Source organism: Panicum virgatum, chromosome 4N (genome assembly GCF_016808335.1).
Source record: "Panicum virgatum strain AP13 chromosome 4N, P.virgatum_v5, whole genome shotgun sequence".
NCBI lineage: Eukaryota > Viridiplantae > Streptophyta > Magnoliopsida > Poales > Poaceae > Panicum > Panicum virgatum.
Window position 1 is genome coordinate 42,972,503 of NC_053148.1, and position 70,904 is coordinate 43,043,406.

Below are 70,904 nucleotides of genomic sequence, written 5' to 3' on the forward strand. Positions count from 1 at the left end.
AAGAAAAAAAAATATTATGAAGAATTATCTCGGTGAGCACTAAAATTAAAATACAAATAAAAAATAAGTTGGATCTGAATACAATTGAACATAAAAGAAAGAATAAGAAATGTAACTTTGGACTTAATTTGCATGTGGCCATACATGCCGGCGAAACCTTGCTACTTGTCAGAATTCCAACGACAGGAACACTTGGCAAGCAGACCTACTAGCGTGACATGAGATTTGGTGGGTTGTTAAATATTTAATTGGGCCAAATAATGTCACACCGGCCCGTTTGTACCACTTCAGGTGATGGGAAGTGATTTCATCACTAGCGTGATGTATATATAGTCATCGCGGGCGGACTTTGCCCGCAGAGGTCGGAAGGGATGGCGGCCTTGAGCCACTAGAGGCCCGCCCGGTCGTCTGTGGGCCGGCCTTGGCCCAAACAGGGTCAGGGTGCTCCACAGAGTGCTGCTACTTGGGTCGGACCGAATGCGGCCTAAATAAGATCATACCTGTTTTATTACCCTTAATTTTGGAATCCCACACCCATACATCTCGTCTCATAATAGTAAAGCTGAATGCATTATTCGCTCTATTAATAATGTCGTTCACTCCCTCCTGTTTCTGGCCTCCATGCCTCCATCCTACTGGGCCAAGGCACTCTCCATGGCAACTGCTTTGCTCAACATCCTGCCCACCAAAACCCTCGCCTTTTCTATGCAGCATCTTGCTCTTCTGGGCAAACCTCTGGCTTACTATCATCTTACCCAAACTTGTCTGCCACTGCTCCCTACAAGTTCGCTCCCCGCCCCATCATGTATGTCCTCCTTGGCTATTCGGCTCGCCATAAAGGATACCGCTGCCTTGATATCTCTTCCAAAAAAGTTATCATTTCTCGGCATGTCATTTTTGATGAAACTGCCTTCCCTTTTACTGAGTGCGGTGGTTTTCGACTGCCTACAGACTTTGAGTTTCTTGATGCTACTGATGTTGTGCCCACTCCTATTGGACCGCCACACAAGTTTTTCTCTGCAGGTTTCTCTTCTGGCGCCCTGCCAGCCCGCCCTAACAAGGTGGTCCCTGCTGGCACCTCCAGCGCTCCCGCCAGCACACCTGCGGCTATGCCTGGAGCTCTGGATCCTTCGGCGCCTGTCCCCAGCTCCCCAGCATGCGTGCTCTACCTCTCGCCTGTGCTGCACGCGTCGGTCACTATGGCGTCCTCTAGCGCGCCACGCGAGGCATCGCCCTCCCCCTCAGTCTGCACCAAGCACAGCCTCGCCTGCGCCTCCGTCCACGCCACGCGCGTCCACGCCAGCGCCCAACAACACCCCTCGCCACCTCCACATCCCGCATACGCTCCATGCGACATGAATGTCCCCGGCAGCCTCTCCAGCAAGGACCGGTGCCACCGGTCCATCCTCATTGTCCCACGGACTGTCGCCTAGGTTCCCTCCCCTAGCTGCGCCCGAGGATCACCCGCCGCACACGCGATCACCCAAGTGTAAAGGGGTCGAGGCAATCAGCACACCATGGCGATGCGCAACAAGGGCGCTATCGGATGCCTCCCCGACCCATCCTCTTGGCTCTCCATGCTACTGATTTGTCTCCCGTGGTGAAGACCTACCGTGGCTCTCTTGCCGATCATAATTGGCTAGCGGCCATGGTGGAGAAACATGATGCTCTTTTGCAGAATCACACCTGGGATTTTGTGCCTCGTACTACAGGGGCCAATGTTGTCACCGGGAAGTGGATCTTCAAGCACAAGTTCTAGGCAGATGGGTCGCTTGAGCGGTACAAGGCGTGCTAGGTCCTCCACGGTTTTTCCCAGTGGCCTGGCGTGGATTTCTCAAAGACATTCAGTCCCGTGGTGAAGCAGGCTACTGTTCAAACAGCAGGGCCGACTCAGAGCCCATGCGGCGGAGGCACCCGTCGGGGGCCCATGGAGGAGATGGGTCCAACATCCGATCTATATTTTTTTTCTTTAACCTAAAAGTACTTCAAATAACACTGTCAGATAGTTTTACATCAGCCCTAGAGCTGTAGATTGCTATCCAAATGTCTCTGTGAATATAGCCTCAGCTGAAAGAAGTTTCTCAAAATTGAAACTACTGAGAAATCGTTTGAGGACAACTATATTACAAGAAAGATTGAATGAATTGGCTATTTGTAGCATTGAGAAAGATATATTGGACAACATTGATCAAGATATGATTCTTAATGATTTTGAATCAAGAAATGTGTGAAGGAGTTTTTTTGTGAAAGTAAAATATTATTATTGATGGAGTCATGTGGTTTACATATTATCTGTGCTAATCATAATTTATTTTCCACTGTTTAGTTTGTATTATAGATGTTGTTCTTCAAGAGTTATATATATATCATTAGTATTATTATCTCCTTTATCATATTAAAAAATGGTTTACCCTGAAGGGCCCCCGAAGTCTGGTTCGCTCAAGGGCACTCGGAATGATAGAGCCGGCCATGTCGCACAGTTCTCTCTCTAGCCCTTTCTCGTCACTGGCCTATTCACCAGCTTGATGTCAATTCCTGCATGACAGTCTTATTGGGACAGTTTATTGCATTCAGGCATCTGGTTTTGAGGATCCCGCCCATCCGAACATTGTCTGTCGCTTGAACAAGTTCCTGGATGGGTTGAAGAAGGTTCCTTGAGCTTGGTACAATCGGTCTGCTTAGCACTTGCTATCTCTTGGATTTCTGAAAGCCAAATCAGACACCTCGCTCTTTGTTTATCAGCGCGGATTATACATAGGGTGTGTTTGGTTGAGCTGTGGCTTTTGAAAAAGCTGCTGTGAGCTGTGGGCTATGGAATAGCAGCTGTGAAGAAGTAGCTATTGAAAAAGTAGAAGACCGTTTGGTGAATTGGCTGTGGCTTTTGAAAAACTGTTTCACAGACCCTACATGTCATACACATTCCTGATCATTCAACGATCTCCCCCTCTCTCTGACAAGCGTCAGCCCTTCTTCTTCCTCCCTCTCACCAATCTTCTTCCTCTCTCTCTCTCTCATCGGGTATGGCCGTGCTGGGACTAGCAAGCTGGAGCTTGCCCTCGGCCCCGACGCGTTAGCTTGAGCTTGCCCTCCCGCGCAAGACTACCCAATGTTGGCACTTCTTAGCCTAACGAATTACCCCGCAAGTGCACAGAGACCGATTGTAGCTTTCACCAGGGAGTACACCTGGGATATCGAATCCGAGGAACGGTAGAGCTTTGACCAAACTTAAAGATCGGCAACCGGACACAACCAGTGAGAAGAAGATACGGGAAGAGGGCCTAACTTCAGATAACCTACTACTCTGACTAGCTAACGAGCTAACTACTAACTTGATCTGCTTCGGTGGCTAGAAGAGGAAGGACTTCAGAAAAGGATGAGAGGGGAGTCCGACGGCAACTTGTACTACTGCTATGAAAACACCGGAACGTGGTGGACTACAAAGGACAGATAGGGCTGTCACCACCTACCGACTACCACAACGGTTTCGTGGGGTGGAACACAACCTAAGATAACTACCAGGCCTGGGCACCACGCCCACAACCCTCAAGCTACTTGCTCCTACCGGGTACTTAGATAGAAAGCAACCTCAGATAAGTAGAACTTGCTACTTACGCAGATTCAGGATCCCACAAATCAAAGTAAGTACCTAACTAGTAACTAAGACAGAAAGTAAAGCTAGCGAGAAACTGAAGTTGAGACAAGGAACTTACTCAGATAAATTCCTCTGAGGCGGCTACAAAGTGGAGTAAGACCGAGAGAACTCGAGTCCGTTCCTTTCAGCTCGGCTTTCACCAGAGCACTCACCTTACTCTCTTCCTACTCAACACAAGTTTACAAGAGACTCTCTTCTCTACGGAATGGTGTGTCTTACAAGAGGGGGTATGATGCTCTATTTATACTACTCTGAGGTCGGTACTGGACTGAGCGTCAGTTGCACGCATGTAAGTTCGTTGAGCTTGTCTTCCACGCCAAGGGAGAGCAGCAGAGACTGACATGTGGGGCAGGCCGGCCTCCCCTAGGCCGGCCGGCCTGGGGATGTGGCCGCGTGGCCACCACCTTTGCAGGGACGCTCTGGATGTTCTCTGGAAGTCGGTAGCAGTTGTGTGGCTCCAACGGCGGCAGTTAGAGGCCGGCCGGCCTGGCTCTGGCTCGACTCAGGCTCATTTTGAACCGACACGTTGATCTCTTGGCCCATGTTACTTCTCCGGCTGAATTGGGCTTTAATTCCTTGAGTTGTCACGAGTTTTGTCCTCCACTCAACTTGGTTTAGGCCTTTCAGTTCCTTCTTGTTAGAGTTGCAAAACCCATCTTGATATGACTTGTTCTTGAGCTCAGGTGACTCTCCATGAAGTTTGATGGCCAAATGTTGTGGGGGTAGGCCGGCCGGCCTGGGGTTTGCCCCATTTTGGCCTAGATTTGTAAATGAAGCCCCTCACTTCAAATAAACATCAAAACTCGTGGAACTCATTAATGTTAGTAAAAATCTTAGTAATATAGTTCTAATTGAATGAAATCCGAAGGAATGTTGGCAGTAAAAATCATCGAAATCAACCGCCAACACACCCCCACACCTAAACTTTGCTCGTCCCGAGCAAAAGGGGTCGATAAAGATTCCTGAGGATCAAGCAAAGCCCAGGGTTCACAAATGCTAATATGCATAAGAATTATTTCAGAGCTTTCCTTTCATACCTCGGATTACAGGTGGCTAACACTTTCATGTTCACCTATTGATCTCCAGAATAAATCGATGAAGATAATGACTAGCCTTGCCTCATAGTACTTGGAGTGATTTTATTTTTAAATAAACCCAAGACATATTCTTTTTGCTCGAGTCACTCATTCACTCAATTTTGTTCATACCTCACTTTGCCAAAGTTTGCCTTGTAACAGAGTATGTGGAGCTAAGGATGTTGCATATCCATAACATTTGTATTGCAAAATCAAACCTGGTGTCTCTTAGGAATCTAGACATTCATCTCTTGGGTCAAGTGCAAGTGATGGATGAGAAGAGATCCATGGTGGTTTTGTATATTACTACACATCTCCCCTTTTCTTTCTCTTTTCTCTCTTTTTTTTGAGAAAAGGTATGAATGTTTGTTCACCCTTTTCTTTCTTTTCAAGGGAGCGTAGTACTTGTTTTGTTACCATACTTCATGGACTCGAGTTGATGAATGTGTACGTGAATGATCCCATTGAGATGAATCAATCTAAACTTCCTTGAAGGCACTAAACTTGAGCAAGCTCACAATGCATAGGATTGCTATGTGTCTGGATTTCATGAGTATGGCTCTGGAATGGGTATGGTAAAGTCGAGCAAAAGAGTTTTGCCTGATTTTGAATTTTCAAATTGAAAAACTTCCAAGACCTTGAGGCAAAAAAACTAGCATAACACCATGTCCTTATATCATAGAGAGCAATAAGCAAGCAATCAAGTGATCCTAAACATGAGTTCCAGAGGCATTTCGATACTTGTATAAGAAATAAATCCTACCACATCATGGTTTTTGAAAAGATTTCAACTCTTCTTAATCATTTCATTCAAGTATTTTATTTGATTTTAACTAGCAAGCATTTGAATGAAATTGAACGAAATCAAGAAGCAACAGAGAGTAGAAGTAGCAAACCGTGAGTACGCGGACAGGTGGGGCCGGCCGGCCCGGGAGAGGCCGGCCGGCCTGGGCCTGTGGCCACTCTCGGTGACTCTTTCTGCACAAGCTCCGGCTCGATCCCTTCTGCTCCAGTGAGGGTAGTTTTGTAATTTCTCTGAAAACCTCAGGCCGGCCGGCCTGGTTTGAGCCGCCCGGCTTGCTTTTTCTCCGGAATTTATTCAAATTTCTCTGACATCTGGTGTTCATCTTCCTTGTTTGAATTTTCTGGGCAATGACAAAATGTAAGAGCAGGGGGTTGTGGTTGGCACACACATGTGCACCAACCACATAAACATAAGGAGGAACAACTTGAGATTTTATTTTATTGAAAAGGGAAATGGGGGTGCTGCTGATTACAAAATTAAACTAATGAAGGAAATAAAGAAATGAAAGCACCCAAGACTAAATCTAGTCTAAACCTACACCTACTTGGGATACGGGGACCTATAAAGATCCTCATTCCCGGTCGCCTTTGCAAGGCGCTTGATCTTGGAACAGACCGCCTTGCGAAGGGTCTCTACCCTATCCCCCAACTCCATCCGATCTATCTCCGTTTAGGCTACGCGCTCATCCATGTTGTTGAGGCATAACCGGAGAGCAGCAAGCTGCTCACGGAGAGAGGCGACGTCATTGGGCTCCTCCTCCTCCTCGTCGTCGGAGTCGGTGTAGGCATGGACCTTGATCGGTCCATGGATTGGTGGCGGCGGGATGTGACGGCGCACCGAACTCGGCGGGAGATCCATGCCGGTATAGTCCAACGGGGGAGTGACCACCTTCCCCCTGCCAACCTTCACCCCGGTCATGCCATAGCGTGGAGGACTAGGGCTAGCAGGGGTGTACTCCGGGGAGTACGTGGACAGGTCCTGCTACACCATTTGTAGTGCAGCGACCTGCGCAACGCGTGCCCCACTCGACGACATTCCCGCACGCTTCATCACGACCTTCCTAGGGGAATGAATCCCCGTGGTTGGTCGTGTCGGACTGCGTGTGCGGGAGCGCATGACGGCCCTCGACATCGGGCCCTGGACTAAGCTCTCCATCGAACCGGGCGACGAACGGCCTCGGGGTGAGGCCGGCCGGCCTGGGGCAGGCGCCCCTGGCCGGCCGGCGGCGATGGAGAGAATGCAGCGATCTCCACCGGCTCTATGATCCGGACGCTGCTGGATGAAGCCCTTGTCTGGTTTGATTTGGAGGGTGCTTTGGGAGTGGGTGTATCCATGGCCTTGGATCTTGGGGTTTTGGGTGAAGTTTGCGAGGCCATGATGGTGATCTCGGAGAAGGGAATGGAGTTCAGGATGGAAACTGGTGAATGGCTTTGAACTGAGGAAGAGAGGGGGTGCCTTTCCAGTTTAAATCACCTCATCAGGATCCGAACACTTAGGATCAAGGAGTTTGAATCCTTAGGGAACGTTGCACGAAAGGATGAGGTCGAACGGCCGCGGGGCTAGGCCGGCGGGCCTGGGGTAGGCCGGCCGGCCCCACCCTGTCAGGTGTGGGCCCCAGGCTTCTGGAGGCTTCTCTAATCCCTTTCCCTTCTCGGGTATGTAGGTGGGTTTGTCCAGAAATGGAAAGAAAGAAATAGAAAGAGAAATCTATCCTAAGATAAGGCACGTTTTAGGTACGGCGACGACCGTAGATGATTATTCTATCTCGGTAAGCTCGTAGACATCTACTTTTTCGAGCTCGGGAATTTCGGGCTCGATGAATATTTTCAATCTCTGGCCATTGGCTTTGAAAATATTCCCATCATCGTCCTGGAGGGTTATGGCGCCATGGTCAGCGGCATTTAGAACTAAGAAGGGGCCTTCCCATTTGCTCCTAAGCTTACCATGACCAAATAGGCGAACACAGGCATTGAAAAGGAGTACCTTATCTCCCGTCTTGAACGGTTTGATCTTGATACACTTGTCATGCCATCTCTTTGTTCGCTCTTTATAGAGTTTAGAGCTATGGTAGGCCTTCTTTCTCCATTCATCCAACACAGCCAATTGGATTTGTCTCTTGATTCCAGCTGATTGGAGATCCATGTTCCATCTCTTAATAGCCCAATGGGACTTATACTCGAGCTCAACTGGTAGATGGCAAGTCTTGCCATAGACTAGTTGATACAGTGTCATACCAATCGGCATTTTTTAAGCCGTTCTATAAGTCCATAGTGCCTCGGGTAGTTTGCTTTTCCAACCCTTCCCCATGGCATTGACCATCTTCTGCAAGATATTCTTGATTTGCTTATTAGACGTCTCTGCCTGACCACTTGTTTGGGGATGGTATGGAGTCACAACCCGGTGGTCTACTCCTAGCTCGCTGAGGCACTTCCTGAAGGTTCTGTCGATGAAGTGTGAGCCTCCATCGCTGATCACGACTCTTGGAACTCCAAAGCGAGGAAATATAATTTCCTAAAACATTTTCCTGGAGCTCCTTGAGTTGGCCACAACACAAGGAAGTGCTTCGACCCATTTGGACACGTAGTCCACAGCCACCAAGATGTACTCGCATTGCTCCGACATTGGGAAAGGACCCATGAAGTCAACTCCCCAAACATCGAAGATATCCACCTGAAGATTACTCTTCAGGGGCATTGCATCTCGGGAATTGATATTCCCATATTTTTGGCATCTTGGGCAACGCCGCACGAATTCCTTCGCATCTCCATACATGTTTGGCCAAAAGAATCCACTTTGCCAAACTTTTGCATGGGTCCGGAAAGCTCTGTAATGTCCTCCATAGGGTGAGGAGTGACAACGCACTAGGATCTCGCAGGTCTCACATAATGGGATACATTGGCGGAGTAGGCCGTCTGCGCAGACCTTGAACAGATATGGGTCATCCCATAGATGAAATCTGCTGAGGTGAATCAACTTCTTCTTGTCTTCTCCCGGAGGTATGTATCCAGTCACCATAAAGTTCACTAAATTTGCATACCATGGACTGGATGAGGTGACCTTCAGAAGAGTGTCATCTCTCAAGTAATCATTGATCGCGAGGTCCGATCCTTGTATTTGCATCCTTGAGAGATGGTCTGCCACGCAATTATTTGCTCCTTTCTTGTCTCTTATTTCCAGATCAAATTCGTGTAGGAGCAGAATCCAACGGATAAGTCATGGCTTGGCGTCCTTCTTGGTTAAAAGGTACTTTAGTGCTGCATGATCGGTGTACACAATCACCTTAGCACCGACCAAGTAGGACCTGAACTTGTCCATGGCGAATACTACCGCCAGGAGTTCCTTTTCCGTTGTGGCGTAGTTGAGTTGGGGTCCGGTCAATGTCTTACTTGCGTAGGATATAGCATAGTGTTGCTTATCTCTACATTGACCGAGCACTACGCCTACGGCGTAGTCGCTTGCATCGCACATGATCTCGAAAGGAAGTTTCCAATCGGGAGGCTGAATGATGGGTGTGGAAACGAGTGCCTTCTTGAGGGTATAGAAGGCTACGAGGCAATCCTCGTCAAAGTTGAACGGGGCGTCCTTTGCTAGGAGGTTGGTCAAGGGTCTGGCTATACAGGAGAAGTCCTTAATGAACCTCCTGTAGAAACCAGCATGACCTAAGAGACTCCTGACTCCCTTGACATTAGTCGGGGGTGGCAACTGTTCGATAACATCGATTTTCGCCCGATCCACTTCTATCCCTTGCTCAGACACTCTATGTCCGAGAACAATTCCTTATCTAACCATAAAGTGACACTTTTGCCAATTAAGAACTAGGTGTGTCTCCTGGCACCTCTTGAGAACCTTTTCCAAGTTCTCAAGGCATTGAGCGAAGTCTTTTCCATAGACAGAAAAGTCATCCATGAATACTTCTATGATGTTCTCAATTAGGTCCGAGAAGATTGCCATCATGCACCTTTGGAATGATGCTGGTGCGTTGCATAGACCAAAAGACATTCACTGATAGGCGAACATACCGTAGGGGCAGGTGAAGGTAGTCTTGCTCTGGTCATCAGGATGGATAGCAATCTGATGATAACCGGAGTATCCGTCGAGGTAACAAAAGTACGAGTGCTTTGCCAACTGTTCAAGCATCTCGTCGATGAAGGGAAGAGGGAAGTGATCTTTCCGGGTTGCCTTGTTAAGCATCCTATAATCGATACATATTCTCCATCCGGTCACTGTCCGTTGAGGTATGAGCATGTTCCTCTCATTACGGATTACCGTCATGCCTCCCTTCTTTGGGACCACATGGACTGGGCTGACCCACTCGCTATCTTGCATGGGGTATATGATGCCTGCATGCAGTAGCTTGAGTACCTCTTTCTTGACTACCTCCCTCATCGCATCGTTAAGCCTCCGTTGATGTTCTAGTGACGGCTTATGTTCCGGCTCCATTGGAATGTGATGGGTGCAAAGATTGGGGCGAGCCCTTCAAGTCTTGGAGAGAGTATCCTATGACGGACCGATACTTCTCTAAGACTGCAATGAGCTGCCGAGTTTCACTCTCTGTCAGCTTGTCGCTGATGACAACTGGCGTAGCTCTGTTGTCATGGAGGAATGCATACTTCAGACTAGGAGGCAGCGGCTTCAGCTCAGGGAGAGGAGGTTGTGGAATCTCCTCTCCGTCAAGCTTACTTTTGCCGGCTGGATCTGTCTCCTGGGTGAAGTGTGAGACATCTTCTTCAAGAATGGGCTGAGTTAGCTCTTCTTGGCTGATGTTCACCGCATCCTCCAATGGGTCTTGCTCCGGTCTAGCCTCAGCAATGGTGTTGCATGAGCGAACTAGGCTGACCGGGACTTTCTCTTTGCCAACCTTAACCTCGAGCGTAGCTTGGTCTCCATTCGGGTTGACAAGGGGCTCTATTGGCTGACCAATCAAGATGAACTCCTCACCTTCCGGGATATCGAAGATGCGGAAGTCCAGGAAAACCTTGTTACGTCCCATCTTTAGGGACATAGCATGGAGAATTCCCTGACTTTCCACGATCTGACCGTTGATCCACTTCAGGTGCTTACGAGAAGAGGTCAGGGGCTCAGACGAAATGTGATCTGCTAAGGTTTTGGATATCACGTTCACCCCGACCTTCGGGTCGTAAAAAGTTTCTTGTGGTTCAGCGTCCCCAATAGTGCAGAGGAGTACTCTAGGATCACAGTAGATCTGAATGATACTACTACTGGCCTCGGCTTCCTCTGTCCATTCCTTACTTATAATCGCAGAAAGACCCTCTATCTGCGATGAAACTTCGGGAATGAATGCCTCAGATTTTGAGCAAATGCACTTGTGTTCCTTCGGCATGCTTGTCGCATTGCCGAGTTCCAAGTATTCTTCCTCTGTGAAGATGTCGGGTACGAACATAGGCATATCCTCGATGAGGGGCTCATGATCTGAGGACTTTGGTGGTTCGGTTATTTCCTCTATGTGTGGTGGAGGTGGAGGGGATGTGGCTGAGAGGATTCGAAGTTATTGTGTCTCGCTGGGCTGTTCTGAAGGCTCTAGTGGCTCATCATAAATACCGGTTGAAAGCATCTAGGCCCCTAATTCGAGTTTTGGTAATTAATGACAACGGTTTGTGGATTAACGATTTCATTTGAGAAGATGAGTATAGGTTGATTCACGGATGAAAGATATTTGGTTGTGAACGTATGGAGTTTTGGAGATGATGAGCAAAGCTCGGGCTCAAGGCAAAAGTATAAAATAGGGCTTTTATATTTTACCGGTCACATGGCGTTTAGTGGATGAAAAGTGACCGGATTTGTTGGATAGTTAGCCGTACTATCAAGAGGGGTTATGTACTCATGCTTGACGGGTCTTTAGTGCCATTTTGCTCAAAATGTCTAGTTGCATGCATGAGGGCTAACGGCGTTTTGAAAAGTTTTGAAATAGACTAAGTTCGAGAGCTTACTGAGTAACGGCGGACAGTCCGCGCCTGTGGGGCGGACAGTCCGCGCCCGTTCCAGAGAGCTTGCAGAGACTCTGGTGGGCTGGCGGACAGTCCGGCCCATAGCGGCGGACAGTCCGCGACCGTTCCAGAGAGCTTGCAGTGTCTCTGGTGGGCTCGCGGACGGTCCGGCCCAGGTGGGCGGACGGTCCGCCACTATTTTTCAAATATGTACCAGAGAGAATGTTTCTCTGGTTTGGGGTCAAAAGTTAAACTGCGGACGGTCCGCTCCTGAGGCGCGGACGGTCCGCAGGCTAAACTCAAGTTTGTTCCAGAGACGTTGTTAGTCTCTGGTGGGTTGGAACTCTTAACTGCGGACGGTCCGCCACTGGGGCGCGGACGGTCCTCCAGGGCTTAACGGCTAGTTCTGACATGCATTTATTGCACTCTGACTCACTGGTTTATAACGGCGGACAGTCCGGTTTTTGAAACGCGGACGGTCCGCGACTTCGCAGAAAAGAGTGTAACGGCTAGTTTTTTGAGGGGTGTCTATATATACCCAATGCCCGGCCATTGGGAGGTTCTCTTGGCCATTTGGATAGCATTCTTGACACATTAGAGCTAAGGCATCCCTCTCTCACACACACTTGCTTAGAGATTGCATTTTTAAGAGTGTGAGAGCTTCCTAGTGCATTGCATCAAGAGTTTGAGCTTTGTGGCATTAGGGAAACTTCAAGCAAGCGTCATCAACTTGTTACTCTTGGGAGTTGCCGCTCCCTAGACGGCTTGGAGAAGTGGATTTCGTGGAGCACCTCCAAGGAGATTGTTGAGGAGCCCCGATTTCGGTTGTGAGAGGTCTTGTGCTCACCTCACCGGAGTGGTGAAGAGCAACTCTAGTGGAATCGAGGTGTGGAGCGGTTCCTTGATTCAAGCCGGCTCAAGATCAAGAGGTTCTTGATAGAGGAGCGGTTGATTCTTGGAATCCACCTCAACGTGGATTAGGGGTGACCGGCAAGTCATCGACACCACGGGATATATTCTTGTGTCAAGCTCGGTTACTACTCTTGCTCTCTTTTATTCTTGTCTTTACTTTGAGCAATTTACTTTACTAGAGCTTGATTTGTGTCTTGTCACCCTAGGTTGCAAACCCATCTAGAGATAGTAATAGCATGACATAGGGCTTTCCTTTGTTACTAATTAAATTTCTCTAGTGTTATTGGTTTTAGATTTTAAACCGCCTATTCACCCCCCCTCTAGTCGGTGTTCTTGATCCTACACCGGTGTATGCAGTGCTGTTCAGAACCTTCTCTAGGAGAGTTCTGACTTCAGCCACTGTCTTGTACATGACAGAACCCTCGGAAGCCACATTCATGAAATGTGCGCTTTCCGGTTTAAGGCCATAGAAGAAGTGTTGCATAAGTATTTCCTCCGGCATATGATGTGGTGGCCCGGAGTCTACTAAATGCATGAATCTAGCCCAGGCTACTCCAAGTGATTCATCGCCTTGCTCGAATGATAGGAGCTATTTCCGATGGGGAACCCCTTTGGCGATGGGATAAAAGAACAAGCAAAATTCATGTATCCAATCTCCTCCGACTCTCCTTGCCGTCAGGTTGTACTAGAATTTGGCTTCCCCCGTCAGAGAGAACGGGAATAGCTTCCACCATAAGGTGTTTTGGGACATACTGGGTATAATCAGAAGAGGGCAGTTCGCTTCGAAGATTTGCAAGTGAGCATAAGGACACTCGTCTTTCTTTCCAGAGAAAGACTGTGCACGAACCATGGCTACGAGACTGGGACGGATCTCGTAACCATCAGATAGTATGGGATGGCAGGATGGTGGCGGTTCCAAATACTCGCGAGATGGAACTGCCGGACAACTAGGAGAGTACTCCATATGGATGGATAGAAAGTCGTATGGCTGATTAGCTCTAAGCCTAGTGTTGCTACCGTTCCCCGGCAATGGAGCCAGAAAGCTTGTTGGCACTCCTTAGCCTAACGAATTACTCCGCAAACGCATAGAGACCGATTGTAGCTTTCACTAGAGAGTACACCTGGGATATCGAATCCAAGGAACGGTAAAGCTTCGACCAAACTTAAAGATTGTCAACCGGACACAACCAGTGAGAAGAAGATACGGGAAGAGGGCCTAACTTCAGATAACCTATTACTCTGACTAGCTAATGAGCTAACTACTAACTTGATCTGCTTTGACGGCTGGAAGAGGAAGGACTTCAGAAAGGGATGAGAAGGGAGTCCGACGGCAACCTGCACTACTGCTATGAATACATTCGAACGTGGTGGACTACAAAGGACGAATAGGGCTGTCACCACCTACTGACTACCACAACAGTTCCGTGGGGTGGAACACAACCTAAGGTAACTACCAGGCCTGGGCACCACGCCCACAACCCTCGAGCTACTTGCTCCTACCGTGTACTTAGATAGAAAGCAACCTCAGATAAGTAGAACTTGCTACTTACGCAGACTCAGGATCCTGCAGATCAAAGTAAGTACTTAACTAGTAACTAAGACAGAAAGTAAAGCTAGCGAGAAACTGAAGTTGAGACAAGGAACTTACTCAGATAAATTCCTCAGAGGCGGCTACAAAGTGGAGTAAGACCGAGAGAACTCGAGTCCGCTCCTTTCAGCTTGGGTTTCACCAGAGCACTCACCTCACTCTCTTCCTACTCAACACAAGTGTACAAGAGACTCTCTTCTCTATGGAATGGTGTGTCTTACAAGAGGGGGTATGGTACTAGACTGAGCGTCAATTGCATGCAGGTAAGTTCGTTGAGCTTGTCTTCCACGCCAAGGGAGTGCTGCAGAGGCTGACATGTGGGGCCGACTGGCCTCCCCTAGGCCGGCCGGCCTGGGGATGTGGCTGCGTGGCCACCGCCTTTGCAGGGACGCTCTGGATGTTCTCTGGAAGTCGGTAGCGGTTGCGTGGCTCCAACGGCGGCAGTTAGAGGCCGGCCGGCCTCTCCTAGGCCGGCCGGCCTGGCTCTGGCTCGGCTTAGGCTTGTTTTGAACCGACACGTTGATCTCTTGGCCCATGTTACTTCTCCGGCTGAATTGGGCTTTAATTCCTTGAGTTGTCATGGGTATTGTCCTCCACTCAGCTTGGTTTAGGCCTTTTGGTTCCTTCTTGTTAGAGTTGCAAAACCCATCTTGATATGACTTGTTCTTGAGCTCAGGTGACTCTCCATGAAGTTTGATGGCCAAATGTTGTGGGGGTAGGCCGGCCGGCCTGGGGTTTGCCCCATTTTGGCCCAGATTTGTAAATGATGCCCCTCACTTATAATAAACATCAAAACTCATGGAACTCATTAATGCTAGTAAAAATCTTAGTAATATAATTAGAATTGAATGAAATCCGAAGGAATGTTGGCGGTAAAAATCATCGAAATCAACCGCCAACACCCACCTAGGCGTCCAGGAACGCGGATTGGGAGGGAGCGCTGCTGGATTGGGGAGCCGCCGGAGGGAAACCGGGGAGCAGGCAGAGGGCCGACGGAGAGATGCCGAGGAGCAGACAGCGGGCGAGCTCACGGCGGTGGCGGGGTGGCCTCGTGGTGGTGCGCGGGGCGAGCTCGTGGCGGTGTGGTAGGCTCGCGGCGGCGGCGGGGCAAGCGGCGGTTGCAGGACGAGCTCGCGGCGGCGGGGTGGCCCCGCGGCGGCGCTAGGGCGAGCTTGCGGTGGCGGGGTGGCCTCACGGCGGTGGCAGGCAGCTTACGGCGGCAGGGTGAGCTAGCGGTGGTGGCGGGGCAACCTCGCGGCGAGGCTCCGGCGAGCAGGAGCGAGCAGGCACAGGGGATCACGAGAGGGAGGAGCTTGCGACGGAAAAGAAAGAATGCAAATCGGTATGCATCATAACCAGTGGCAGGTGGGTAAATATTTGACCCAAAAGCAGCTAAAAGCACGGGGGTGGAGGTGCTTTCACTTTATACTAGATCAAAAGCAGCTTTTGGGTAGAAGTAGCTGTGACTTTTGAGCCCTTTGGTTAGCTTTTGGCTTTTGCAAAAGCAAAAGAAAGTTCAAAAGCTCAACCAAAGACACCCATAGAATACTTGTTGCTTTATGTTGATGATATCTTCCTCAGTGCCTCATCTCTAACTCTACTTCGCCGAATTATTTCAGCTCTTCAGCAGGAATTCTCCATGAAGGATCTTGGTGAACCGCATCATTTCCTCGGTATGCATGTTTAGCAGTGTGGTGATGGCCTTCTTCTCTCACACAGACAATATATGCTGGATATTCTTACATGCTGGGATAGCAGAGTGCAAACCGTGTTATACTCCGGTTGACACAAATCCAAGTGGCTGATGCTGATGGTCCGCCTGTTCCTGATGCCACTGAGTTCCGCGGTATTTGCTGATGCAAATTAGAAAGGAAAATAACTTTTGTTTATGTTCCACCAAATAACCTAAAAATAAAACGGCCTCACCCAAGAAACCCAAATAAAATGTCGAAATAGCTTACAACAGAGAGTAGAAAAAAGTAGCTTCTTTAGCTTCTTTTTCGTCTTTTAGTTCTAAAGTATTCTCAGAACTACCACATTATCACTAAGAAGTTGTTTTGACAAATATTTTTTTAAAAAAATAGTTTCAACTCCACCGAAAATATGATTTCACCGTTGAAGTTAAAACTAAAGTAATTTTTAGAAGGAGATGAGATCTAACCAAACAATTAATGTGCAATTTAGGAACTATGTTAACAACCCTAAAAACAATAAGAATAATGATGGAGAAGCAGAGTAGCATTAACTTAGAGGAAACAACTATGAGCAAAATAAAATAGAAAAAAAAAGTTAACAGGAGTCACATTCCGAGATAACGATGATGGCCACTTGTGAGCATAAAGAGAGGACTGTACCTTGGTAACAGTAAATCGTAGTACGTGATGGGAAATATGCAGTAGTTGTATAATAATACTCCCTCCGTTCTGAAATGTAGGGCATTCTAGGACTCAAAATTTGTCCTCAAATATAAAGTATTCTAGGGTGAAAGTGGACCCAACTATCTTAATTGTGTATCGTTTTCAGGTCTTTCTCAATAAAAAAAACGTGCAAGCAACCATGTAGAGGAGGTGCATGTGGGGGAGGTGCATAAGGTAATGGCATGCTACCTTAATTAGCATATATTTAATGATCCAAATAGAGTTCCAATGCATAATAATTAGGGTAAGAGAGTTTTTTCTACACAACCATAATCTATCCTAAAAACTCTAGAATGCCTACATTTCAGGATGGAGGGAGTATAGGTGTATGTATGCATAAGATTTAAGGATTGAAGATAGTACTAGCTAGCCACGCTATTTGCACTTGCGCGGGACAAAGTAAATCTTTATCAATCTGTTGCCCCTTTAGTTTATATATGCCAAAAAAAATGCCATTTCAGATGGCTTACTAGTAGTAACTTCAAAATACCAAGTTTTGAGCAACACAGTAAATCCGAACATTGAATAATATCATTAGCTGACTGCCCAGCACAAAATAGTACTAATCAATTGCTCTTCCTGAGTTCCTGTCATGGATTCATGGTGTATGCGGTAGAGAGCACGCATCATGCAGAGAAAGAGATGTCACGGCGACACGGACTCGGCTGCCAGCCTGCCTGGCTAACGAGCTCTCTGGCCGATGGCCGCGGTTGCTGGCCGAGGCGAACGCACGCACGTGCCATCCTCACTGTCTTCTCGCAATCCTGCGCGAAACTGTAATGCTGCGATACAGCCCAACTCAGATCACACAAAAACAGCAGCAGATTCTGAACTACTCTTCAGATTCTTCAGAAACAATGCAACCACGTGTGTGTTACGTTAGTTGCCCAAGGTGGTCATGCCAAACTTTGGCCACTATTTGGTTTGGAGCCAAAACTTCATTGTAGCCCTCTACTCTGACCACTGATGGCCAAAATCATGGCCACCAATTTGATGAACAGAATCTGGTCCATGCAGAAATATTTGCTTGGCTACTGTCTGGCAATGTTAGATGCAAACCAAATAGGATAAAGAGGCCATAGCTTGTACCCTGAAGAGCTACGGGCGCCCCCTCTACTTTCAACATTCAGTGGCATTAACTGGAGACAAAATTAGATGAGTAATTCAGACTGATAATAAGCAACGCACTATGGTGTCCTACTCAGTCTCGCTCATGGAAAATCAGGTTGTGGTTACACTGCAGAACGAGAGTGGTAACAGCTTTGGTCCTGAATTTTTCAGCCCTGGGTCTACTGTATGGATCCACTAGACTGAAAATCTGGAACAGTCATTACGAAATAATAAGCTGTGTTTAATATTCCTGCAGGCAATGAAATGATGAATTGAAGGCCTGGGCCTCTGCGCAAGTAAAATTCACCTGGCTGGCGATTATAGGCAGACAAATGTACTGAGAATCGTCAGCTTTTCATGCAGGTGCAAGAATCCACTAAACACAAGTTACATTTAAGCAAGCATGTTTCCCTCAACAGACGACACTTAACAGTCCCAGTCTTCTACAGAAAAAAGCAACAGTACAACCCGTGAAAAATTGGCCGTCGCATCGCATCCTAAAAAACTGAAATCACCCTTGTGAAGGCGCTGAGAGCACATGCCAAGGTGAAGAACTGAAGATGATCGTCGGCCTGAAAACTGCATCAGCTTGCGTCGGCCGTTTCCGCCCGTGCGATACGAAGTCGGAGTCCGCCTGCGTTTCCGTTCCCTCTTTCCCTTCGAAGAGAGACTCGGAGTCTGCTCACCTCCATGTTCTGACGCCGATTCGGACTTCACGCCTCAAAAAGCCCCCAATAAAACGGGAAGCAGACGCGCCGTTCTCCCACAAATCAAACCAAAGCGTAACAGCGATCAACCAACAGTACGAAGAGAGAACCACCTCGTACACAGAAATCACCGGCCGGAGTAGAAACCATGAAGCGGACCAGGTCGAAGCTGCTTCTGCTCGCGGCCTTGCTCGCCGCCGTCCTGCTGCTCCTGCCCCCAGCCGCTGCGGCCGCCGCAGCCAAGGCCATCGACGCCAGCAACCCCCAGCGCCTGGAGCTGCCGGACACGATGGCGATCGGCCCCGAGAGCGTCGCGTTCGACGGCCACGGCGCCGGGCCCTACGTTAGCGTCTCCGACGGCCGCATCCTCAAGTACGGCGGCGAGGGCGCCGGCTGGAAGACGTTCGCATACAGCCCGAGCTACACCAAGAACAAATGCGACGACTTCTCCGACCTCCCACCGGTCGCAACGGAGAGCTCGTGTGGCCGACCGCTCGGCTTGAGGTTTCATGTTGACTCCGGGAACCTCTACATCGCTGACGCCTACATGGGTCTGATGCGTGTCGGGCCAAACGGCGGGGAGGCGACGGTGCTGGCGACGGAGGCAGGTGGTACGCCGCTGCGCTTCACGAACGGTGTGGACATCGACCAGGTCACTGGTGATGTCTACTTTACCGACAGCAGCAAGACGTATACACGAGCGCAACATCAGATGGTCACCACGACAGGAGACTCGACTGGACGCATCATGAAATACGACCCACGAACTAATCAAGTCACCGTGCTCCAGTCCGGGGTGACGTACCCCAATGGAATCGCCATCAGTGCCGATAGAACCCACCTTGTTGTCGCTCTTACCGGACCATGCAAGCTAATGAGGTACTGGATCCGAGGGCCTAAGGCCAACATGTCTGAGCCATTTGCTGATTTGCCAGGATACCCGGATAATGTGAGGCCCGATGGGAAGGGAGGGTACTGGGTGGCGCTGCATCGGGAGAAGTTTGAGCTTCCGTTTGGTTTGGATAGACACTTGCTCGCCATTAGGATTGGCGCCGAAGGTGAAAAGCTTCAAGAGATGAAGGGACATAAGAATGTGAGGCCGACCGAGGCAGTCGAGAGAGATGATGGCAAAATATATCTTGGATCCGTAGAGTTATCATACGTCGGCATTGTTAACCCATAAAGTATAGCTAGGTTTAAGATACATTTAGTTCTTAGAGTATCGTTTACATTTGTTTTTGATGGAATATCGTTTACATTTGTACCGAGGTTTTGGTCTTTGATTAATATAAAAAGATACTGAATTGTGATGTGTTTAATTGAACATCATAGCAGCGATCAGGTCGCTTGGTCCGTTCTTTACGCACACCACGCTCTCGTTCCTATCCTGAGCCGCAGAACGATGTTAGAGGAAGGCACTTTATTTGCAAAAATTAATTTTGTATTATCAATTATTATATATATTATAGCACAGTACAAGAACATAGATTACCGTATATATTTGTACTCCTAAAACTGCTTCGTACACATACACATCCTAATCCGGCTTCAGGCCCCAATCCAGGACACGAATTTCCCCCAGATTTCTACCGGAGCTGCAACGTCGTCACTCATGAAATCCCTGTGAAATTCCGTTGCTCCAACGGCCTCGATCGACCTGATGATCAGAAGGTGTCACACTCGCCTGTACGGCCGCCTCGGGCTGTTGAGAAGCACCTTCTCCTCGATGGGCAGCCTGTACGGCGACACCCGGAACCGCTTGCTCTCGAGCCGCCGCCGCCGCTCCCGGGAGTGCGCCAACCACGCCGCCGCGGCGAGCATGGCCGCCACCGACGCCGCGAGAAGGGCCTGGTACACCCGGCTGCTGTCCCGCCGCAGCGGGGGGCAGCCGCGCTCGCTGATCGTCTGGAACGCGCGGCGCACGGTGGCGCAGCTCGCCAGGTCGCGCAGGGCGGGCGCCTGCCGGCGCAGCCCGTCGCTCACGCTGGCCACGGTGAGCATCTGGGACAGCATCGGCGGCGTGAGGCGGCCGACCGTCGCGCACACCTCCGAACCCGACCCCGGCGCCGCCGCCGTCCGGCACACGAACCGCTGCCACACCTGATGCGCGCACAAGCAAGAACGGCAGTGTCAGGCACCAAGATCTCATCAACGGCGGTTCTTCGCCCGCACCGCACGCACCTGTTGCGCGTTGTCGGCGGTGACTTCGCCGGCGGCGCAGCGGCGCCCGGAGAGGTCGGCGTTGTAGGGGTTGCAGAGGAGCGGCACGGGAGGGCCGGACTGGTTGTAGTAGAGCGGGGGGCCGGCCTGGGGAAGCACGTTGCGGTTGGACACGTTGGAGACCAGCTCGTTGAGCTTGGTGACGAGCTGGTAGTTGACCTCCTCGCTCCGGCGCAGGGCCTCCGCCGTCACCGCCGCGTCGGCGCAGGGGAGGATGTCGTCAAGGGCGGTGTGGCCCTGCGGCTGGACCACCCACTCGTCCATGGCGACGCAGGTGTCTCCTATCACGCTGAAACATGGGCGAAGGTCCCAGTGTGCTTTAGTAACTTGTAACAAAGAGATATGAGATGCAAATGCGCGAGGAAATGTTATGCTATAATGCAACTATAAAAAGTAGCAAGCATTTCAAATTTTGAACGGAATATGACTGAACTGGGAAAAGAGATGCGAAATTTCATCAAATTTATGTGAATTGACAATATAAGTGACAAGAACGAACTTGTGCAGCAGAAGGAAAGTGGCAGACAGTATTAGTGTCGCTGTAATTATGATCCATCCAAGAAACACCACTCTGCCAAAATACAGCAACTGAAATTTAGTACACCAATCTCTGAATCTGAAAGAATGTGTTCATGACCTTCAAGCAACTGCAGTCAGAAAGAGGATGTATGCTCTTTGTATGCTGTGTGCTAGTGTGCTTACGTGTACACAAGCGACTTGAACCCAGTCAACGAGAACACTGCAACAAATTGATGGGAAAAGTTGTGTAAAAATCTCAAGGTTGAAGAAAGTAAGCAATGCTGCCATTCCAAGCAGATTAGGTAAAGATCCATTTTTTTATCCTTTAGCTGAGGACTTGGTAAGAGCAATTCGTGCTCACCAAAGCCAAGGAAGACGAGGACCAGCATCACAGCGGCGACAACGATCAGCACCTTCTTTCTGCAATCACGTAAAACGAAGGAATTTGTCAGGATCATCCATCGATGGGTATCAGGAGTTCAGTTCATCTCGCGCCCATCAAGATCCAGGCCGCAATCGATGAATCAGTGGCGACGTTTCGTACATGGTGTCCAGCACGGTCCGGATCCTGCGCGAGTTTCTGGCCGTGCGCGCGGCGAGCTCGTCGGAGGCGGTGTCCACCCGCCGCGCGACGTCGTCGATGGTCCGCGCGACGTCGGGTGGAAGCGACGCCACGCCGCCGCCCGCGCTCTTCGCCGTCTCCAGGAGGCCGGTGAAGTTGCGCATGGTCGCCGCCGCGCCGTCGGCCTGGCTCACCACGTAGTCCAGCGTCCCCGTCGTGCTGCCGTTGAACTTGCGCTGCCCGTCGTACAGCACGGCGCATCCGATGCTGCAGCAGCCCGTGATTCCACACATAAGAAACCTTCGAAGAACAGCAGCGGTGAACGAGTAGCTTGGGATCGATCGATCGATAGGTTGCTTACACGGCTGCTGCTGTGAAGACGATCAGGAGCACGAGCGAGATGGCGAACACCCGGCGCGAGTAGGAGTAGTTGCTGCCGCCGCCGCGGCAGCAACGGCAGCAGCAGGCGAGGAGCGCCGCGGCCGCGACGGCGACGAACCAGAGCGCGGCGAGCAAGAACACCGGCGCAGCGCTGAAACCTGCCGACTGCACGCAACAGCACACGGGCCGCCGGACGACATGAACATCAGAACAGAGGAAAGGATGCTTTGAGTTGAACTGGCATGAACGGCAGCCGGCCGGCGACAGGAAAAACCAAGAACTCACGGCGAGGTAGTGCCTGTTGCTGATGTTCCAGCCGCCGGTGTAGTACCTGAGCCCGTCGAGGGGGTCCTGCCGCCGCGTCCGCTCCGCCGCCAGCACGGCCGTGTCCGACGCCGCAGCTGCGACCGATCGATGGTCGGGTTCGTCACCATGTCAGCTCACCTATCTTTGGTCCATCACACCACGCGCTTGATCACAAGCTGTTCTTGAAGCGAAGAAGGTTACCTGCTCCATGGGCGCAGAGGGAAGCAGAGACGAGGAGCAGGGCTACGAGACAGCGTCCGCGAGACGATGCCATGGCTGCCAGCACAGGCGAAGCACCGTCCGATCGAGGCAACGATGAGAGAATCAACTAGGAGTCGGCAATGGGCTGCTGGGTGAAGCGGATTGGAACTGGTCGTGGGGAAAATTGCAGCAGCGTTTTATCTGTCGTCAGGGATGTGGATGCATGGGCACGAGGTGTTTAGGTGTGATCGTGTCCGTGTGAGATGCAGTCGCTGGCCGGGTCTTCATCTGTTGCCAAGTTGTACAATACAAAACAGCACCTGTTTGGCAGTGGTTTTTCTTCTCTCTCTAAACGATTCTTTTGCCAGTAGTTTAGTACACCTCTATGTTACTGTGTGTCAGATCACAGGTCAGATGTTCCTCTGCCTCTCAGCAAAAAGAAGTGTCAGGTCAATCGGAACAGAACATGTTGCAGGCGCCAAGTGACCGAGGTATCTTTTCTTTCCCTGTTTGTCATGATCAGAGGATCCAAACGCCACCGTATGTTTCAAGGATTTTTGGGAGTTTGCTTAGCAGTGCGGAACTGATAGGTGTGAGCATCTCAAATCGAACATTTAGAAGCTACTGATACGTGGTGCTACCTGAGTTGTCTGTAGTTCATGTAGAGCGTCAACATCCTAGATACAAACATAGTATATCTTTGTTGCTCTGGTGTGCTATCCATTTTTTCCCCTTTTTAATAATAACTGGCAGCTCTCTTGTGCGGTTCATATCAAAAAAGTATGTTACATTTTTTTTGGGGAACAAATAGGAGATACAGGAGTACGTGTAGCACATTGTTTACAACGACGATTACTTACAAAGGCAGTGACATCGTCAAGAGTACCCAGTCAAGGTCTGCACATCATTCAGCATATCGCACAAGTTACACAAAACATTGGCTGGCGTTGATGGTGCAGGTTGAGTATTGACTTTGGGCGGCCATATGGCAGCCTTCTGATTAAGAACACTTAAGATAGATGTAAATGTAGATATACATCTTAGACGGCTAAGAGTTCTTGACACTGGTCTTTCGGCCTGACAAAATTTAGGTACCAGCACTGCAGATTGGAGTTCAAGATAAGCAATGAGGCTACCAAAAATCTAGTGAAGTTGACCGCGTGCACCGAGGCACGTGCTTTGACCTTGCTCGCTATATTGATTCGGCTACAACAGAAGGCCATTCATACCCGATGCTTTAAGACCATCAGATCATTGGGTTACATTCTACACTTTTACAACACGAGGGGATAGTTACAGCGTCCCTCACTGACTAACCTAGACCCTGTGTACATCCACTAAATCCCAATACCAACGGAAGGTAAAACAGTTGGAATTGGGATTGCATTTACATTACTCCCAGGACCCAAAAATGTACAGCTACTCCCCCCTTCCACCTCCAGATCAGCAAATACATCATCTATGTTAGGATATGGCAGGTTCTAAATGCTAAATCTAATTATTGTATTAGTGCTCAATAGCATCTTCCGCCTCAGCGAGCAGCTCTGCGCTTTCATCGAGCAGATAATCGCACAACTCCATGAGCGAATCAGCAAGTGGAGGGATGTGAGGGTGACGTTCATCATTGTAGATGTGCGCATTCAGTTGTATCTGTGCTACATCGTGCCTGAATTCATGCCGGTTTTTGTACTCCATCTTCCTCACCTTGTCTCTGATGGTACCAAGATCCATTGGGCAACGAATGATCTCAAGGTAATCAGGAGCATCTTTCCTCGTTACTGGTTTTAGAAATAGTAATGATATCTGAGTTTCTCCCCGCAGGTGGTCAACTATCTTTTCCAATATGTTAGAGAGCTCAACCTGGATGAGGATGAAAACAGTTAATTAAGCCCGAATAACTTGTCCAGCAAATCCTTTCCAAGTGCAATTTCACCTCTCCATTTTAGCATTTATATCAATGTGTGTAGTAACCCCCACTGTATCAATCTTTGCACAGAAATTATTCACGAAAAATAATTATTCAATAGTGGCAAGAATACTTAAGCAAGTGATGGCAATAAAAACAAAACTACAGAAATTTACTCCATTTCAAAACACAAGATATATACTAGCTTTTGCCATCTTGTTTCAGAACATATGGTTTTAGTCAACACCTACACAGCTGTTTTATTATTCTCAAGAGGCAAAACATTAACACCATTGACACTATTGTCACTTTCCAAATCACTTGTAATCCAATTAAATATATAGGTGAACTTTAAGTAAATGTACCTCTCCTCCCCTGCGGCGCTTAGCAGATGGTGCACATTCAATCACATCAACAGGAGTCGATCGTTTTACTGCTCGGAGTCTTTCAGGTACCTTTCTGTCATTTTTGTACAGCCTGTGATCAAGTAGGTCATCATCTCTAAATTCATGTTTTTTCTTTTTCTTGTTTTTCTTTTTTCCTTTCTGGTGATCTTCCTCCCTCGATGCATATATCCTAGCATCAATAAGCCTCTGTTGTGGCATTTCTCTTTCCTCTTCAAAATTTCTCCAGGACTTTTCATTTTCCATTATGGTTTTGCTTCTTCTTTTTCCTTCCAGATCTAGCCTCCTCTCATGCGAGGAACTCATCTGGCTGGGTTCTCCACCAAACCAATGATCATCCTCTCTACTTTTCTCCTCGAAACTTGATAATTCAACAATTTTTCTTATTTTTCTTGTGGGCTCCTGACCACTCCTAGCTTCGACAAGTCTTTGTTGATCTACTCCCTTAGGCTGCTTGATGGTGATCTTTTTGCGAGGTACATCCTTTTCTTCAGCAGGAGGCCGGAATACAACAGATGGCTTTGGAGTGTCAGGTGGGTAATCTTCTGACTTCATCTTGTTAGGTATTATTATTTTGTTTACCTTTCCAGTAGATCTATAGTCTGTAACATCCATGATGCGTTTATCAGAAACCAGTGAACCAGAGAGTGACATGTTCCTCTCTAAGGATTTATCAGGTGCCCCTAATTTGAATTTTACTGGGACAGATTTTGTCTTTTCAATACCATCTGGTCCTTCAGTTTCAGTAACTTCAGAGGAAACTTTGGTTATCAACCTTTTAGGTGTCTTTGTTTGCAAATGGATCCCTATATCTGTAGGATTGGACTTAACTGAATTTGCATCCATTTCTGACACTTCTTGATCCTCCACATACTTAGGGCATCGTTTGTTAGTTCGCATATGCCCAAGCTATACAACAAAGAAACAAAGACCAAGTCATGAAACATAATAACAGTTTTTTCAGAAGCGCAAATGCAAGAATCACTTTTACTGAGCTTACCTTACCACAGGCTCCACAAACAAGAGTATCTCCCCTTGCACCCTGTCTCTTTTCCTGAAAATATGGAAAGGCGTGCCACTTAAGAGCCACAATAGCAAAAGACCAGATCAGCTTTGACATGAATCGTAGAACTAAAATGTACTCAAACTTCAAAAGGTTAGCACCATACTTCCCACCTACTTTTATAGGCACAATAGCAAAACTACCCAGTGGTACTGCACTGCACAGCAGCAATGCCATAAATTGCCACCAGGCTACAAATACAAACTTTGGCATTTGGTTTTACAGTTTAGATTAGCGCCCATCGTGTGAAGCCTTTTTTTTCTCGAACACACTGTGAAGCCTGATGGCAAAAGTGCAACATAATCGTTGTACCAAGTATCATTACACCATAAGTGCAACATGATATTCACACATAGCACAGGTGTAAGTGTCCAATATAAAATTAAATATGATGGATAAAAAAGCTGATTTGAATTGACTACAACAACAACAACAACATAGCCTTTTTTCCCAAGCAAGTTGGGGCAGGCTAGAGATGAAACCCGAAAGAAATAAGTTCAAGGTTCAGGCACATTGATAGCTAGTCTCCAAGCGCTCCTATCCAAAGCTATCTCTTTAGAAATATTCCAATCCTTAAAGTCTCTCTTAACTGACTCATCCCACGTCAATTTAGGTCTACCGCTACCCCTCTTTACATTATCGACCCGCTCAAGAACCCCATTACGCACCGGCGCCTCAGAAGGCCTTCGTTGGACATGTCCAAACCATCTCAGCCGATACTGGGTAAGTTTCTCCTCAATTGGTGCCACCCCCACCTTATCCCGAATAACTTCGTTCCGGACTCTATCCCTCCTTGTGTGCCCGCAAAACCACCGCAACATCCGCATCTCTGCTACACTCAGTTGCTGGACATGTCGCCTTTTTGTAGGCCAACATTCAGCACCGTATAACATCGCCGGACGAATTGCTGTCCTATAGAATTTGTCTTTTAGCTTTTGTGGCACCCTCTTGTCACAAAGGATGCCAGAAGCTTGCCGCCATTTCAACCAGCCAGCTGAAATTCTATGCCTAACATCTTTATCAATGTCGCCATCCTTTTGTAGCACCGATCCTAAATACCGAAAAGTATCCTTCTGGACCACCACTTGCCCATCTAGACTAACGTCTCCCCCCTCATGCCTAGTCGCGCTGAAATCGCACATCATGTACTCGATCTTGGTCCTACTAAGTCTGAACTCTTTCGACTCAAACGTGCGTCTCCACAGCTCTAACTTCCTATTAACCCCTGCCCTACTCTCGTCAACTACACCACATCATCAGCAAAGAGCATACACCAAGGGATCTCACATTGTATATCCCTTGTGACCTCATCCATCACTAAAGCAAATAAATAAGGGCTCAATGCTGACCCCTGGTGTAGGCCTATGTTAATAGGAAAGTCAGTGGTGTTGCCATCACATGTCCGGACAAACGTCGTCGCATCCTGGTACATAACCTTAATGAGGGTAATGTACTTAGTTGGGACTTTGTGCTTCTCCAAGGCCCACCACATGACATTTCTCGGTACTTTGTCATATGCCTTCTCAAGGTCAATGAAAACCATGTGCAAGTCCTTCTTCTGCTCCCTATATCTCTCCATCAATTGTCGTATTAAGAAAATCGCCTCCATGGTTGACCTTCCAGGCATGAACCCAAATTGGTTTTGGGTCACACTTGTCACTCTTAGGCGATGCTCGATAACACTCTCCCAAAACTTCATCGTATGGCTCATCAGCTTAATCCCATTGTAGTTAGTACAACTTTGAACATCGCCCTTGTTTTTGAAGATAAGTACTAATATACTTCTCCTCCATTCTTCCGGCATCTTGTTTGACCGAAAAATGAGATTAAAAAGATTAGTTAACCATACTATTGCTCTATCTCCTAGGCATCTCCACACCTCAATAGGGATACCATCAGGGCCCATCGCTTTACCTCCCTTCATCCTCTTCAAAGCCTCCCCGATCTCTACCTCCTGATTTGAATTGACTAATAAAAATTAAATATCATGTTCTGGGCTTACCTTAGGAGGTCCATCCTTTCCTGGAGCAAATTTCTTTTTAACTAAAAGGATATCATTTCCATCAAATGCCATCTTTGTTTTTAGTTTTGTGGGCAAACTGCCTTCAGCAAAAGAATTTTCAGCCTGCATGCAGTAAGATGACTAACTTCATTAAAAACTTGTTTCTGCACAGAAGTGACAAATGCAAGCAAGAAAACTAACACCAGGTTCAGAACCTCAGATGGAATAATACCTCTTTTGCTTCTCTTGGCGTGCCCTCCTTTGGCGTCAATGCACCAGCATAACCGGATGATTTGATCATTTGCCCAGACTTATTCTGCTTCATTTTATTGGCACCTATAGAGGTGCCAAAATTTGTCAAACCCTCAGGCTGTTTTTTCCTCTTCATATCATTACCATTGTCTGCACCACAAGAGGCCATAAATCATATCACTACATCGTTCTTGTAAGGAAAACATAAAGGAAATAACTACCTTCGAGTAGTTTTTTTGCCAGCGAAGCTTCTGCTTCATCATCTTCAATTTCCTCATTAACTTGAGCATGAGTAGGGCACCTTCTCATTTTAAGTCCTCTCATTCCATCTGCTTTGTCACTTCTCAAGTCTGCTGTACTAGTATCCTCATCATCAAATTCTTCTGCGTCTAGTAAGTTCTCAAGATCCCCAGCAAACGAATCCAGATCACTGTTAGCTTCTGTGTCACTGCCATTGTCATCACCATCTATAGCTGAAAGTGACTGGAGTTGTCTGTCCCAAATTTCCTGACACTTCTCCCTAGTTTGCTGTTGGAGTTGCAGAAAAGACATCCTTTGTCCGCGTGCAAACTTACTTACAGGAATTTCATCAATAGTGATTCCTGATGCAGCTTGCTCACTTGACAGCTTCCTCACCATAGCAATACGATGCCACCTTGTTAGTTTATCAATTTGCTCTTCAGGAACGCCGAATTTCAGCAGCAACTGTACATAGCAATACATACATTAATTACTAGTTAATAAAGTCAAGGCCGAACAAGGGGAGGACATGCAATTCATGCCAAGCTTTGAGCTGATTCTTTTCACCTAGATACATGGTATTTGCTATGCATCCAGATATATGATATATCTAGATACATAGGAAAAAATACGTATCTATAAAAGTCAAAATGACCTATAATTTGGAATGGAGGGAGTATATGGCATGGATATCGTGCTCCAAATAGTACTGGTGAAAGTCACAGTGTGCCAAAATACCACTGGGCTTGTCAATGGCTGATGGGAATAGGTCGCATCTGTTATTTTTACAGCCAACACTATACTGGCTGGCAGAATGCGAAATGATTTCATCATATGGAGGCAAGAAGAATGTCAAAGGCCATCAGATACTAATACATACATATATCAGTCCAGACAGAAGCATGTTCCATGATATTAAGGCATACCAAAAAAACTCTAAAGTCAGGCATTTCCTATGTATGTTATTGTATATTTGTATTAGAAATCACTGCGCTTGATGAGTACCTCTCTTGCTGCATCCATGCTCAACCTGCGGAGATCAGCATCAGTTCCAGTTACAGTGGTACCCTTTGCAGCAGCTGACTTCTTCTTGAGCATCGAATTGGAGGCAGGTGCTTTTGGTGCTACTCGCACATAGCTGAATCCTAGCCCACGACCAGATGGATCACCAACGCCAGTAATTTCTAATCTTTCTATATTTTCTCTGTCCTGCACGCCAAAGGAAATTAGATTAAAATTTTCCAGGAAAATATTTACCAATAAACACGCAACAACGAAAATTAGCAACATATCTCTAGACATGCATTTGAAAATACATAACCCAACCAAACTAGGACTGCTATTGGGTATCCTTTACCTTTGCCAGAATAGAATCACTATTGATGAGTCTGTAAACCGCCTCTCCTCCTCTATGTGGCAAGAGGGCCTTTTTTTTGTTGGGTGGGGTGGTGGTGGCGGGTGGGGGGACAGGGGTGGTGGGGTTCGGTATGGGGTTGATATTCCATGTAACACAACTATCCTAGAGAATAGACTGAGATTCCCCACATTCCAGTTCAATCCTTGTGCACCCAACTAGCCATTATGAAATTAACAACCCATTACCCTCTATAAATTATCTTTCCATTGATACCAGTTACCCTTATTCCCAAAGGTTATCTGTAGTATCTCTTAACATAGAGCACGGGCGGAGCTTCTCAATGGCTAATGTGGGCCATGGCCGCCCCTCAATTTCCAAAGTCCATTATCCCAACAGCAAGCTAAACTTAACAACTATCATGCCATCCATTGCTCTCTTAGATCTGGCCCTGCTGAAATTGAGGCAAGCTCCGCCACTGCAACTAGTACCCAGCAGTTTGTACGAACAATAATTGGTTTTAGGTCAATGAACTGGTACTCAATGAAAATAGTGTTGTTCTGGATCACTGATCACATGAAAAAAAAAGCCAGAAGAGAACAAGACTGAAGTACCTGATTAGTACAAGCAACAAAATTACTCGTAAGATTCCAGCTAGTGATTTGCAGTTCCCTCTCGATATGTGATGCAGCAGCAAGCTCAATAGCTTCATCAGGAAGCTGATTCATGGCAGAGGCCAGTCCAACAGGCTGAGTAAGCTTCACAATTCCTAATCGCTTGAGACGATACAGGCCAGCTTGCATACTCTCATAACAGCAGACCTAAAAAATGATGTGTTAGTTGAAATAATCTCAATTGCAAGTCATCATGATATCATGATATTTTCTGATAACAAAAGGAAATTGTTATTAAACATCAATGCAACAACGTACATAACCTTCAAAGAATAAATATCTTTCAAATAGAATTTTTTTTGTAAGAAAAACATATTCAGATCCACTTACTCTAATGATGCGATTTTCAAAACATTTCAGTACCAACCCAATTTCAAGCTTTTGCATTTCAAGAATGTAAGAATGCCTTTTGAAGGCAAGCATGTTTACATTGTGGAAATCACTGACAATTACTGCATATTTGTATTATAATTCTTTAGAAAAAGAAAAAAAATATCAATGTCCTCAGATCAGCTTTGTTGTGCTAGATGGGTCCATAAACTCCAATTGTAGTGTGACAGGTCCATGAGCTTTCCCGGGTGCACCAATTAGGTGCATCAGTCAATTATGATGAAAATGATGTGGTAAGCTACAGAGGTCCAGGACAAGCCACAGAAGACAAGTTCCAGAACCTACAATGCAGTCTAAAACCTAATACCACTCAAAATCTTAAATAAACCCGGGTGTAGAAATTGAAACAGTTTTTATATATGGAAATCCTGTTTATTTATAAAACTATCATAAAGAAACTAAGTGACTACTCCCTCTGTTTGGGAATACAAGGCACATTCTTCATTGGTACTTTCAAAACACAGGGCATGCACTCAGATCTCAAGTTGCAATCAATGTTTTGCTTCCACTCTAATTCTAGAACTAGCACCAAGAAAGCAAAAGATATTTAAGCAATAGATCATCCCTAACAGGAATAGCATGGTCCAGATTTTCTTCTTCTCTACTCTACCTCATTATTTCATTTTCGTATGTGCAAGGAACTGGTGCCTTATATATTGGAAAATGTGCGGATTAGGTAATAGACCATGCTGGTGGTCATTATATTGCCAGCACAATGTAATGAGCACTCACATTTCCTTGAGAGTATCCACTCAAAATAAAATATTTCTTCAAGAGATAAGGCTTGTCATCAAGAAACAATTGATTGACAAAAGAGCAGCAGTAATTGGAAGAAACTCACACTTTCTGGTGTCAATAATCTTCTCAGTTCTTCCTCTGATGGAACCCGAAAATCAGGTCTCTGTGTCCAGAAAAAATGTCCCTTTGGTCCTTTCTGTAAGAAAATGCAGGAGAGCATTAAATCCGTTTAAATCAAGCACCCAGAATTAAACTATAAAAAAAGTATACAAAAAATATACAGATTAAAACATGTGTGATAGACATCCAACCTTGAAATCTGCACAATGCTTCAATCGTTTCTTCACTATAGCTTCTGTAAGAGGACTTTGAATGGGTAACTCATCTGCTCGAATCTGAGGAATAACATCAGGCCTCTCCCTAGCACGAAACTCACGATAAACATATGCAAGCACTCGATTCAGAAGATAATTCTGCACATTTTTAGTCCCTGGTGAAAAGACTTCCATATGAGGTTCCTGCAGGAGAACATGGCCATTATCTTATGGATGAAATTGTGAAACTAGACCAGCTCCTATAATAATGGCATTGAAGTTTTCAAAAGAATAATGGCATTGAAGATTTGTTTAAGTGTGATGTCCTACCAACAACAGGATATGAATGGCAGCAAGAACTCAAGGAGTATTCACAACATGAAGTGGTGAGGAACTCAAGGAGTGCCGTTTACACTTGTCGATAAATAAAGTGAATATTAATGGAACATAATTCTTCAAACTTTACACAGAAATATATCTAAATCCATATTCCAGTCACATTTGCAGTGTTTATGTTCTCCTGTACTTTTGTTCCTCACACACAAGCTAGCATCACACTGCCAACATGAAGGGTCATCCAAAAAGTGTGTGCATGCCATGCCAAAACAGTACCAAAGAAGCTTAAAACATGCAGCTTTCACGAGTAAAACAAGACACTACATTATTGAACTTCAAAGCAGATCCATATCAATAAACCAAATTGAATTTCCATGCCAAATATAAATATAATAATGGAAAAAGCTGATGGATGATATTACTACCACAGTAACAAAGGAATGCCCGGCCCCTGTTCACGAAAATAAGGCAAGGAAAAAAAAGGTCAAACTGTTTCTTCTATGTTCCCACACTAAAACTGCCCAAACTGAACCCAAGAGGAAGCAACGAATATTTCAGAACATGGTTCGCAATGTAAAGTTTGGCAAAAAGCAACACAGCAGAGAATCCAGTGAAGGAATCCTATCCTTGATATTATTAGGGCAAACAGCAGATACAAAGGGTTGGAAACATTGCACACACCTATACAGAACACAGTATTTCGGGTAACAGGGCTTACTTGTTGGCCAACAGCATATAGCTTGTCAATGCGACGAAGGGAAAGCACCCCTTTGGCCGAACGAACTAATAGGTAATCAGTTTGTGCAACCTTATGAGGAAATATAGGTGATCTGTACATGTTTGTTTCAAGACAAGATTGATGGGACCCAGAACGTATGTCTCCCAGAAAAGGGGATTTGTCAGCAGGATCAATCGCAAGCACTGTGCCCAGTCCATCACCATTGTTTCGCAGTGATGTAGCTGTCTGATCAGCAGGTGAAGTTTTCTGGTAATATGTACAAAGTCGGGCTCCCATTCCTGCATTCGAAAGAAGCAATGGTCTCTCTTCACAATATCTGCATTCAAAAAATAAATGACAAATGAATTACTATAGTGAAAAAAGTTACATAATTAAAATTTGCTCAGGTGCATAACCAACATAATCCTACACATACTAGCATACTGATAAGCACTAGGCTAAACTAGAAGTAAAAAAATGAATGTTAAGTATCAGAGATCTCTTCTCACAGTATCTGCATTCAATGATGACTAACACATGTGGTACCATAATAGAAGTCATATGCACATAAGCGATCACTCGCATACTAGTACTCCCTCGATCCACAAGTTTAAGAGGCACATGCATTTAAAATTCAAACATGGTAACTTTTAGCTAACAATTAGGTCAGCTATGAGCTATATATTAGTTTAGTGCTACAAACCTGATATAAATTTATTCACATTTCATTGTATGTTTTTTCTTTGTATAATTTTGTAGCTCGTAACAATATAATGCAAGAGATAAGTTATGGTTAAATTGCAACTTAGAAGATCATGCCACATCGAAAAAATGGTATACCATATGGCTGAACTAGTATCAACTAAAATTCAATAAATCTGCGCCTGTACCAAGTCAGATATGTGAAAGCTCATCGAAATAAATACTTCCAGTATATAAAGCGAAATAAATTGGGCTTACTCCATTAAAAATACATGTCCATCCCTGACAGACAAGTCAGTTTTTTTCCTGAAAGCCCCAGGAGGGCGTAGAGGCTTGTCCTCACCAGGTAACTTCTGTGCTTTTGGCCATAGATTCACTTCAGTGCGAACAACATGCAGAATAGAGTTTGGTCGCACATTTTGCATGGCTAACGAGATGTCATCCTGAAGCTCTTTTCCAGAACAGAACAATTTGATCTTCTCAGAAGGCTTCAATTCTGCATTAGTTAAGGCATCAAAGAAAACTACTAAAATTGGAGGAAAAGATCATTTGTTTATTCTTTTTTTGGGGGGAGTGGGGCTCAAATTACACAGAAAATGTAGTAAAAAAACTACTGGTCAACAAAAAGCAGAAAGCGAAACAAGAATGTTCCAAATAAAGGAAAAACAAAGCATGGGGGATAGATAGTAAATGGATACTAACCTAACTTCTTTGAAGCTTTTAATTTGACAGAGACCAGAGTGTCCTCTGCATTTACCAAAATCTTTATTCCTTTTCCTGCCAGTGTCATAAGTATAGCAGTCATCTTCCCATGGCTGCAAGCAGCCCCTTGTAATTGAGCGGCAATTTTATTTTCATGTGGATACCACTTAGCTTTTGGTCTATGAAAGTTTGCAATTTCCTTGCTGCACAAAGTTGGTAGCAGGAAAACTATTAGAGATGAAGTGACCAAAGAACAATAAACAAAGTGCAGTTGGTGAATGTAATGCATGACAACTAATGTCATATTTGGTTCCGTTACCAAGGGCATGCAACTATGGTTCCTTTGCCTAGCCATATATCTGTGGGTAAGGTGCGCAAGGACTTCCTTGATGAGGGAAAGCCAAAGTGGCAATCCTCTTCTGGCTAGGGTTTCCTAGCCCACTAATAAGGCTAAGCAAGGTTGGGCAAGGGCATTTTGCATGGAAATCTGAATAAGAGGGATGAGGAAATTTCCGCGTCCCACTTGGGCCATTCAAATTGGATCGGAGGCATGAGATTGAGTCAGAGTGTTCACCAGCACCAATATATTCCTGTGCATCTGATGCTTCCTCTTTATCTTACTCATATATCATATGAACAGGAGCATAACTACCTCCCTAATCAAACTGCAATTCAAACGAAAGAACCTAGTTCTAAATTGAAGAGGATATGCATAGTTACAAAAAATATTTCCTCAAAACAACAATACTGCCAGTTGGTCTCTTCATTGGATATGAATATATGATTGATAAGCCGCACAAACTTTCAGTTAAACAACAACAACAACAACAACATAGCCTTTTATCCCAAGCGAGTTGGGGTAGGCTAGAGATGAAACCCAAAAGACACAAAGGTCACGATTCAGGCACGTTGATAGCTAGTCTCCAAGCGCTCCTATCCAAAGCTACCTCCTCAGGGATATTCCAATCTTTAATGTCTCTCTTAACAAACTTTCAGTTAAAGAAGGTATATATGTTAAGTGATAGAGAGAGAATAGGAGGGAATAATGGCTTGTATTCCTCCAAACCCTAGAAGGGTGGGATATATAGGTCATACACAAGGGCCTCTAGATGGGCCTCTATACATGGGCTCAATATACTCCAACACCCCCCCCAGTCTGAACTACCGGCGCAGCGGTGTTCAAGACTGGACAACAAGAAAGCTAACACCCCCCCCCCCCCCCCCGCGCAGTCTGAACTACCGACGCAGCGGTGTTCAAGACTGGACAAAAAGAGATTACAAATAGAGTACAAAGGGCAAATACCTCCCGCAGCCACAACTAGCCACCGGCTACGTTGAGGCTGGATCGAAACTCCGAAAAGGTCGAGGAGGGCAGCCCCTTGGTGAAGATGTCTGCAAACTGGGAGGTAGTCGGGACATGGAGTACCCGAACATCGCCGATTGCGACTCTGTTGCGCACGAAGTGTAGGTCGATCTCCACGTGCTTCGTCCGCTGATGCTGGACGGGGTTGGTGGAGAGATACACGGCGCTGACGTTGTCGCAGTAGACGAGAGTGCTCTTGGCGAGCGGGCTGTGGAGCTCCGCCAAGAGCTGTCGTAGCCAGGACGCCTCCGCCACGCCGTTAGCGACAGCCCGGTACTCCGCCTCGGCACTAGAGCGGGAGACAACCGGCTGCCGCTTGGACGACCAGGAAACCAGGTTGCCGCCCAGGAAGACGGCGTAGCCGGAAGTGGAGCGACGAGTGTCCGGGCAACCAGCCCAGTCAGCGTCAGTGTAGACCATAGTCACAAAGTTCCTGGGTCGACCGGGTCGAGGAACGGGGTCGAGGGTCGTCACTTTATAAAATTGTGGTACGAATGGGGTATACCTCTATGGAACGACAAATTATTATGTGGAACGCGACTCTGATTCATCCGGGTCGATATCTTCGGGTCGATGCATCTTTAAAAAGACAAAAACTATATATATATGTGCTACTAATGAAGAAACTAATCTGCACAAGCATATAAGACACATACAAAATAGTACATCTAGATCATACTACACGTACTCAGCTTATTATCTAACAAAAACCACATCAATCCGCTATCAATAACCTTCTTATCCCAATTAAATCTGCTAGCAATGGGGCTACGACCCCTCTCAAACCGGGACGCGATCCAACCTTGAATGGGACACTGACCCTCTTTGACCCCGACCCTCGAATCGGAACGGCGTTCCCGGGTCGTGGGACGAGGCATCGACCCCGAATTCTGTGACTATGGTGTAGACCACCAGCTCAGCAGAGGACGAGCGGTGAAGTACCAAGCCGAGGTCCACAGTGCCACGGACGTACCGGAGGAGACGCTTCAGCGCAGCAAAGTGTGACTCTCGGGGATCATGCATATAGAGACAGACCTACTGGACAGCGTAAGTGAGGTCCGACCTGGTGAAGGTGAGGTACTGCAAAGCACCGGCCAGACTCCGGTAGGCAGTAGGATCAGCCACCGGATCACCCAGATCAGCAGACAGCTTCGCCTGAGTGTCGACAGAAGTGGAGCAGGGCTTGCAATCAGTCATCCCAGCTCGCTCCAGAATATCAAGTGCGCACTGCCGCTGGTGAAGGAGAAGACCAGACGGGCGAGGCTCAACAGTGACGCCTAAGAAGTGATGGAGCTAACCCAGATCCTTCATAGCAAACTCCTGCTGCAGAGAGGAGATGACACTCTGAAGTAGCTGCTGATTGGAGGCTGTGAGCACAATGTCATCGACATAGAGCAGCAGATATGCAGTCTCATCCTCACGGCGGTAAATGAAGAGAGACGTGTCGGACTTGGCCTCGGTGAACCCCAATGTCAGCAAGAACATGGCGAACCGAGAGTACCAAACCCGAGGAGCCTGCTTCAGACCATAGAGAGACTTGTTGAGCTGGCAGACCATATTCGGACGACTCGAGTCCACAAATCCCGCTGGCTGAGAGCAGTATACAGTCTTTGAGAGAGTGCCGTGAAGAAACGCATTCTTCACATCCAGCTGGTGCACAGGCCATGAGCGCGAGAGCGCAAGCGAGAGGACCGTGCGCACCGTAGCGGGCTTCACCACTGGGCTGAAAGTCTCGTCATAGTCCACACCAGGTCGCTGAGTGAACCCCCGGAGAACCCAGCGAGCCTTGTAGCGCTCCAATGTGCCATCAGCCCGACGCTTATGCGTCCAGATCCACTTGCCAGTCACCACATTGCAACCAGACGGACGTGGCACGAGGTCCCACGTCTAGTTGGCAAGAAGAGCCGCGTACTGCTCTTCCATCGCGCGACGCCAGTGAGGATCCGTCAAGGCGTCGCGGACAGAGGAGGGTACCGGAGAGACCCGCGGCTCTCCCTCGGTGGCGGAGAGAGTCGCGGCCGGAGACGCCATCCGCCGAGTCACCATGGGATGAGTATGCCGAGGATCCCGATGGATGACTGGCGGATGGTACACCTCCAGCTCGGCTCGAGAGGGAGCCGGAGGAGGCGTCGCAAGAGTCTCCGGAGCAGGAGGCGGCGCCGGTGCCGGCGCCAAACGACGCCGGTACACCTGCACCGGCTGAGTGTACCGCTGCGGCACCGGTGTCGGCGCCAAATGACGCTGGTATACCTGCACCGGCTAAGCGTACCGGGTAGGTGAAGGGGAAGGCACCGAGGCCGCGCGTGGCGCAGCACGAGACACCGGGGCCGCGCGTGGCGCAGCAGGAGACACCGGGGCCGCGCGCGGCGCAACGGGAATCACCGGGAACGGTGCCGGTGTACCGGGAAAACCTGCAGAGTAAGGACAGACAGGAAAAGGTGGCTGAACCACCGGGTCAGTCGGAAACAGAGACTCCAGCTCGGGGTCAGGAGAAGGTGTGGAGGAGGTGGAGTAGGGAAAATCCGACTCGTCAAAGACCACGTGTCGGGAGATCAGGACGCGGCGAGAGGTGAGGTCAAAGCATCGGTACCCCTTGTGGTCAGGGGAGTAACCAAGGAACACACAACGAGTCGAGCGGGGCGCCAGCTTATGAGGAGCAGTGGTGGAGGTGTTATGGTAACACGCACACCCGAAGACCCGAAGGTGGTCGTAGCGAGGAGGGGTACCGAAAATAGCGTGGTGTGGAGTGGGAGCAGGAGAAGCAATGGACGGAAGACGGTTGAGCAAGTAGGTGGCAGTGTGGAGGCTCTCAGCCCAGAAGCGCGGGGGCAGAGAGACCTGGATTAGAAGGGTGCGCACGACGTCGTTCGTCGTGCGAATCATCCGCTCAGCCTTGCTGTTCTGAGGAGAGGTATACGGACAAGACATACACAGCTGAACACCCCGAGAGAGGAAGAAAGAACGGGAGATGGAGTTGTCGAACTCCCGCCCGTTGTCACACTAGACGGCCTTAACGGTGAGGCCGAACTGAGTGGACACCCAGGCAAAGAAGTGAAGGAGGGTGGGGACGGTCTCAGACTTGGCGCGCAAAGGAAACGTCCAAGAGTAGTGCGAGAAGTCGTCGACCACCACCAGATAGTACTTATAACCAGAAAGGCTAAGTACAGGAGAGGTCCCCAGATCACAGTGAACAAGGTCAAATGCATGCGTCGCATGCGAAGAAGAAGAAAAAGGGAGCCGGACATGACGACCGAGCTGGCACGCATGGCAAAGGGGCTCAGCAGGAGCCCTAGTACCAGGAACATCGGTACTACGACTGAGCTGAACCAGAACGTCGCGGCCAGGGTGACCAAGACGGCGGTGCCAGGTGGTGGAAGATGGCGTCGCGGCAAAAGCGGCAGACCAAGACGGCCACGGCGAAGAAGAAGGCGAGAGTGGTGCAGCGGAAGAAGGAAGGCGAAGGGTGTAAAGGGGCCCCGTGCTGTCACACCAGAGTAGCGGACGCCGGGAGGCCGAATCCTTTACAGTGAGGCCAGAAGAATCAAACTCGATGGAACAAGAATTGTCAGCTGTAAACTGACGAATGGAAAGAAGATTATGAACCATCTGAGGAGCTACAAGGACATTGGGAAGACGAAAAGAGCCAGGAGCAGAACCCACGGCGGTGACAGGAAGGCAAGACCCGTCACCAACCATGATGGAAGAAGGACAAGAGGGGTGGGGGGTCGGACAGAAGAGAGGATACCGGCATGTGGGGTAGTGTGGAAGGAGGCACCCGAGTCGGCGATCCACTCGGTGCAGACCGGCGGCGTCCGCCCCATGGCGCTGAAGGACTGCGCCAGTGCGGCCTGGTCCCACCCCCCAGGCCAGGTCGGCTGCTGGCTGGGTGGAGCGGGCGGTGTCCAGAACTGCGCGAACAGGGGAGCAGCAGCGGCGAGCATGGCCGCCGGCTGGGGCTGAGGGCCCGCGACGGCCTGGACCTGCGCGGCGGCGGCGAGGGAGGCGGCGTCGTGCGCGGCGTGCGCGACGGCGGCCACAAAGGCGGCGGCGGCGGCCAGGTCTGCGGGCACAACGGCCTGAGCCTGCGCGGCGGGCGCAATGGCGGCCTGCGCGGCGTGCGCAGCGGGCGCCCGCGCGGCCTGCGCGGCGGCGAGGGAGGCAGCAGCTTCGACGGCGCGGCCCGCGCCCTGGAGTGGAGGAGGCGCTTGGGCAGCGGCCTGGAACAGAGGAGGGGTGCCCGCGCCGGAGGCCCACGCGCCCACGGGAAGGGCCCTGGCGCCGACGGCAGTAGGGGCTGCAACAGAGGAGGAGACCATCTGGCGCCCTGAGTGGCAGTAGGGGCTACAGTCCTCTTGCTACAACAGAGGAGAGATGAGAGGCTGTAGGAGCTCGCGAAAAGCAGAGCAGGCGCGCAGGCGAAGCAGAGCAGCCGCGCGCTGCAGCGGAAGGAACGGGCGGCGCGCAGGCTAGCACGCGCGCAGCGCCGTAGAGGCACGGGCCGGCGGCGGATCCGGCGGCTACGCGCCGCAGAGGCGCGGGCCAGCGGCGGATCCAGCAGCGCAGAGGCGCGGGCCGGCGTCTGATGCGCCCCGCAGAGGCGCTGGCCGGTGTTTGCAGAGGAAGGGAGTGGAGGGAGGGAGAAGAGGGGGAGCTGCCCTCGCCGACCGGCGGTGGTGGCTTACCGGCGTCTCGCCGGAGGCACGGCGGCGGCGGGAGGTCCAGGGACCCTAACCCTAGGCTGTGGTACCATGATAGAGAGAGAATAGGAGGAAATAATGGCTTGTATTCCTCCAAACCCTAGAAGGGTGGGATATATAGGTCCTATACAAGAGCCTCTAGATGGGCCTCTATACATGGGCTCAATATACTCCAACATTAAGAAACATCATTCTCTCCATTTCTGGCCACCTAAATTAAGGAACAATGTAACAGTAGATAGCATGAAAAATTCATTCGAATACAGGTTTGCAAGACAATGTAAAATGAGAAATCATAGATGCACATATTCAGAATTTGGCAGGAAGGAGAGGAGGCCTCATACTTGCTCAAGACTGGTTTCATGGTTTGCAGCTTATGAGCTGGAGCAGAATGAACCACCTTTATGCCCATTAAAGCACGTTTTTTAGTATGAGATTTAGCTTGCTGTGGCGTCTTCCTATTAGAATAAAACTTGTCATTGGAGATGTTGAATCTGCCACTCAATGTCTTTGCTTGATTGTCAAAGTTCTCCACTGTTGGTGTTGAAGTCTTCATTGACTGACTAACAATCATAGCACTAGCATGAGAGCAGAGGTGATCCGCATTCTTTTCGTCTAGGATCTCAAAAAGCATATGATCATCTTTGAGGTCAAAGATCAGTTTAGGCTTTGGGGTACCCTCACTGGGATCCCAAATTATGTTGTCCAACCATGATCCTTCTAATAATTCCCTGTTCAGTAAACTCAGATTGTTTAAACGCAGCATGGTGTTAATTTTAACAGCCTCATCTAAGTTATTTGGCCTTATGTGGTCTATGTTATCATCATTTGTCAGTGGAGGGTAATTATTCCCAGGTGAATGGTAGTTAGCTGGAGCAGGCATTTCTGTACAACCAAAAGGCTCTTCTATTACTGGGGAACCATTGCTTTTACTCTGCACATCCCAAAACCTGGAAACCTGGCCATAATCCTTGCCCTGGTCTTCACTGTGTGTGTCCATGCTCTCTTCAGATTCACAGATTTTTGCACAAGGCTGACGATCAGTTGATGGTGAATTATTCCAAATGATATCATTTTCCCAATCATCATGCTCGAGTGGATAAAAATCAGGACAAACTGGAGATCGCTGGACGGTATGTGCATCTTTCATAGGTTGTTCAGAAAGACACGAGTCCTTTAGCCTTAAAGTGACATCAGTGATTGACTCGTCACTGTCACTCTCAACAAAATCTTCATTCATCTGGATATGATTCAAAGTTGAAAAATTTTGTATAGTGCTTCGGAGAATTATTTCCTCATCATCTTCAACAATGTCAGCAACATTTGTGATCTGAAGCTCTGGAAACAATCACATGAAAATAAGTACGACATCAGATGTATTAAAATGCTTTGGCAAGGATTAACAGCCATAACAATCTATTAACTTAACACCAACAGCCTACAAGTTGGTAACTGGTATTTGCTCAGTCGCCTCCCTTGCTGAGAATACATGCAACAAAGCTATGTGAATAGTTCTATGTTAAAATATCATAATTACATAGGAAAATTCATATATCATATAGCAGTGAAAGAATCCAATACACTTTTTTCATGCACATTGGTAGAGAGTGAAGAAATAATCATCTATCAGCAATGTTATATCACAAAAAGGATCAATCGATAAAAATAGAAGTCATTTAGATGCACATTAGGTACACATGTTCTTTTTTTTCCTATTTTTTCTTAACACCAATCAATTACAAAGTTTGTGAGCAATAAGCCAATAACCTAATTGTATATCCATATAATTGGCCTCACATGCAGCATTTGTTTTAATAGGTCTAATTTTAGAAGACTGTAATTAGTTAGACGAGTCATTTTTCATAAAATTAATGTTTCATCAAATCAGATACTTGCTCAGACAGAATAAACATAATGGAAATAAGACTGGCAGTGATAGTGTATAGTGTTGACATAGACAGTGGCAGTTAAATTTCTTCATCTCAAATTGAACAACCCCAAAAGAAGTAAGGATAACTATGTTTCAAGTAATCATTGTTTCCAGGTAACACCCTCCACTCTTTCTACTCATTATCTATCCTGGAACTTGGGTATATGGGGGAGGATGGTGCTTTTAGATCTATTTATTGCAACCAACATGCAGAATACCTTTATTCACTGGACGTTTGTGGTGATCTGTCTTCACTTTTCTTACAGGCTCTTGGATACCAAAAATTTCAGAGAACCTCAGGATCACATTCCCATCCTCTACGCATAGAACAGGGAGGGAAGTCACGCTTTCAGGCTCATGTTGACCATCCTCAGTGCCCATTTCATTCTGCTTCATTAAAGATGAACAAGTCAGTGACATTAAGACATTGATTGTGCAATGTTAACTAGATATGATACAGGACAGATGACATTCAATGCTAATTTCAAGATTCGTGCTTCGTATACCTCCAAAACATCATATTCAAAGTCCATAATTTCTTCTGGATGTGATAATGAGTCAATCTTTTCCAAGGCAAGATGACTTGAGGTTGCCATATCTGCCTGCTCAATTGAATCTATAGCCAAATAGATAATGGGAAACGATAATCACGTCAGTTAGCAAAAACAAATATAAATAGGTAAAATACTAAAATTCAGATAAAATCTTTGACATGTTAGCTCCGACAGATGACTGCTCTATTTATTCTCAAACATGTACTCAGCACTCAGCATCAATTCTGCTTTAATACAAAGGTTGCGTAGAATTCTCTCTAGTTTTCATTTTCAATCATTAACAATGAACGTTTTTCTTACTCTGAGTCTATGACCACCAAATAAAAGGTAAAAAAGGATGATAGAGTCTTCAGTTTAGGTTTTAGTAGAGTCAGAGTGGAACATAATTGAATTGATCAATACCATCAATGCTTGCAAACATGAAAATAAATACAGTTGCAGATAAAAAAACTCCAAGCTACAAAATGTTTGATCGATAGAAGGAAGAGAAAAAAACAGGGGTAGAATGGTAGCCAGAAAGCAGCAAAAAATGTAATGAATGCTAACATAAACAATGGAACATGGAAAAAATTAGGCACATGTTCTAGTATCACCTGAAGAAAGATTTTGAACAGCATTATCACCAGGAGGCTCGTTATCATTGGGTGTTTCTTCATCCTCATCATAATTCTCCTCATCAAACACTGAACCTGTATTATTGACCAATGCATACCCTGCAGATGATGAGAAGTAATCTTTTTTTGACAACAAGTTGTCTTCCTCTGTAGCTGCTTCAACTTCAGGTCCATCATATTCTTCATCAATATCTTCATAGTCGACAGCATCTTCTGCCTTCTCATCATAGTCTACATAATAGTAAGATCTGTTATCAATCGTGTGCATAGTCTTATGTGGAAGAGAAGAATTAAGGCATTCAAAAGCAACAGAAAGGAATTGGTAATTGGCAAACTTGGCTTGATGAAAGTTATTGGTGTAGCTTTTATGGAAACAGCTTATATGGAAATGTTAAGATGTCACTAACCTTGCTCAGAAGGATCAGTTGGTGCTGGAGAAGACTTGATTAACTATATTAGCAAACAACAAAGTATTAACTTGTTTGGTGATGAAACAGGTAAATAACTTAACTATATGAATAAGATAACATACATCGATGTCTTTGAGAGATGGACCAAGCTTGTCTGCCAATGCAAAAAGGTGTTCCTTTGCATCCTGAATTAAGGAAAATAAAGGAATGTAACATCCAAATTACATTATAAACACAACTAAATAATGTGTTGTTTTTCCTGCAGACGGATTCAATAGGAAATAACAAAACACAAGTAACCCAAGTCCCCAAGCCAGCACAACAAACTTTTTCTGACAAAATTCCCTCAAGTCTACCTAGGACTGTTCAAGTTTTATCCAAATTATGAGAAAATTACAGCGCATGGACTGAGAAGCAGCTTGTGCATAACCTTCATCCACCCTACATCATTATTTTCAGAAGTTGAATCAATTTATTTCAATCAGTGGAATATGATTTCTTTAGAAATGCTAGTTCGTGTAAAGCAACTGAACACATTAAAACATAAATCATACAGATCAAAATGATAAGGAGCACCAACAAATAAGTTAAAGTGTATCAAGTCAAGAACAATTGGAATGCAGTAGCTATCATAAAAAAACAGATTGAAAGATCCACACAACTAAGATTGTCAAAATAATTAAATGTATGGTCATGGAAAAATATAATCTCTAAATTCATGACACACAACAATGTCACATCATGAAAAGGCTCTTTTTGGCAAAGCAAATGGCTTTTGAAGCACTAAATTTCTAGTTTTAGATGTATCAGTTAATTACTAATAACTCTATTAACTTTTTTCTTGACCTCTTTATTCGCATTTATCATTGCATTTCATCTCTAGCCTACCCCAACTTGCATGCGATTAAAAGGCTTTATTGGCAGTTGTTGTTTTGTGGAACAATTAACAGTTAGAAGCGGATTCAGGATCCAAAACAGAAAAATCTTCTACGCATTCCATAGCTAATTAAACAAGCTTCCACAGTGCACCATAGCACAGCACATAAGTCACATTCTTGCAATGACTTTTTCATCAAAGCCTAGAGGCATCAGTTACAGACATATGGAATATAGATACACTCAAAGAACTATCCGGAGCTGCATGACATCTATTGGAGGTAGACACATGATAATAGAAGGATCAAAACAGTCGAGAAAATCAGTGATTAGAAGTCTTTACCTCATCAAGATAGTCAGCATCTAAGTCACCAGAATCATCTACGTTGCCAAACATAAACCCCAGAAAGTGATTTCCTCCACCCTGTTCCTCATAATCCTCATCGTCGTCATCATCTGTAAGGATGACAACGTTACTAGTATCAACCAACATTTCATCAATTGGCTTGTACGAAATGTCTAAATCTAGTGTCAAAGCAACCTCATATAATTGTCATGAAACTTTAAGAATCCATATTGCGGACAAATGGGTCATGACAGTAAATGATGACGCAATGCATTCCCAAACAGTGGCTTACATATGTTTATTTTTTTAAAAAAAAACAAAAATACAGCATCCAAGAATCTCACAAGGAACTCAATTTTTCGAACTCAAAATGCTAACAGATACAGCGGTTGCAGCAAGGTGCTAGCAAGCATAGAAGTTACAAGGCATCACAAAAGCACAGAAGATCATCACTATGGAACAGTTGACGGTTGACGCTACAGAAGATCAGACTAAATGAGTCATGCCAGCATTTTTGCATTTTGATAATTAACACAAACTACTCTAAAGATTGTGACTTCACAATTACAAGCGCATGGTAGCTTAGCATGCCAACCACCTCATTTTGCATAGGTGATCAGCGTAGCTCCAGCCACCAAAATTTCCAAAAAGAAAGAGAACATCCAATCCCATAAAGCACCACAGTTTGTCATTGGCTCATCAAATCGCATTTGTAAACAGGTACCACAAAAATGTGGCAGAAAATCCAGCAAACGCACACGTCAACATAGCATACCCAAAGAGAGAATTCACATCAGAACGCAGCAATTTCACAACCCTAGGCGCCCCCAATCGACTCGCACCAGCGCCAAACCAAAAGCATGCGGTGACTGTGATAGAGATCAGGGGCGTCGAGCTCACCTGCGGCACTGGTGGTCGGGTTCTCCTCGTCGTGGCGCTCGCCGTCGCTCATGGCTGTGGCTGCCGCTGCCTCCCAGCCTCACGACGGAACCAGCAGCTCAAACCCTAGCCTAGGCCGCGGTGCCCTCCGGCCCCCAATCGGCGTCTGAATTCGCGAACTCTAAAATCGCCAGGCCGGATTGGATTGGGTAATAAATAAAAAATTGCCGAGGTGCAGCGTAGAGGACGAGGCCGAACACCGAGGCGGTGCAAGGAGAAACGGGGAGATTCCCCCACAGGTCTCCGCTGGAATTTTTGGCGCGTGCCGGCGCCGCGCCAACAGACGGGTCTCTATGCGCGAGCTCGGCGAGGATGGCAGAGTTCCCGGTGACGATGAGAGCGACGGCGCTGCGATCAGGCGGAGGCGGCGACGGCGACGGCGACGGCGGCGGCGGAAGGGCGGAGAGGAGGGGGGGCTTGGGGTGGGGGGTGCCTAGATGGGGAGCTGAGCGGAGGGCAGGGAGAGAGGCCGGGGCGCCGACTGCGGGGGCCGGGGGCGGCGCGTGTCGGGCGCCGAGGAGGCGGGCCAGGCCGGGCCAGCAGGAAACTTGCGGCCATAATGTGAGGCCCAATTTGTAAGGACAATCGGGCCGGGCCGACCAACCTTTCGAATCACGCATCATCATCATCATCACAAAAAATGAGTAAAACCTGGAAGAACTGAAAAAAAACCTAATATATTGCTCCCTCAATTTGACACTTAGTACAACCGAATTAATTTAGAGTCATTTTGGATGAGCTAAATATTAGCACATATTAGCACCTATACTTCTAGCTGGAGTTTAGCCTATCCTATTAGCAATTCTGTTTGGATAATCCCATTAGAACTTCTGTTTGGATAAGATAGTGCTAAACTTTAGAACTTTAGCACTTGGATCCCCCCCCCCCCCAGCGGGGGTTCTAGAACTAATAATCTTCTCCTAATTCCCTTATTCTAGAACTAATAATCTTCTCCTAAATGACATATATTTGAAGTATATTTAAAAACAGAGGTTATATATTGTACTACTTGAAAGCTTAAACACTTTGCAACGATGAAATTCATTCGAATCAGTAGAACTACTATTACATCGATAAACAGGCAACATGAAAACATTACAATAGAAAGCTGAGTCTCGAATAAAAATATTACAACAGAAAGCTGAGTCTCCATTCTCCATAGATATTAAGATTATGGGTTCAAAATTGTATCTTGCTGCCTCCTATTGCCACAACCTTAGTCAGCCTGACGTTCTTTGGACCCTTCATGTCTTGCATCGTCAGCACTCAGCACAATTCCTAATGGCGACCAAGTTCTAGCACGCCAATGCCAATGAAAATCCATTCTTCTCTCTGGCTTTATTTTCATTACACTCAGGCATTCTTCTTCTAGAGGCTGGCCTTCTTCGCCTGATGCTGCCAGAACTATGTGTGAGCCTGTCACTGTTTCAGAATAGGCAGAAGGGTTAAGCGAAAACAGTTGTATTTGGTATTTTCAGTTGTGTTGCTGACTGCTGTGGAAGACAGACAGAATGTTAGTAAGACTCAAAAGAACTTGGCAGGTTGTAGCAGTTGCACAGCAAGTCCTTCAAAGGTTGTAGCACTTGCACCCTAGAACTTGAGCTTCGTGTCTGCAGGTCCTTCAACTTGCCACCGTTGTTTGTATACAAAGCAATCAGCATAGATACATAATGGAGGATGAGGTGGACTATGTGGCTTGCCAACTAGTCCATCTGAGAACGGAGTGGCTCAAGCCCACTACAAGTCAAAGAAGGCAACAACTAAAAGAACTAATATGAGTCCGACGCGAGAGCATGCCTCTTCTTGGTGAAAAAATCCTATTGTACAGCACCCCAAAAAAACACTTGAAACTGTGGTACTAGGAAGTGGTAACTATTTTAGCGAGTCCTACATTTAGGAAAGTGGTAATTTCCATGTGTATGATTCTCCATATATGGATTTTTCATTTACAGTTATTGTAGGAGAGAATGACTTAGTGTATTCCTCCAAACCCTAGAAGGGTGGGCAATATAGAAGTCTGTACATGGGCCTCTAGATGGGCCTAACACATATACACCAACACCCCCCCCCAGTCTGAACTATCGGCGCAGCGGAGTTCAAGACTGGTGAACAAAAAAAGCACACACAGGGACAACAACCCCCCCGGCAGCCACAACTAGCCACCTGCTACGTTGAGGCTGGAGCGAAACTCCGAAAAAGCCGAGGAGGGGAGACCCTTGGTGAAGATATCGGCAAACTGGGAGGTGGTCGGGACATGGAGGACCCGAACATCACCGATGGCAACCCGGTCGCGAACGAAGTGCAAGTCGATCTCCACATGCTTCGTCCGCTGATGCTGAACGGGGTAGGTGCAGAGATACACGGCGCTGGCGTTGTCGCAGTAGACAAGTGTGCTCTTGGCGAGCGGGCTATGGAGCTCCACCAAGAGCTGTCGAAGCCAGGACGCCTCCGCCACGCCGTTAGCGACAGCACGGTACTCCGCCTCGGCACTAGAGCAGGAGACAACCGGCTGCCACTTGGACGACCAGGAGATAAGGTTGCCACTCAAGAAGATGGCATAGCCAGAAGTGGAGCGGCGAATGTCCGGACAGCCAGCCCAGTCAGCGTCGGTGTAGACAACCAGCTCAGCAGAGGGAGACCGGTGAAAAACCAGGCCGAAGTCAGCAGTGCCACGGACATAGCGGAGGAGACGCTTCAGCACAGTAAGATGGGACTCCCGGAGATCATGCATATGAAGTCAGACCTGCTGAACGGCATATGTGAGGTTCGGCCTGGTGAAAGTGAGGTACTGCAAGGCTCCAGCAAGACTCCGGTAGGCAGTAGGATCAGCCACGGGATCACCCAGAGCAGCAGACAGCTTCCCTTGAGTGTCAATAGGAGTGGAGCATGACTTGCAATCAGTCATCCCAGCCCGCTCCAGAATATCAAGTGCATACTGCCACTGGTGAAGAGGAAGACCAGACAGGCAAGGCTCAATAGTAACACCGAAGAAGTGATGGAGCTGACCAAGGTCCTTCATAGCAAACTCCTGCTGTAGAGAGGAAATGATGCGCTGAAGCAACTGCTGACTGGAGGCTGTGAGCACAATGTCATCAACATAGAGCAGCAGGTAGGCAGTCTTATCCCCACGGCGGTAGATGAACAGAGAAGTGTCAGACTTGGCCTCGGTGAACCCCAATGTCAGCAAAAACATGGCGAACCGAGAATACCAAGCCCGAGGAGCCTGCTTCGGACCATAGAGAGACTTGTTGAGCCAGCAGATCATGTCCGGATGACTGGAGTCCATAAATCCCACTGGCTGAGTACAGTAGACTGTCTCTGATAAAGTGCCCTAGAGAAACACATTCTTCACATCCAGTTGGTGCACAGGCCAAGAGCGAGAGAGAGCGAGCGAGAGGACCGTGCACACTGTAGACTGAAGGTCTCATCATAGTCCACACCAGGCCACTGGGTGAAACCCTGGAGAACCCAGCGAGCCTTGCAGCGATCCAGTGTGCCATCAGCCCAACGCTTATGCGTCCAGATCCACTTGCCAGTGACCACATTGCAACCAGACGGACGCAGCACGAGGTCCCACGTCTGGTTAGCAATAAGAGCCGCGTACTCCTCTTCCATCGCGCGACGCCAGTGAGGATCCGCCAGGGCGTCGCGGACAGAGGAGGGTACCGGAGAGATCCGTAGCTCTCCCTCGGTGGTGGAGAGAGTCGCGGGCTGAGAAGCCATCAGCCGAGTCACCATGGGATGAATATGACCAGGATCCCGATGGAGAACGGGCGGGTGGTACACCACCGGCTCGTCACGAGAGCGAGACGGTGGAGGTGGCGGTGGCGACGGCTCCGGTGGAGGTGGTGGCGTCGACGCTGGAGCCTGCAGAGCCGGAGTCGGCGCCGATGCCAGCACCGAACGACGCCGGTAGACCTGCACCGGCTGAGCGTAGCGCGCAGGTGCAAAAGGAGGTACCGGGCCTGTGCGTGGCGCAGCAGGAGACACCGGGGCTGCGCGTGGCGCGCCAGAAGGCACCGGGGCCACGCGAGGTGCAGCAGAGATCACCGGAGGCGGTGCCGGTGTACCAGGAAGACATGCAGGAAAAGGACAGACAGACAAAGGTGGCTGAACCACCGGGTCAGGCGAAAACAGAGACTCCTGTAACACCCCTGTGTTAATCGTCCTGCTAATCCCGAGTTATTTCGCTAATCGTGGACTCAAATTCGTCGTTAACGCTAATCGCGTTCGCTTAGCAAACATCTAGTTAGCAGTGTTCGATCTCGTTTTTGTCCTTGATCCGAGCTCCAAATCAACTTCCGCCCAAAACGAAAGTTGTAGATCTTCTTTTCCTCTACAACTTTTATTTTGGCCAAATTTCATGTTCCCATATGAAAAATTGAGTTTTAACTGGTCAAACTCGGGCAAAAATCATTTAACGAAGAAACAGTGTCTCCACTGTGTTCGTCACTGTGCCCCGACGCCATACCGGCGACTGTGAACGGCGGCGAGCTTCCACGCGTCGGCCATCGCGTCTGAGCGCCGCTCTTCACTTCGCAGACGACCTCGAAGCTTCCCGTTCCGTTCCCCATTCTCCTTCCTCTGAGCTAGGTCGAGCTCGAGCGAGCAGAACCGAGCGACATCGCCGTCGTTCGTCGCTCCGGCCAACCTTCGCCGCCCCACCTCAATCCGTCGCACTCCGAGCTTCGCGACCTCGCCCCGAAGCTCCTCCATCCCTCCACGAGCGCGGCCGTGCTCTACCCCGGCCGAAATCGAGCTCAGACCGCCGCTCGCCATCGCCGACCTCCGTCAAGCTCCGCCCCGAGCTTCACCCTCACGTCGACGATCCCCTTCCGGCCTTCCTCAGCGCAAAATCGACCCACGGTGAGCTCAATCGCAACCTCCTCTCCCTCTCCGACGCTTTCCCCACCCGAATCCACTCTGCGCCGCCGCCGTTTGGCCGCTGCGCCGCCGCGAACGCGCTGGGCGCCGCCCGTGCACGCCGCCGGAGCTCCCTGCTCCAGCTCGCGGCCCCCCTACCGCGCGCCCCTAGGCCTATTGGCCTCCCTGAGGCTCACGCCGCCCGCTCCCGCCGCCGCCGTGCGCCGCAGTGGCCGGAACGCCGCCGCCGCCGCGCCGCCGCTCCAAGCCGCGCGCCGCCGCCGGCGCACGCCGCGGGGCCACTCCTGCGCATGCCCGCCCGCGCCGCCGCGAGCCCTAGGGCCGCCTGGGGCCACTGGCCCTCACCGCACCGCCGCGCCGCCGGCCGACCCCGCCGCCGGCATGGAGCCCCCGCGCCGCCCCGCCCCTGCCTCGGCGCCGTCGCGTGCTGCTGCGCGCCCGAGCCCCCTTCCTCTGCGCCTCCCCGCTCGAGCCCTGCGCCACCGCCCAGCGCTGGCCGCGACCGGGCCGCGCCGCTCCGCCGGCCGGACTCCGCCGGCGGGAGCCGGTGTCGCGCCGCCGCTGGCCCGCCTTGGCCGCGCGCCCCTCCCCGTGCGGGCGAAACAGAGGAGTGGGGGGCGGGCTGGGCCACTGTCAAGTGGGCCCGGCTGTCAGCCCCCCCCTTTTATGTTTCAGTTTTATTCTTTATTTCGGCTGAAAGTTCATAATTGCGTATAAATTCACAGAAAAATGCGAAAAATGCCAAACCAGTTTTGTTAGGTTTCTAAAATCTTGATCTTCAAAGGAAAAATGCTTGAGCATGCACTTTGTCACTGTTACCCCTGTTAATATTTGTTTTGTGCTTGAGCTAGTTTAATTATTACCGTTTTTTCTGTTGCTCTAAAAATTATGAAAATTTTTGCAGTAGCTTACTCTTGATATGTGTAGTTCACTGAAAAAGTTTCAGGTGCTTGTTCTATATGCAAGTGTGTGGATCTAATTGTTGTTAATTGCTTTGCTAGGGCTAGTTACTTGTTTTCTGCATGCAAAGCAAACTCCTGTTAATCCATGCTAACCTAAGTCGTTTTAGTAGTTGTTTTCGTTGGAAGCACTTCAGGTTAAATGTTGATCTTTGGTTTTCGCATCGTAAGCACGTATGCATTGCACCATATCCTAACTGTTGCATGTCATATTTTATTCGTGTAGACGCTACGAACGAAGCTGTCCACGAGCTGATCGTTGAGCCGGTCCAGGAGCCACGACCAGGAGCGCAGCAGGAAGACGCCGTTGAGCACGCCCCCGGAGACCTAGTTAACCCCGCTGACCTGCAAGGCAAGCCCCGGAGCATAACCATAATTTAAAATTATTCAATGTTTATTTAAGTATTGTGCATTTATGTTCTAGGAGTTGAATGGAACCATAGTATGCATGTTTCCCTAGGTACCGTGGGCCTATACTAGTATGCAGGTGTCGATAGAAATGCTTTGCTAAATAGGATTTCGGTAGAAGTCGAGTGATTGCTGTCACTCGCGAGTTTAGGATCTTGATCCCTTAGCTTTGGCTTGGAAATACGTTGATGAGTAAAAAGAATTGGAGACCGGGCGGAAATGAGTTGGTTTATGTGAGAAAATGAACTCCCGCCTGTGTCGATTGAGGACCGTACCGTTGTTGGCCCTGATGACCGAGTTTGAACAGTACTAACCACATACCGGAAGTAGGAGGTAGTCGAAACCGGTAAGCTGTGTACCACATTACAGCGGTGATTTGAATTCCGCCATGCTACGCTGGGCGTGGGAGTTGGCGGGTGTTGGATAGGATGCCGCCTCCGGGTTCTCCGGGAGTTCACCGCGAGGGGCCCATCACCTGGGTTTTAGCAGGCGTAGTTCAGATGCCGTGGTAATGTGGAAACAGTTGACGCGCATGGCCCGGCGGGGTTTACATGTGTCGTGTGAGTTAGGTCCACCTTGCAAGGTTAAATCGGATCGATTCGCCGTCTCTCTCGGTTAAGAGAACCTTGGTCACTGCGTCACATCGTAGTAAGAAGTGAAATAAGTCTTGAAAGGTAGCGATGGAATGTGTATCTGTTGTTCTAAAAGATAATCTGTTCCACCATGTGTGTTTTAGATGAATAGGCGAACTTAGTAATAATTGGTATACTAAACGGAGCTAAAATACTGAAAGTAAGGATTCACTTTTAGCAGCCTTTCAGCAAAAGAACTCCAGAGCCAAAAAGCCTTGCATGTCTAGGTAATGGGCTAAGTATACCCAAGGTCGGGTAAGCCTTGCTGAGTATTAGTATACTCAGGGTTGTTGTTGTAACCCTTTTTAGCAGGTTGTGTCCCGGCGGACTTCGAGGAGATCTGTGCGTCCTGGATTGGACAGCCGCTTCCTCCAGGTTGGACCGTCGAGTGGGCCCCGTCTTCCCCGTGAAGATTGGGCAGGTTGGCGTCACATCGGTGGGCAGGATGTGGAGCTCACCTTTTATCGTCGTCGTAGCTATCGTATTGTATTTCGAACTCAGTTTTAAACTTCCGCTGTGTGTTTGAACTCTGTTGTTTGTATTTAAACCTTTTATGTAAAACCTGTGTTGTAAATTAATTTGAAGATTTCTGTTGCTGGTAACACCTGTGCTCGTCTTCGTACGGGTCTAAGTGCAATTGTGATCCTGGAATACAGTAGTTTAATCGGGATTTTACCCGACAGCCTGTCAGGTTACACCGTTTTAAGTGCACAGTAACTTGATTAAGTATTAAGATGATGGTTAGTGCATTTAAGCCGGTTTAATTTGGACGGTGCTGCTACAACTCCAACTCGGGGTCAGGGGAAGGTGTAGAGGAGGTGGAGTAGGGTAAATTCGACTCGTCAAACACAACGTGTCGGGAGATGAGGACCCAGCGAGAGGTGAGGTCAAATCATTGGGGTACCCCTTGTGGTCAGCGGGAGTAACCAAGAAATACACAACGAGTCGAGCGGGGTGCCAACTTGTGAGGAGCAGTGGCGAAGATGTTAGGATAACATGCACACCTGAAGACATGAAGGTGGTCGTAGCTGGGAGGGGTACTGAAAAGAGCGTGGTGTGGAGTGGGAGCAGGGGAAGATGTGGACGGAAGGCGATTGAGCAAGTAGGTGGTAGTGTGGAGACTCTCAGCCCAGAAGCGGGGAGGCAGAGAGGCCTGGATCAGAAGGGTGCGCATGACATCGTTCGTCATGCGAATCATCCGCTCAGCCTTGCCGTTTTGAGGAGAGGTATACGGACAAGACATGTGCAGCTGAACACCCCGAGAGAGGAAGAAAGAACGGGAGGTGGAGTTGTCGAACTCACGCCTGTTGTCACACTGGACGGCCTTAATGGTGAGGCCAAACTGAGTGGACACCCAGGCAAAAGAAGTGGAGAAGGGTGGGAAAGGTCTCAGACTTGGCGCGCAAAGGAAAAGTCCAAGAGTAATGAGAAAAATCATCAACCACCACCAGATAATATTTATAACCAGAAATGTCGGGGATAGGAGAAGTCCACAGGTCACAGTGAACAAGATCAAAGGCATGCGTCGCATGCGAAGAAGAAGAAGAAAAAGAAAGTCTAACATAACGACCAAGCTGGCACGCATGATAGAGATGCTCAGCAGGAGCCCTAGTACAAGGAACATCGGTACTACGACTAAGCTGAGCTAAAACATCGCTGCCGGGGTGACCAAGCCAGCGGTGCCAGGTGGTGGAAGATGGTGTCGCGGCAAAGGCAGCAGACAAAGAAGAAGGCGAATGTGTGACACCCCAGGTGTTTAATTAGCTAAACCAGGGTCATTAGCACCAAATCATGCATCATTAACCAAAAAACGTGGAAATAAATGCACGTGTATGTATGTGTGTCTATGTGTATATGTGCATAGGTCAGAAACCTTAAATAACTTTTAACCCAATGCAAGTATGCCTATGAAATTGAATAGGCATCTCGCTAACGTTATGATAAACCAAATGCTAGTTGAAGTCAGAAGGAGAAAATGAAATTTTGCACATGAAATGACAAGTCATCCAAATCACAGTTTTCGAAGTTTTAAACTATCTTTCAAATTTTAAACAAATGTGCTTTGAAAATAATTTTTAAACCATAGCTCAAATAAACTTTTGCCCAAAACCAAAGTTGTAGAGTTTTAAATGTTGAAAAACTTTCATGTTCAAGGATTTTCAAGTTGCTACATGAAAATTGAAGAAATTTTTGAATTCAAACTCGAATAGGGCAATAATGTATATTCCTCAGGAATTTAAATTTAACTCTTTAACTAGGCTTCAAATGAGTTTGTGCCTGAAACAAAAGTTGTAGGATTTTGAATTTTCAACAACTTTTGTGTTGAAAGATTTTCATGTTTCCATTGAAAATTTTTTAGAAAAGATGAAGTCAAACACTGACCAGGTCTCTCTTCTCTCTCTTTCTTACTTCTCTCTCCCCCTCCTCTACTTCACTGCCATGGCAGGCAGGGCAGCACCGCCTGAGCCCTGGGCAGGCAAGCTGCTGCTGCTGCGACCACCTGAGGCTGTCTGCTCCCGCATGCCACCACGCGCCACAGGAGAACGACAAGGACGCGGCGACAACCACGCGCCACAAGAGAACGACAAGGACGCGACGACAAGGACGCGGAGCAGAGTGGCATGACTTCCGCTGCTCGTCAATGCCGCTCGCTGGCTGCACTCCCACCCCTGGCCTTCCATGATGAGCACGCCAGCTCGCCCAGTCCCGTCACCACTGCGATACCGCCCCCTCCTCGCTGTGCCCCTACCCCGGCCTTCAATGCCGCTCCACGACGGGGACATGGCAACGCCGTGCCATCATTGATTGCGTTGCACCCCTGCAGCTCACCCCGGCCCTCCCCTTTTCTTCGAGCCGAAGCTCCCTCACCCCTCACTCGCCACTCCTCTCGCCCAAGAACCAAGCCCCAGCCTCCCTTGTGCCCAGAACAAACCCCGCTGCCACCATTGTTGCCGCCGGAGCTCGGGCTCGCCGTGGAGCTCTCCCCTCCGCGCTTTCTCTACCCCAACCGACCACCAAATCGCGTTCCCCACCTCCCACTGGTACTCCCGGACCCGGCCCCCATCTCCATCCATCACAGGAGCTCGCCAGAGCAACGCCGCCATTGCCGGTGAGTTGCTGCTCCCGTGGGCGACCCACGTCCGGCCACCTCCGCCCACCCCGAAGCCACCCACAAGGTAGCCCTCGATACCCTCGTGCTCCTCCACCCCTTGCCCCTCGCCGCCGGCGAGCCCCCTCACCGGAATCCGGCCCGGACGGTCCGCCCCTGCTCCAAGTCCGGCCAGGGACCTATTTGCAATCGCTCAAATCTTTCCAGGGGCCTAGATGCAAGATTTTGTTATCCTTTTCTTTTGTTTTCAGAAACAGCAAATTTGTAAAATTGATATAAATTCATATAAAAATTGTAAAAATGCAAACTCAACTGTTCTGAGTTCGTTGTAACTAGATCTACAACTTTCATTACATTCATTGTTTCTTTTGATCAATAGTTTTTGCTCTATTTAAAATACAAAGAAAGTGTAGCTTTTATTAGATCTCAAGTTACATGCATGATCTTTTGGCCATTTTTGGTCAGTGTGTTACATGTTAGATGAATAGCCTTGTGTAAAAGTTTCGTGGACATTTGACATGCCTAGCTATCATTTTATTTAAATCTTGCTTTGTGTCTTGTTTAATTAGTTTTGTCTGTACATGTTATATAACTTGGTTTCATGAGCTCAAACTTTTACAGAATCTTTAAAGGGATGTTTAGTTACTGTACAAAAAGTTTGAGAATTTTTAGATAAGTGGAATCAGTCCAACTAATTAATAGTATGAATATTTACACTAAATCAAGAAAAATAGTTCCTTTGCATGGAAAAATCTAAACTTTTTTACCAGAGCTGTTATTTGAGTACTATATCTTGATGGAAAAATTTGAACTTCTTAAACTCAGTAGAACTATCTGTGGAAATTATTTTTGTTTACTGCAGTTATACTTGTACTACTTTTCATGCCCTGTACAATGCTTGTTTAATTGTGAAAATTTTATGGCAAGCTCACCTTTAGGTAGAAAACAGTCAGTTAAAATTTAATTACTATCACTTGCATCGTTTGACTTGTACAAATTCATCTTGTTTTCAGCAGAGGCTAAGTAAAATATTTTTTATGTGTTTTCTGCTGCATGAAATGGACTGAAATTTTTATGCTGGATTTCTTATCATGAATTGCTTTCTGTGTAAAAATTTCATGACCAAAAGGTGTAGGAAACTATGGATTTTGATTTATACATGGTTAACTAGTGTGAATAAAATATTTTGAGTTGCAAGGTTTAGTAACGTTTTGGAAAACCACCCCGGTTCCTTGATGAACCAAATCATGTTAGTTAATACTCGATAAATGATTGCCCAGTAAAATGATTATGAAAATGGTTGTTTCCAAAGTTGGGTTTTGTTGGTCTACAACTCTATAGTGAAGAAATGAATAAATCGTTACCACTAAAGTAACTCACGCATATGCATTTCATGTAGATTCGACTACTCTCGCTGACGGTATGTATGAGCTGGTGCCGGAGTCCGAGAGTGAGCAGCGTGAAGCTCAAGTGAATCTAACTGAAGCCACTGAAGACCCGAACCAAGTTTTGGAAGAGCCCAAGGCTAGCTACACTCAGGAAGGCAAGCCCCGGAGCATGACCTATTACTTTCAACTTTATGCCACTTATTGTTTCTATATACTTGTGCATTTAAGTTTACAGGAGTTGACTGAAACCTTAGTTGCATAATCCTAGGTACCTATGTTTGAACACTAGTATGTGTAGGTCACTAGATGGCTATGCTACTGATTCGGTAGAAGTCGAGTGATTTCCTGTCACTCGCGAGCTTATAGGAGTTGAATGTCTACTACATGCTGCAATCATAAGGTCCATGGGCGGGGCTATGGTACTGGTTGATGCCCCGTCTGTTTAGTGAAAAATGTTAAGGCCGCAGTGTGTGGTAGTGGTGGTTAAGCGTTTGAGCGTACTAACCACATGCCGAGAAATATGGTAATCGGTAAGCTTAAGTACCTGATTGGCCCAGCGAGTGGACTTTACTCTCACCCTCTTTGAACTTGTCCTCATGCGCACATGCGGGTACAGAGTCTGCGTACTTTGTAGTCGAGGATGGTGACCCTGATCCACAACCCGGAAAGAAACGGGAAATGTTGTGTGGGTGACTCGGTTCCCATGCGTGTGTTTAAGTCCGCCTGGCCAGGTTAACAAATTCAATTCAAATCGTCCGTTTCTCGCGATTATTGAGACTACTTAACCCTTTTGCCACATAGAGTAAGTGGAACAATGATGATGATGATGAATATGGTTGAATGATGAAAAATAATTGTTTTCCACCATGTATGCTATTGGATAGATGCTCACTTAGAATGGTTAATTGAACTAAAGTTTTTAAGCTAAAATCAGAAATTAAGAATTTACTCTTAGTTGCTTTTCGGCGAAACAAACCCTCCAGCCAAAAGCCTTGCATATCTAGGTAGTGGGCTAAGTATACCCATAGTCGGGTAAGCCTTGCTGAGTATTAGTATACTCAGCCTTACTTGTGGCTCAACTTTATTTTCATGTAATATGTTAGAAGATCAGATAACTAGCTTGACTTGGCCGTGTACTTTACCTCCTGGTTGGTCGGTGGTGTGGGATCCGACTCCGGCCAACGATGACAATGCCAAGTGATGTCATGTACGGGCTTCATCATGGCATCTTGTATCGTCATTTAGAACTCGCTTTATTTCCACTGCAGTTGAACTCTGAACTACTTTAATTTTGAATTTTAAGTACCTTTCTGAGATTTCAAACTTGGTTTGTAATAACTAAGTTAAGACTCTGTATTGTAATATAATTGTGAAATGTTGTACTCTCTGGACTCACCCTCGTGTGAGTTGCATGTAAGCTTTGGGTTTCGATCGACGCATAAGTGGATTATTCGGGATTTACCTGACAACACTGCCGGATTACTCCGTTTGAAGTGCGTGTTAGCCTGTATTGACTTTATGGTGATGGTTAGCACACTTGAGCCGGATAAATTCGGGCGGTTCTACCACAGAATGCGGAGCAGCGGAAGTAGGTAGACGAAGGGTGTAAAGGGGCCCCGAGCTGTCATATCGGAGGAGCGGACGTGGGGAAGCCGAATCCTTCACAGTAAGACCAGAGGAGTCAAATTCGATGGAACACAAATTGTCAGTAGTAAACTGGCGAATAGAAAGGAGATTATGAATCATCTGAGGAGCAACAAGAACATTGGGAAGACGGAAAGAACCATGAGCAGAACCCACGGCGGTGACAGGAAGACAAGACACATCGCCAACCATAATGGAAGAAGGACAAGAGAGATGTGGGGGTCGGACAGAAGAGAGGATATCGGCAACGGGGGTGGTGTGGAAGGAGGCACACAAGTCGGCGATCCACTCGGTGCTGACCGGCGGTGTCAGCTCCATGGTACTGAAGGACTGCGCCAGCGTTGCCTGGTCCCATCCCCCAGGACAGGTCGGAGGCTGGCTGGGCTGAGCGGGTGGAGTCCAGGACGGCGCGAACAGGGGAGCAGCACTGGTGAACAAGGCCGCCGGCTGGAGCTGAGGAGTGGCGCCCGTGAACATGGTCGTTGGCTGGTACTGAGGACGAGGAGCCCTCCCTGGGCCCTGGAATGGCCACATCGAGATGCACCCTAACCATGGATTGTCAATGGATGTCCATGGCACACCAGCAAGAGCAGGAGGTATGGGTGTGCTCTGACAACCAGTACCATCACCGCGTCCCCCTCACCGATGACGTCTGCTCCCCCCACCTCTGCATGGCCCGGGGGGAGGAGCACCAGGAAGAGTGGTGGCAGGCGGTGCAGAGGAGCTCGGTGGAGTAGCAACGAGCGGCTGCCGGTCGGGGGAGACGAAGAGGTAGTGCTTCACCTCGGCGACCTAGCGAGCAAGAGCATCTGCTGCAGCACGTTCGCGCTCCCAGGCGAGTGCGGCCGCGCGTACATGCTCCTGGGCCGCCGCAGCCTCAGTCTTGGCGGCGAGGAGAGCTGCGGTAAGGGCGGAGACGGCCGTAGCGACCCCGGCGGGAAGGGGCTGCTTACCCGCAGCGATGGCGGCGGCCCGGTGGGTATCCCAGAGGAGGAAGTGGCCACCGGGAGGAGGAGCGGCGCCAGCGTGGGAAGGGAAGCGACGCCCAGGCCAGCCGCGCCATGCAGGGCAGCAGCGGTGGGCAAGGCGTCCGCGGGGGCCAGGCCGGCCGCGCCCGCGGCACCTCCTGCGGGTAGAGGCGGCGGCGGATCCGCGACGGTGGCAGCCAGGGCCAGCCCGCCCGGACGCCAGGGGCCGCGCGCACCTGCAGGTGCAAGGGCAGCGGGCAGGGCAGAGGCGGCGGGCTCGGGCGACGGATCCGTGACGGCAGCGGCTAGGGCTGGCACGCCAGCGGCCGCTGCGACGGCGGCGGCGGCGGCGTCCAGGCCTGGCGCGACAGCGGCCGCAGTGAGGGCGGCGGCGGGCCGCTAGGGACTGCGTGCGGTAGGGGCAGGCGGGAGGGAGGAGGAGAGGGGAGGGGTGCCGGCGGCCAGGCGTTGGCGGCGGCAGCCACGGCCGCGCAGTGCCCGCGGCGGCCCCTGCAGCGGCCCCTGCGGCACCCGCAGCAGCCCCCCACGACGACCAGGGAGCGCCAGGGCCGCCGCGGCCGGAGCACCGAAGCCCGCAGTAGAGGAGGCGGCGGCCGGCACTGCAGATCCAGACGCGGGCCACGCGCTCGGCGCAGGGGCGGCGGGCTGGAGCAGGGGCGGCGCAGAAGAAGAGGTGGGAAGGGGAGGAGGCGCCGGCGGCCGGCGGCCAGACATGGCGGCGGCGGCGGCAGTGGAAGGAGAGAGAGGAAAACCTAGACTGATACCATGTAGGAGTGAATGACTTAGTGTATTCATCCAAACCCTAGAAAGGTGGGCAATATAGAAGTCTGTACATGGGCCCTAGATGTGCCTAACACATATACGCCAACAGTTATGTCATCTATATGCCTTACTCTGTTAATTACAACATTCGTGAGCACCACCCTGACAATTGGTTCCATGGCAGCTGCCATCTCTAACTCCTCTGTCTGTCAGAGTTAATTGCTTTTCATGCAAACGGTGCCAGGTTAGAGGACTTGCGAAGTAGAGGTGCAACATGTAAAATTTCAGGATTGCTGTGCAATTCTCTCAAAAAATATGTGGTTCGTGGGATTGGAGCATAACAGCACATGTATTTGTAAAAAAATGCCAAGATAAAAGATATTGGCAGGAGAAAACTGAAGAATGACAATGAAAAGATTTACCTCAACCTGAATCTTGCCAGTGAGCATCCTAGTGACAGAGGACACCTGTGACAAGAACAGTTTAGAACTCATTAAATCCAGGGTACATACTTGTAGAAGCACAGGCACAGAGAGTTTAAGGTCAAAACCGGAAGTGCAGATAATGTATAAAGAAGTAAACAGGAAGGGCAGCCAGATTTCACCTGCTATAAGCTCTTTCCTTTTTTATCATCTTCCACAAGAAAGTATGGGGTTCCATGCTCATCTGAAACTTCCTCTGTGATGACATCTTGTTTTTCTAGAGTTGTATCTTTTTGTACCACCATGATCTTTTCTTTGTCACCATAGAAAATCCAGTCAACCCATTTAAGGTTCATGACAGGAGATCCTGGATGCTTGCAAATGGTGTTCACCAGTACAGACTCAAGAGCTCTTTTATTAGATCCATCGCTCCCAGCATCACCAACTTTCTGAGATATCTCTTTAAGGCCTGACAAGTGCATGAAGCCAGCCTCTACCAAACTGCATTGGTCTGTTTTAATAGCATTGAAACCTAGCTTGAGCCTTCGGAGCCTAAGCATAGCTCCCTCCAGAAATAACACACACACTGTGGTACACATGAACTTGAAGTACTTGAGTCTTAGGAAATCCTCCTTGTCAAAGATGATCCTTCCTCCAGGGGCTGTGCGGACAAACAGTGAAAGAGCAGTCAAGGAAGGTAACTTTTTGAGAGTATCAACATCATTACTTGACAGCTCCACTACTTCAATCTTTAAAATGGAAAGCTTGCGTAGCTCTCCAATCCATGAGGGACAGAAACGATGCAAAACCTCGGTGACAACTCAAGCTTTTCAAGGAGAGGAGGAGGAGAGGACACAATGCTCAATTCGCAGGAAATTTCATGGCTTGAAGCACCCCTACCAATACAATCTGTTCTAGAGGGCATGTGATCCAGAGTTAGAGACCTGAGATTTTTAAGTTTCCCAAGAACCTGAGATTTTTAAGTTTCCCAAGTCGGAGGGTCGATGACATTGCCGGCGAGCCTTCAAAACTCCAAGGTGCCGGCGCACCGAAATCTTCTTTTGGTTCAGTTAAGAACCACAGCACAAAGGCTCTAGGCCTTGCAAACTCACTCACTAAGAGCTATCCTTTACACAACACTCTCAAAGTGTGCTAAGAGCTAAGGATATGATCAATATGCTCTTGTATGGCTTGGAGGTGTTCTTGAGTATGTGTGGGAAGTCCAGCAACTCCAGCAAACTTCAAATGGCCGGGGTGAGGCGTATATATAGGCCACAAAGTCTTGTAGCCGTTGATCCAATAGTCAGCAGAAAATATGCGTATCATCGGATGAACCGATGCCTCTGGCAGGGGTAGCGTCGGTTCATCCGATCACTGTAAGACCCGAAGTAGCCGTTGAGCTCCTGACAGCTGACACAGTGACCACCGGTTGAACCGATGTTTAGCCGTCGGTTAAACCGGTCACTCACAGCACTCAACTAGTTGTTGGCCTTCTTCTCTTTTGCTGACGTCATTACACCGATGGTATGCACCGATGCATCACCGGTTCAACCGGTGCTGAAGACTTGGCTCTTGCTCGACTTGCATCGTCTCTGGAACATAGTACTCCTATTGCACCGATGCCCCTCCTTAGACCGTCGGTTCAACCGGTGCTTCACTTGATCTTCAGAGGCGTACATACTTGTGCCAAAAAGCCAGGCCGTCAAATCATCCGACAACCATCGGATGCACCGATGCTATAGGCATCGGTTCAACCGGTGCTCTAGGTTTCTGCAGAACTCGTCCATTTCAGCGTTTCTTTGAGTTCTTTCTTCGTGTTTTGCTTTGTATGGCCTTTTTACTTCATCCCTGGGATCTAGAAATGTTCACTTAACAAAAACATTAGTCCCATTGATTGCGTTGTCATTCGATCACCAAAATCACTCGAAATGGCATAAATGGTGCCATGTTCGTTACACGGTTCAAGGGAGAGGTCTGACCGGTCCTGCCCAGATTGTCCAGAAAACCTTCATCGTGCCAATTTTGAGTGTCAACATATGCCCCCATGTTTCTTGGTAAAGCTTGCGTACCAAAAAACATATCTCCAAGCTCAAAAATGCACTTGAACAACGAGAAGTACCTACGCCCCAATCATGTCTTGCTTTTAATGACGATAATGTATATGGCCATGTCATCTGGTGCAAGCAGAATAAGCCTGAGTATAAATTATCTCAGCTGTGAATCATGTTCTTCAAAAGAATCGCTTCGGTCCATTTAGTAGAATAATCTATAGCAACTAATATGAAGCAATGTCTTTTTGAAGATAGAGGATTAATTTTAACAATAAAATTAAATCCTCAACCTCGGAACGACCATGATTTGATAATAGGATGTATCAACACAGCGGGCACCAACAGTAAATCACCAAACCGCTGACATTCTTCACACCCCTTTATACTGCTTGAAATAATCAGACATCATGGTAAACTAACACAAACCGTCTCTTTTAAACAACCACTTCACCTTGGGAGCCGATTGATGTGTACCACAAATGTCTTCATGAACTTTGCTCACGGCAACCCGGGCCTGATCCGAGCTCAAAAATTTAAGAAATAAATCTTCGGTTGTTCAACGATAGAGCTTATCGTCGACTAAAATGTTTTTAAGTGTTATCCGCCGACTATCTCTTTCTGCACCATGACCAAGATCTTTAGATAGGAGATTATATGAACCCTCCAGTCCTGATCTTCGGCTTTAGTGATGAGTCACCTTTCATAGCCGAATTGGTGTTTCCAGTAGTATGGGCAGTCAGACCGGTCACATGGGCGGTCAGACCGGTTGCATCGACCGGTCGAACCGGTTCGTCCAGAACCTGCAACTCGACTTTTGCTTGCATCGGCTTTCAAATGTGAAAATATTTCTTCACAATCGCTTAGCCAGATACTTGCTTAGCCAGAGCAATAGCCTGTCCATTCTCTTCCCTTGGTATATATCTTATAACAAATTCATCAAAGGAAAAATAATATCGAGGCACTTGTCAAGATACGCATTTAAATATCAATTGCATCATTAGCATACCTTGACTACTTGCTGCACCGTCAGAAGTGAATCACCAAAGGCTTCAACATGTTTCACACCCATAATTTGTAGAAATTCCAAGCCAAATAAAAGCGCTTCTTACTCAACTTGATTATTTGTGCAATCCTCTTTTGATCGGTTTGAGAACTCAAAAATAGCACCATTCAGAGAAATAAAAGCAGCACCAATTCCTTAACCATCATCACAAACCAATCCATCGAAATACAACTTCCATGGCGTGCAAGTAACATAGCCGACTTTTAAATCATGCTTGTCATTAATCCGATGCTCAACAATAAAATCCGCTATGATTTGGCCTCTCATAGATCTTATCCCCGCATCAATAAGTCGTCGGCTTATATACGTGATGACATACTCCTTGTCTTCGGTTTCTTGAGTCAAAACAGCCCCAATGACCTTGTCTTCAGCAGCCACATAAAGCCTGAAAGGAATCCCTCTCCTAGACGCCTTGAGCACAGATGGTGAAGACAAATAAACCAAAGACCTCTTACTGTTCTGCCCCCAAGTAAATTCGGTTTCATTCTTTAACCGAAGAATAGAAGTAAGAGCATCGATATACCTCATTAGAAACAGTTTGCCAATTTTTTAGCTCGAATTGAAAAACATCTAATTCGGCTTTTATTTGTTGATATTACAATTTCAACCAACTCAACACTTCAAGAACATTATCAAAGTCTTGAGCGCCCCTTGCAAACTGATCCATTGTACAGAAACTTCATGAGGTAAATCATCAGTTGCCAATATTTTGCCCCCCCTCCGAGCACTTAAATGTCGTCGAGCTCCATATTGCTGTGCTTTTGATGTAGCCTCACGACCCACTAGCTCCTCATTGCCTAGTACCAAGAATGCTAGCAGTGTTTCACAATCGCAAGGAACCGAAACGGGCCGTTGCCAATTCGGCTTTCTGCTTTGATGCAACCTCAACCGGTCTGACCGGTTGCTCTGGGCGGTCAGACCGGTTGCTTGAACCGGTTAGACCGGTCGCCTGAGGCGATTCAACCGGTCGTGCTGGCTGGTCAACTGCTTTGACCCTCCACACCTTGCCTTGACGGACCATCGGTCTGTAGTGGTTGAATTGTCTGTCCCTCAGCCTCTTGAACTCATGCTCCTTCTTCACCTGAGCACGTAGACCGGTATAGCGGACCGGTCAGACCGGTATAGCGGACCGGCCAGACCGGTAGTCCAGGAAGACGGCGAAGACCTAGAACCAAGAGCTCAGGAGGTACCCCGTCGGAGCTAATGGAGCTAGGGTTGCTCTGAGGTCGGCAGGCCACTCAGAACGCCATCGAACGCCGTGGAGATGAGCGAAGAACAGCAGATGAGATTGGAAAAGTTAGAGTTTGGAGGAAAAAGTAAAGGATAAATATGTGAATCGATTGGGATTACCCTCAATCGGCCGTGGCCCTTCATATATATAGGGTGGGGAGGTCTGTACCTGTTAGGAGTAGGAACCCTATTAAATACTGTGTCAAAATACAACTCCTAACTCGGACTGGGCGTTTCGGACCGGTCTCTGGACCGGTCTGACTGCTCTGGACCGGTCTGACCGGGGTGCAGGTCTTCCGGGAGGCATAACTCCCCCATCCGGACTCCGAATTAGACATTCTATATATGCATTTCGATCGTCTCGATGAGATCTACGCAATGGTGCAGTCCAATTTGCAATTTGACAAACTTGTCTAGACCGGTCTGACCGGTTCAAGGGAGAGGTCTGACCGGTCCTGCCTGGATTGTCCAGAAAACCTTCATCGTGCCAATTTTGAGTGTCAACACAAGCCCGGCAAATTTACAATATCATGCGGCACAGCAGATAATCTTCCTTCTATTTCAAATGTAACCAAATCCTTTAGGTGTTTCATGCTCTTTGGTAGTTTGACACTCAGATGGTATGCACTAACCTGCAGAACTCTCAGTCGGTACAGTTCTGAAATTCCAGTTAGATCATAAATCACCTCACTGTGATCAGGCCATAGATGAAGGATTATAACACGAAGAATCTTGAAGTTAGCAAAAGAAGGAATACATTTCGATAATCCAAAAAAGGCAAGTGACCGAACATGTGGCAGTTCCATATTAGATATTGCAACTTCTGTGTTGCTAAAGTGGAGAGATAGTCGACGAACTTTCTGAGCAAGTGCAATATCTGTTTGAGAATGATCAAGCACGGTCACAAAATTAAGTCCCATGGATTCGTACCGGATAAGGTTGAGTACCAAGTGATGCACTGTACATGACCACACTTTGTCATTGTGATCTATATCTACAGGTTGGATCATTCCTCTACGGACAAGCTCGTCAAAATAGTACCCTGCAACTTCCTCTTTGTCTTTTCCTTCAATCGCACTGACAAAACCTTCAGCGACCAATTGTTTCACTAAAGCATCCTTCAAAATTATGTATTCTTCTTTATACATGCAAAGGTAGAGCTTACATGCTTTCAAGCGGTGAGGAAGAGCGTTATAATTCAAGCAAAGCACTAGTTTCAGTCCTTCCAGTTTAGGATTTGTTGTCCAATCGATACTTGATGAATAATGCGTGTATTGCCATTTCCATTGCTCCATTATACATGGCTGGCTTGCTAAAACACTAGCTGTAGTAATTGTTGCTAGGGGAAGACCACGGCATACGCTTATAATTTTGCGTAAAGCTTCACTTTGATTTACCGTAAAATCAGATAGATTTCCAAAAGCTCTACTGAGAAATAATTCGCTTGAAGCCTCATCATTCAGTGGTTCCATATTAAAAACACACTTGAAGTTATGATCACACCATTCTTGAGCCACACTATCGACTTCTGTAGTTACGAGTATCCTACTGCCATGATCACCATCTGGAAAAGCGGCGTTGAAAATATGCCAGGTAGATGAAGGCCATAAATCATCAATTATAATGAAGTACCTGCAAAACATTTGAACACATGTCAAGTTAAGAGTAAAATGTGACATCTACAACACAATAGAAAAAAAAATTCAGTTCAAGTCAACAACTGTTATTCCCATTAAGTTTGTATAGAAAAAGGATTTCCAAGGAGCAAAAGGATGGTGAATTGTCATTGCTTTATTGGGGTGAAAAAGTAACTGAGCTATTCCTCGAGTATAAGCCTGCGATAATCTAACACATCAAAAAGAAAAAGAAACGTACTTCCGATACCGCAGATGCGCCCTGATTTCGTTGATGAGATCAGTCACCTCGTAGGTACGGGCTGGCTCCGCCGGACTTGCAAGAGCAAGTTTGTGAGAAGTTTCCTCATGTCAGGCCTTCGCGATGCCCCCACAAAAGCATGGCACTCAAACTGTCCTCTCAGCTTAGAGTAGACCTCTTTGGCAAGCGTGGTCTTGCCGACCCCGCCTAGCCCACCAATGGCCACAACCTTAAGCCTGGCCCCCTCGTTGTCACCCAACAATCCAGAGAGCACTTCCACTGAGCTGTCTGTTGACGTCTTTCAGGATCAACACATGAACGCACTCGAACTTGCGGCGCGAAGAGGCAGCTCGCTGCAGCGCCTCCTGCGTATACCGGTCAGACCGGTCCCTTGGAGCGGTCAGACCGGTCGCCGCCGACAGAACGGTGACGAAGCCTACGAACGTTAGCCCGGGAAGACCCGTCGGGGCAGGCGCACGTAGGGTTGTTCTAGGGCCGGCAGGCCACTTAGAATGCCCTCAATCGACGTAGAGACGATGGAGGGACAACAAATAGTAGATTGGAAAAGCTAGGGCGAGAGAAAAGTAAAAAGATAAAAGTTGTATTGATTTGATCGATTGGATACCCTAATCGGCTGTGACCCTTTATATTTATAGGGTGGGGTGGACTTATCCCGCAAGAAATCCTATTACAGATATAAATCTACAAAGAGTTCTAGTTGTACTCAGATTCCAGGTAGACTGGTCTGACCGGTCGGTGTTGCCAGACCGGCTACATGGTCCAGACCAGTCAGACCGCTCTTAAGCACCGGTCAGACTGGTCTGTTCGACCAGTGCTAATTTTGATCGTCAACATATGACCCCCTGTTTTTTTGGTGATGCTAGCATGCCAAAAAACAAGCCTCTGGACCAAAATTGTCTAAGGACGATGATAAATATGCATCGGCCATATTTTGTTCGAAGGGCGATAAATTCTACCGGCCATATCTTGCTTCTTTTTCAAGATGATGACGAAACAACTTGCTTAGGCCTCCATACCTGCTTCATGGTCGCCGACCTTGCTGGTACAACCTCCACTTGCTGTTCCATAGACTCCTTCTTGCGCATCCGCTGCAGCCTTCTCTTTTGGGTGTGAGACAAGCCTGAAGGGCACCACCTCGGCTGTAAATACTTGTCATCTTGTTTTATATCTTTCTCACCCTCCTTGCTGCAATCAGGTTTGTTTTTGACCAGATTATTGCTAGCAACAATCGGTCTTTGAGAGGCACCATAACTTGGATATATAGAAAAATATTGAATAAAATATGAATGCATATACATTCTACTATAATCCATAGGTGTGTAATAGTAAGAATACGACCAGAACCATGGAGCAATCGGCCCACCAAATGAATATGGCGCAAAAACATTATTACCTTGCTGCACATGAGAAGCCGATTGCTCACGATGCTCCGATGATGGATTTGTATCTTTAGCTTGATCTGGTCGCTTCTTCTGTTTCTGAGTAGCTCCTTTCTCCTCATACTTGGGCAAGAGTTGCTTGAAACTCGGCCTCTCCTTTTTGTTGTTTCTGGAATTTTTTTTAGAAATCCCAGATGGACCGGTCGGACCGGTCTCCAGACCGGTCTGAGCAGATCTGGCGTCCTCCTTTTGTTCTTGCCCCCCGAGCGCTGAATTCTTCAATGAATATTCAGGGACCTTCTTTGCTGGAGCTTCCTGATGAGATTTCGAAGGCTCAGACCTTTCTTCACCAATAATTGTATTTTTTCCTTTTGTTGATTCGGCTTGATTTGGCCGAATTAACACTTTAGGATTACTCAATTCAAGCACATGTGTATGCGCAGGGAAAGGATTCTGATCCACCTGCATTTGTGGAACAATTATTCGGCCTTCGTTAACAGCCGATTGAATTTGCCTTCGAAGCACATTGCAATCATTAGTCGCATGAGAGAAAGTATTATGAAATTTGTAATAAGCTCGCCACTTTAATTCTTCAAGCGGCGGTATGACATGCGACATCTTGATGTACCCATTCTTATATAATTCATCAAATATCCTCTCACATTTGGATACATCAAAAATAAATCTTTCTTGCCGATCTTTATGAATCGGCTTAAGAGAACCGCAAACGCAAGGTTTATCATTAGAGGACCAAACAAATTCAGTGGTATAAACATCTTTACCTTCATCGTCCGAACAATTGGAATCACACCCGAGCACATAAACATGACGATTAGGTTTTTCATTGGACTTTTGAGAATCTCTAGCTTCTTTAGCTCGGCTTTCATTAGCCAGAGCCTTTTGTAAGACTTGACTAACATCTAAAAATTCTTGTCCCTCTAGCATTGCTTTATGAAAATCAAGTAAACCAGCAAAAGCTAGATCAGCTAAATCTCTATCAGAAATTGTCAAACTATAACATCGGTTTCTAGTATCTCTAAATCTTCTAATATACTCAGAAACACATTCATGTATCTTTTGCTTAACCGATGTGAGATGTGACAATTTCAATTCAGTTTCACCACTAAAGAAATAATCATGAAATTTTTGCTCTAAATCAGCAAAAGTGAAAACTGAATTGGGTGGCAATGAAATAAACCATGTAAATGCAGCACCCGATAGAGACAAAGGAAATAACCTCAATTTGTAAATATCATTAGTGCTAGTTTCACCACATTGTATAATAAATTGACCTATATGCTCCAATATAGTTCTACTATCATCACCAGTGAATTTAACAAATTCAGGAATTTTGAACCCTTGAGGATATGCAACATAATCGTAATCCTCAGGGTATGGCCTTTGATAAGATCGGCATTTGGCTTTAGGCTCTATACCAAAAGTTTGTCGAAATATCTTAATCACCTCCTCTTTGATAATACCTGATCCAACATCATTGGCATTAAGCCGATTTGTGATCGGTGTACTATTCGGTTGAGCAAAGTTCGGCAGTGTGGAATGTCGCAACGAACTTGCTGCCCCATATGGCACATTGGCATGAGGTGATGCATTATAATTAATTCGGCTTTGCTGATTAGCCGAATTAGTCATAATAGCATTATTAGTTGGAATTGCCGAACCACGAATTGTCTTATCAGTATTAGATGTAGATACATTGTTACCGACAGACTTCATACCAAGATGTATTTCAATTCGGCTAAAACGTCATCAAACATATCATGCATATTTTGACCAATAAACTCCAACTTATTATTCACATGAGAAGAAACAGCATCATCTATAGCATTAGCTATTTTAGAATTAAGGACAGGCTGCTTGTTCTCATCGAAATTTACCTCAAACTGTGAAGCATCGAAGCCGGCATCCGTCGTGACCTTCTCTTGTCGGTCGATGGAGAAGTGCGAGATGTACTGCTTTATGGCTTCTTCCTCCAGCTTCTGGATCTCCTTCTCCTTCTCCTCTCTGATCTTCTTCTGGATGTCATCGAGAGCCTTCTGTTGTTCGGTCGAAAGTTGCTGAACAGTCGGCCTTTAGATGTTGGCGGCATCAACATCGCTAGGTATAGGAATTTTACCGGCCATGGCAGCCGATTGATTCTGTCCC

The 70,904-nt window shown here is 47.5% G+C and overlaps 3 protein-coding genes and 1 long non-coding RNA gene across 5 annotated transcripts; 1 reads left to right on the top strand and 3 right to left on the bottom strand.

Annotated features, from left to right (window-relative positions):
• The first annotated feature begins 18,360 nt into the window (after positions 1 to 18,360).
• Positions 18,361 to 19,395, top strand: LOC120669425 (protein STRICTOSIDINE SYNTHASE-LIKE 10-like). The gene has a single exon (XM_039949182.1). It carries the CDS (start codon positions 18,361 to 18,363, stop codon positions 19,393 to 19,395), a length of 1,035 nt encoding a protein of 344 aa, XP_039805116.1.
• A 299-nt stretch (positions 19,396 to 19,694) lies between these two features.
• Positions 19,695 to 22,138, bottom strand: LOC120669426. The gene is made up of 8 exons (XM_039949184.1): positions 22,133 to 22,138; positions 21,875 to 22,059; positions 21,496 to 21,780; positions 21,313 to 21,371; positions 21,135 to 21,171; positions 20,932 to 21,003; positions 20,385 to 20,721; positions 19,695 to 20,312 (listed from the first exon to the last, which is right to left on the bottom strand). The coding sequence occupies exons 1-8, from the start codon at positions 22,136 to 22,138 to the stop codon at positions 19,887 to 19,889; spliced, it is 1,407 nt and encodes a 468-aa protein (XP_039805118.1). The 3' UTR covers positions 19,695 to 19,886.
• A 1,355-nt stretch (positions 22,139 to 23,493) lies between these two features.
• LOC120671310 (transcription initiation factor TFIID subunit 1-like) lies at positions 23,494 to 46,417 on the bottom strand. Of its 2 annotated transcripts, none has more exons than XM_039951609.1 (21): positions 45,887 to 46,393; positions 44,984 to 45,096; positions 43,887 to 43,949; positions 43,762 to 43,804; positions 43,334 to 43,585; positions 42,693 to 42,802; positions 42,405 to 42,576; positions 40,601 to 41,594; positions 34,197 to 34,399; positions 33,753 to 33,990; positions 32,793 to 33,129; positions 31,736 to 31,942; positions 31,528 to 31,620; positions 30,237 to 30,443; positions 29,274 to 29,477; positions 28,250 to 28,733; positions 28,009 to 28,178; positions 27,777 to 27,899; positions 25,712 to 25,765; positions 24,673 to 25,620; positions 23,494 to 24,261 (listed from the first exon to the last, which is right to left on the bottom strand). In XM_039951609.1, the coding sequence occupies exons 1-21, from the start codon at positions 45,936 to 45,938 to the stop codon at positions 23,908 to 23,910; spliced, it is 5,421 nt and encodes a 1,806-aa protein (XP_039807543.1). In that variant the 5' UTR covers positions 45,939 to 46,393; the 3' UTR covers positions 23,494 to 23,907. The 2 variants fall into 2 exon arrangements, with proteins under 2 accessions (XP_039807543.1, XP_039807544.1); XM_039951610.1 differs by having other exon boundaries at positions 23,546 to 24,261; positions 42,405 to 42,573; positions 45,887 to 46,417.
• A 20,472-nt stretch (positions 46,418 to 66,889) lies between these two features.
• Positions 66,890 to 67,624, bottom strand: LOC120669747. The gene is made up of 2 exons (XR_005672783.1): positions 67,342 to 67,624; positions 66,890 to 67,098 (listed from the first exon to the last, which is right to left on the bottom strand). It is a non-coding gene; the product is annotated as an uncharacterized LOC120669747 (long non-coding RNA).
• Between the last annotated feature and the right edge of the window lie 3,280 nt (positions 67,625 to 70,904).

Coding starts and splice junctions, on each gene's coding strand:
- LOC120669425 (XM_039949182.1), top strand. CDS start 18,361: ATGAAGCGGACCAGGTCGAAGCTGCTTCTGCTCGCGGCCTTGCTCGCC.
- LOC120669426 (XM_039949184.1), bottom strand. Junction 21,172..21,312: donor CCTCGTCTTCCTTGGCTTTG/GTGAGCACGAAT, acceptor AATTTGTTGCAG/TGTTCTCGTTGACTGGGTTC. Junction 20,722..20,931: donor ACTTTCCTTCTGCTGCACAA/GTTCGTTCTTGT, acceptor CCCATGTTTCAG/CGTGATAGGAGACACCTGCG.
- LOC120671310 (XM_039951609.1), bottom strand. CDS start 45,938: ATGAGCGACGGCGAGCGCCACGACGAGGAGAACCCGACCACCAGTGCC. Junction 33,991..34,196: donor AAAAGCTTCAAAGAAGTTAG/GTTAGTATCCAT, acceptor TAACTAATGCAG/AATTGAAGCCTTCTGAGAAG. Junction 29,478..30,236: donor TTGTTGCTTGTACTAATCAG/GTACTTCAGTCT, acceptor TTTGGCGTGCAG/GACAGAGAAAATATAGAAAG.